Source organism: Bidens hawaiensis, unplaced genomic scaffold (assembly GCF_021521415.1).
Source record: "Bidens hawaiensis isolate Kalapana, Puna unplaced genomic scaffold, B.hawaiensis_p1.1 tig00001461_1, whole genome shotgun sequence".
In the NCBI taxonomy this organism is placed as follows: domain Eukaryota; kingdom Viridiplantae; phylum Streptophyta; class Magnoliopsida; order Asterales; family Asteraceae; genus Bidens; species Bidens hawaiensis.
This window is the reverse complement of record NW_027491082.1, coordinates 813,268-885,356: the sequence shown is the minus strand read 5'-3', so window position 1 is coordinate 885,356 and position 72,089 is coordinate 813,268. Positions and strand designations below refer to the sequence as shown.

Sequence of the window (72,089 nt, the reverse complement as noted above, 5' to 3'; positions counted from 1 at the left end):
AGCACCAGGGACAAGATCAACACGAAACTCGACTTCACGAGCGGGAGGGATACCAGGAAGATCATCAGGAAAAACTTCAGGGAAATCACGCACAACAGGGATATCGCGAAGCTTCTTTTCTTCAGCAGGTTTGACCACATGGGCTAGAAATGCAATACACTTCTTCCGCATGAGTCTTTGGGCTTCGGCGCAAGACATAAGTTTAAGACCGCGGGAGGGTTTTTCGCCGTAAATATGAAGATCACCATATTCTCGAGGTATGCGAATCATCTTCTTGGCGCAAATAACTTCAGCGCGGTTCTTCGAGAGCCAGTCCATACCAATGATAACATCAAAACTTCCAAGAGGCATGGGGATGAGGTCGATCAGAAAATCGTTTTCGTTAAGGTTAAGCGTACAATCCTTGATCACAGAGTTTATTAAAATAGTTTCACCATTAGCCAATTCAACTGAAAAATCTTCTTTTAAGTTATCGCGCGGTCGCGCAAGCTTCTGCTCAAAGGGGCGAGAGATAAAACTTCGATCGGCGCCAGTATCAAAAAGTATAGAAGCATAATATCCGTTAAGTAAAAATGTACCATTAACTACGTCATTATTCGCTTGCGCTTGGTGCGCGGTTATGTTAAAAGCTCGTCCACGCGTTACTTGGTTCGAAATCTGGTTCACCGGATTCGCTTGCGTAATCTGAACTTGTAGTCTCGGGCACGCGTTCCGGAAATGACTGGGATCACCGCAGTTAAAGCACGATCTGGGTCGTGGGTTTTGGTAAGTTGGTTGTGGGTTCTGCGGGTAGACTGGTGGTGTTGGCGCAATTGGATTGGCGGGAAGGACTCTACAGTTTTCTGCAAGGTGACCAGCGCGGCCACATCGGGTACAAAGTCGACATGGGACTTGAGGTGGGTGGTGGAGTCTACAGGTTGGGCAAAATGGGTGGTTTCCTGTGTAAGGTTTCTTAGTTGGCGGAGCAGGGAGTGCTGGATTGGTTAAGGCATAGTTGTGGACTACGGGTGTTGGGTAGGCTGACAGTGGTTGAGGGGCGTATACTAGAGGTTGGTAGGCGGGTTGCTGGACAATGGGCGGGTTGGTAAGCGCGTAAGCTTGTCTGCGCCTACGTTTCTGGTTATGGTTTGAGGGTTCTGGTTTGGTTTCTGTTGGTTCAGGGGCAGTTTTGGTGGGTTTGGTCTTCTCAGCTCCCCGCAGGAATAGGGTTCCTGCTCTGACATGGTTGTCGCTGAGTACAGCGGCCAACTCAATGGCGTCAGGGAGGGTTACTGGGTTTCTGGCCCATACAGAATCTTGAATTTCCATGGGGAGACCCCCAAGGAATTTCTCGATTGCTCGGCGTGAAGGGGTAACAAGGTGAGGGACCAGTAAACTTAGCTCGTGGAAGCGCGTCGCGTACTCGCGCGCTTCGCCACTGTATTGCTTAAGGTTCCAAAATTCCTCCTCCAGGCGCTTAACTTCGTTGGGAGGGCAGAATTCTCGCGTTAAGAGATCCTTAAATTCTTCCCAGAGTATGCTGGAAGCAGCTTCTGCGCCACGCGCATGGGCTACTCCATTCCACCATGTAAGCGCTCTAGATTCCAGGACACTGGAAGCATATAAGGTTCGTCTATCTGAGGGGCATTGGGTGTGGAGGAAAGTGTTTTCTATTTTCTCAAGCCACTGGAGCATCACGGTGGCTCCTTCAAGACCTGTGAACTTGGGAGGGTTACTGGCATTGAAGGACTTAATGTTGTAACCGGAGGTGTTGTTATTGTTTTGGCTCAAAGCTTGGGCTATTGCGGTGGCCATTTCCTGGGAACGTTGCTGCGATCGTCTGCGCGAGGCTTCTCTCCTCTGAAATCGGCGGGATAGCGGAGGCATTCTATAAAAGTTTTAATTTTAGTTAATGTCTTAGCGCAAAGTAAAATCTTATAAAGCTTAGTTTCGCGGGGTTAGATACCATCAACAGTTAAAGTAAAACAAATGACCCTAAATGCAAACTTAATAAGGGTAACAAATTCGACTCAAGAATCGACAATTCATGTGTCACCATGACTTTCCGAATTCCCAATTTAAAATATACGAGCAAACGAGTATTGGAGATTGACGATTCATGTATCACCATGACTTTTCAATCTTCAATATAAAATATACAAGAAAATGAGTATTGGAGGTTGACAATTCATGTATCACCATGACTTTTCAAGTCTCCAACCTCAGAACATAATCGTAGATGGAAATTGAAAATCAACTATTCATGTATCACCATGACTTTTCGGATTTTCAACCCCAACGAACGAATATGTAAGTAAAATCAATAAAAATCAAATTTCAACAAAAATCGAAATATCGCGGAATAAAATCATATACTGCGTCTGCGCAAGCATATTTATAAATAACGAGTAATTAACAACAAGCGCGTAAACATGAGATTTCTCTCATGCGCGAGAGGGGACTCTTAGGTATTCTAGGCCGTTACGTCTAACCACCTATCCTAAAGTCACGGAGCTCTGATACCAATCTGTAACACCCCGACCAAAGGCGGATTATACATCGGGGCGCCACATATTGTTTCATTACTCGTGACACTATTGGGTGTCAATATTTATTAAATACATTCATTCGCGCACGCGCAACGTGTACACAAGATATAAATAAACCAACATAAATCAGTATATTATAAATCAAAATATTCGAACAGCAATAACTTGTCTTGATACATTTTAATCTAGGTCCAAAATAAAGAAAACTTCCTACGTGTCCTCGAACTCCAAAACAGCTACTGCAAACCTGAACATGTGTTAAAATAAACGTCAAACACTTGCGTGTTGGTGAGAAATCAAGTTTAATAGTCAATACATAGATTAAGCTGCGCGCAACATGTGTATGTCTGGTTTTCAACAAGGGTGTAATCCGATCGGGACCAACTCTAAGATTCATAGACTGCCAGTGCTCACAATTGAGCTCACAAACAAGACAAACTGTGCATGTGTAAACAAAAGAGAAAATCATAAACGATAGTTCTCCCGTGTTCATCTAATGGTACCATGAGAACTGCGGAATAGACCGACAAGACGGTTAATGATCCACACATACAAATAAACAGCCAAGTCTACGTCCTCAACACATGGGATACTGCGCGACTAAAGTTCATAAACAGTTTTAAGACTCTTAAGTTTATACGAACACATGAACATCCCAAAACGTTAAAAGCAAAAAGGGATTAGGTACGAGATTACTCACTTGATAAACGATGCGGTGTAAGATAAAGCAAGAACCAACTTTAAACAAGCACAAGTTAACCTATAAATAAGATTATTGTTTTAATGATTGGTTTTAAGTCTTGATTATAAGTTAGCATAATTAGTACGCAAATTATTATATATACTATATATTACCGGAAAAGCAGGGCAGAACAGGGAGGAAGACGGAGGCAGAGAGGAAGACGGCAGAGGAAGAACAACGGCAAGGAGCAAGAGAGAACAGGAGAGTTTAAATTAAGTGTTAGTGTGTGATGTGTTAGGAAAAATAATATCATTATTTATAGAGAAACCCTAGGGAACACAATCCCTAGAAAAGGGGAAAAGATCTCCCAAAAGTAAAAGATTCCAAAAGTAAAAGATATCAAAAGATATGGCAGTTGCAGGGGACAAAGGAAAAGCTGACAGGAACAGTAAAAGGGCATGGGCGGTTCAGATAAAGGTACTGGTCAAGCATGGAAAAACAGATCTCCAAAGATATTGTCAGTCACTTTTTCTGTCAACCAATGGGGTTGGTACGCATGCTGCGCCGAAAGTAACTTTTCAGACAAAGCAGATTAGGTCAACAGCACAGAAGATAAGACAACACAAAAGCTAACGGCTAGATTAAACAGGAGACTCAAGGGTTAAGCGCGAGAAGGCTTCGAGCGCGAAGGCAAAAGTGCGCGAGCGCGAAGGCAGACAGAACCAACCTTAACACGTCGCGGGAAGAATTACATTTCTACGCGCGCCGCGGGAAGAACTTTAATTCTAGGCGCGTCGCGAGAACTATATTCCTTAGCGCGTCGCGGGAAGAACGGTATCCATAGCGCGCCGCGGGAAGAACTAAAATCCTTAGCGCGCTGCGGGGACAGTTCGTCTCGCGTATCGCAGTAACAGGTGGTCTTCACGCAGGCTTCTTTGTAAGGAGTCTGGCGCGTGGAGCTGCGCAGACAACCTTAGGCGGGAAGGAACAAAGGACAAAAAGAGGGTTCAAGGCTTAAGGGCGGGACGGCGACAAGAGGGAAAAGAAGGCGGAAAGAGAGAAGACGGCGGGAAGGAAAAGAGAGAGAAAGAGGCGGGAAGGAAAATATATTATTATTAAAAGTAAAATATAAGTATAAATAAATATTAAATCATAAAAGAAAGAGATCGGATAGGAGAAACGGGTACCTGGGTCGGGTCGGATTCGGGCAGATGTCACAATGGCCACCATCATGGTACCCTAATGGGCCTAGCCCAGTTAGGGTTACCTCCACAAAACCCCCTCAGCCCAATAACAAATGTATTAGCCCATATAATAAAATAAGCCCAAAACATAATAAATTAGGGTTCTTAGTACCATACCCCGACAAGCGCATCCTTGTATTGTAATGAGTTTCAACACACTGTTGTAATGAGTTTGAACCCTTTGCTTCAAGGACTAAAGAAAAGACTGAGAGAAACGGTTTATTTTATTTTATTTATTCAAATTTGAAAACAAAGCATATATGTACTTTTATTTATTAACTCACTTGTCTTTCAATGCGTATTTTTATTTACTATTAGTTGCAATTATGTCAATGTGAGAATTTCAACATTAGATTCAATCTCATTAATCTCGTTGACGTATCTGATTCTTTGTATGCTTTAAGAAAAGACTCTTATAATAATTGGCTTACACACACATCAAAGATTTCCTAAATCAATTGAAGTCAAGAGGGTTAACACCGAACACAACACACATTTAGTTAAGAGTGTCTATTATGTTTGAATGATCGATTTTGGATTGTTAGATTGAATCGTTGGACCTGAACATGATTCATATATTTATTTGTGTCAGAGATATCATACTTAACTTGAAAACACTTAAATTGTCCGTAACGATCCATTAACTTCCACGAAATGGGGCCGTGTTTTTATTTTGGTTTCATCATGAAACTTGCCATCGATTAAGGAATGAAGTAGTTAATATAAAAATAAATGGCTTTATAAACATAATATTATACCGTGTATAGACTTTGTATCAAGTCGATGTCAATAAATGTATGCAGACTTGATTTAATAAAAGGTTGAGAAGAATGCACAAATGCTCCATATGGTTTAACCATTTTGCAAGTTTAATACTCGATTTTTAAATAGTGTAAACTTAGTTCAAAATGTTGTGAGATGGTTGCACGTTTAATAGTTTTCATTGTAACCCAGTTATTCATAGAGGGTAATTGTGTCTTTTCAAATTTAAAACTCTAATAATCATAAAATAATCAAAACAACCCAAATGAGGAGATAGATTCCATTAATGCCCCCCCCCCCCCTCAATTTCTAAGAAAGACCTGTCCTAAATCCATTGCCGTGATTAGATTCAACGTCGAATGAGAATGTGACATGTGGCTTCAAAACTCATCATCACAATGAAGTTGATCTCAGAATTCATCGTTACAATGAAGTTGATCTAAAAACTTATCACGATGAGTTTTGATGCCACGCGTAACCTTCTCATTTGACGTTGAATCTCATCGTCTCTTACAAAAAAAAATATCGTGACGATGAATTTTGGATGAGCTATTTTGAGAATTTGACAAAAGAATGTTTTATTTCTAGAATTTTTCTCCTCTTGGATTATTTTAGAAATTTTCTATTATGTTAAACACTCCCTTTACCTCATTTTACTTGTATACACCGTTCTCTTAATTTATCATATAAAAATAATTCAAATCTTATTCATTATTATTATTATTATTATGAACAAATATAGTTAGAGGATAACATAGCCTAAAATGAGATATGTCTTAATAACTTACGATGAGTCCGGATTTGATATCAGTTTTCTTATTTTCGAATTGGGTTAGTTAGGCATGAGAAGATTTTGCCAACTACCTGTAACATTCGTTACTTTTCAAACCCGAAAAAACGACTCATTTCGAATTTTCGGTTTTGTTTATAAATATATATATATATATGTATGTATATATATATTATAATATTCGCGATGGTTTGCATTTATCGTTTGTTCGTTTTCAAGTTATTTTCTGCATTTAGCGAAACTTCGAAGTTAAAGGTGTTCATTTAAACAATACGCGAATTATACGGGTAAAATATAAAAATTGTTCAATCAATATAACTTTTTTCATTTATAACATATTTCAAAGTTAAAGGTTTAATTTGTAATACTTTAACTTCTAATTTAAATGAACTAGAAAGATCAGGGGCCTAAATGTAACTTAATTCAAATTAATATTTTAAATAATAGCAACCCCACCTGTCACCATCTTCACGGTTTACCGGCCAACCGCCATCCGGCCATCCCGAAATTTCGGCGAACTCCCAAAACGACATTAAACGTGCGTTATCTATCAATTAAACTCCGTGACGTACTTAGACACTAAGTGTAACGCCCGTTAATTCCGGTTTCAAGAATTAAGGATTGTAGAGTATGTATAATTCTCGGGATTTATACGACGTTCCTCAGAAGCCTTTACGTCATCTCGGTAAGTCTCATCGCTTAACATTTCTTCCAAGTTGCATTATTATTATTATTTTCCGGGGGCTAGAATGAAAAATTTTATGATATAACACTAAACAAAAAAAACCTAAACCCTAGTTCAGCAGCAGCAGCGATCGGCCGATTCCAGCCCCTCCCCCCCCCCCTTTCATTGCTTCGACTTTTTGATCGATTCTAAGCTCCTAGAAGTAGTTCAAGGTATGTACTACAATCCCCAACACTCTTTTTGCTCACCCCTAATCGTTTTGATGCTTAATTTTGCCGATACTTCTCATTGGACAGATTTTCGGCCAAGGCGTAATTGACCCACTTCCCATGGATAAAAATTAGAGTTTTCGGTGTAGAAAGATCCCCAGGTATGGCATTTACATCATATTAAAATTTCGTAGTCATTGGAGGTGTTTAGGTCGGTCAATCGATTTTAGTTCGAAAACTAGGGTTTATCGGGTGTAGATTTGCAAATTGTTGAGTTTGATGCGTTAATTGATCGGGTGACCGACCGAATCAGTTTGTACAGCCCTAAGGGGGTTTAAGGTCTGTGGAAAAATTATTTTTTTGATGCTCGAGGCTGTTTTGGTTAGTGCTTCGTCAATCGAGTCGACAGTGCGCGAACTTTCGTTTAAATGTTAAAGTGAGAGTTGTAAAAATGAACCGTCAACCCTATCAACTCGGGTGACATAATTATGATGAATGAAAGGATTAAAATGGGAATTTGGCTCATTTGGGGCTGTTTCGTTTAACAATTTGTTCTATGGTTCATTTCGCACGTATTCGACTCGATTTGCCAAGTTGTTGGGCCTTGGGCCAAAGTGTTGGGCTTGAACGGCCCAACACTTAATTCAAATTAATATTTTAAATAATAGCAACCCCACCTGTCACCATCTTCACGGTTTACCGGCCAACCGCCGTCCGGCCATCCCTAAATTTCGGCGAACTCCCAAAACGACATTAAACGTGCGTTATCTATCAATTAAACTCCGTGACGTACTTAGACACTAAGTGTAACGCCCGTTAATTCCGGTTTCAAGAGTTAAGGATTGTAGAGTATGTATAATTCTCGGGATTTATTCGACGTTCCTCAGAAGCCTTTACGTCATCTCGGTAAGTCTCATCGCTTAGCATTTCTTCCAAGTTGCATTATTATTATTATTTTCCGGGGGCAAGAATGAAAAATTTTATGATATAACACTAAACAAAAAAAACCTAAACCCTAGTTCAGCAGCAGCAGCGATCGGCCGATTCCAGCCCCTCCCCCCCTTTCATTGCTTCGACTTTTTGATCAATTCCAAGCTCCTAGAAGTAGTTCAAGGTATGTACTACAATCCCCAACACTCTTTTTACTCACCCCTAATCGTTTAGATGCTTAATTTTGCCGATACTTCTCATTGGACAGATTTTCGGCCAAGGCGTAATTGACCCACTTCCCATGGATAAAAATTAGAGTTTTCGGTGTAGAAAGATCCCCAGGTATGGCATTTACATCATATTAAAATTTCGTAGTCATTGGAGGTGTTTAGGTCGGTCAATCGATTTTAGTTCGAAAACTAGGGTTTATCGGGTGTAGATTTGCAAATTGTTGAGTTTGATGCGTTAATTGATCGGGTGACCGACCGAATCAGTTTGTACAGCCCTAAGGGGGTTTAAGGTCTGTGGAAAAATTATTTTTTTGAAGCTCGGGGCTGTTTTGGTTAGTGCTTCGTCAATCGAGTCGGCAGTGCGCGAACTTTCGTTTAAATGTTAAAGTGAGAGTTGTAAAAATGAACCGTCAACCCTATCAACTCGGGTGACATAATTATGATGAATGAAAGGATTAAAATGGGAATTTGTCCCATTTGGGGCTGTTTCGTTTAACAATTTGTTCTATGGTTCATTTCGCACGTATTCGACTCGATTTGCCAAGTTGTTGGGCCTTGGGCCAAGTTGTTGGGCCTTGGGCCAAAGTGTTGGGCTTGAACGGCCCATTAGGCAAGAGTGTTCTTACGGTCTAGTTTAGTAACGCGTTGTGTATAATTTACAGGCCCTTGCTTGTGATTGTGCACTTAGGGATTTCCTAGCTCGTTGCAGGTGTTCGATTGATTTCAGGTGAGTTCATGATGCCCTTTTTACTCTTTTTTACTTTTGGGCTAGCATGCACACCTAAGTGTTTTCTTACATGATGAAATGTTTTTAAACGAGTTTATATAGGCTTTCTAGTATATGGTAGGCCTTGGGATGTTATATATATATATATATATATATATATATATATATATATATATATGTATGTATGTATATACATTATTGCTTGGCCTATATTTGGCGATGTTGTAGTCGTTTCGACTACTGATGTTGTGTATGCCTACTTTGTGTTTGCATGCACTGATGTTACGTGTTTTGGTTGTACGTTTGCTCGACCCTGATGTTATACGTGGATGTTATATATATATACTGTTATATATATAGGGATGTAATTGGAAGGATGTTTACATATACATTTTGTATATGTATGTATAAGGATGTTTAGTTTTCGGTAATGATGATTTGATGGATGCACCCTTTTACTTGTTAAGACTTTTGGTATGACTATCATAACTATTACTACTGATATTATTTACTTAAAACTTGAACTCACTCAGCTTAAGCTGACTTTGTGTGGCTGTTAGTGTGAGTTTCAGGTTAGGAAGAGGATGCCTTATCGCTTGGACGTGCACGAAGCTACTTGGACGGTGAAGGGCATACGGGAATTGAAGTTTTATTATTAAAAGTTTTTATTTAAAGATAATTATGTTGATTTTGGGCAAAAATCCCGGGTTTTGGGAACTCATTTACTTATTTACGTTTTCCGCCGAATTATACTCTGTGATGCTTATTTTAATAAAAATAATTGTTTTTAAGTTTAATTATTTTACTAGTGTTGTGAATGAACACCAACTGTGGGGATCCCGGGGTTCGGGGCCTTACAATAAGGGTATGTTTGTTTGGAGGTAATGGAATGAAGGGGGAATGGAATGTGAGAAGGAATTGAATGGATAAGGGAATGAAATGGATCATTACCATTCCTTTGTCTTGTTTGGTTAATCTATGAAAATGAAATGAATTATTACTTTATGTTGTTTGGTATCCAAAAAAAATTGTAGGAATGAAATAGAAATAATAAAAACACTCCTACCTCAAAATAATTTTTTTACCAAAAAAAATAATAATAAAAAATCAATGGCGACTGTGGTGGTGTTAGCTCTGGCGACGAAAATGGTTGTGGCAGTGGCGACGGTAGTGGTGGGGTGGCGGTGATAGCATTGGTAGTGATGGCGACGAAGGTGGTGGTGGCCAGGCAACGAAAGTGGTGGTGGTGGCGATGGTGATGGTTAGGCGCGGTGGTGACAATGTTTACGGTGGTTACGGCGACGATAACGGTGGAGAGGTTGGTTAAACTGGTGGTAGGGTGGTGGTCGCGGAGGCGGCGGTGGTGGCGACGGTGGCGGTCAGGTGTTGGTGGTGACGATGGTTGTGGTGGTTGTAACATTTCGGATTTTCTAAACCCGTATTCGTTACGTCTGACCCGACCGTAAATATTTTAGATCTTTAATGATTAATCAAAATTTAATATTTATAAGTTAATTAGTTCTCTTTATGTTCCCTTTAGGTCCTTGCGCTTTAACTTACGTTCAATTCCTATTTATAACAAAACTAGTTCAATAAATGACCATTAAACAAACCACAAGGACCAAACTTGTGAAATTGAAACATACACCCAAAGATGGCCGGGTCGCTGCGCGACCACCATGGGTAGTGGCCGCCGCGCGGCGCTATGGCACAACTGGTCAGATCGTTTAATCCTTAGTTCGTTTTTTTAGTTCGTTTAAGGTATAAAATCGATTATATTAGGTATGTTTGAGTGAATTAAGGTCCAAGTAAACATCCTATAACTAAAATACAAGTTCTAATTCGTTTTCCCCTGCCCAAGATCAGATTTGTGAATAAATCGTTGATTTTTTCCTTAAAATCATATATTCCTACCCAAACGGGCCAAAAGCCCATAATTAGTTCGTTTTATGTTTTTCTATATAAACAACCATTAAACATCTGTTGTAAACCTTAATCTAACCCTAATACATCTCCTCCAGCCGTCACTATCCTCTTCCATCTTGTAAACCCTTCGGTTTTTGCGTATTCGTTAAAGATACAAGGCTTGATCGTTGACTTTGCTTGCTTTAGGACCTTTGACTTCCGTTTCTCATCAATCCATTCACTTTCCGGGTAAGTTGTAAACTGTAAAATCGTTCATACACATTCCCTAGTCAATAACCTTCAATCAATTTCGGTGATTAAAGGGTGTTGACTGGTCAATTGCTTTAAAACCCGATAAAGGGTAAAACAGCAACAAGTTTGACTTTGCATTTTCTCACACTTCTGGTCGGATTCAACGTTCGGTCTAGAAGACTTTTATTCTCGAAACGAAATTTTAAGGCTACTGCCCAAAAACCGACTTCCGACTCGCTGTTCGGATTCTGGTCAGTATCAGCTCGCTTAAACGTTTAATTCAACATAACTAGAGTTCTACTCATCCGTTTGGATTGATTCCAGCGGCATTAAGTTCGTTTTTATTTATAGTTTCATATAACAAAGTGTCAGGTTCTGATCAGTTATCTCGTTTGACACGTATTGGACGACTCGCTTATCCGTTGACTCGTTTATTCTTAATTATACTCGATTGCCTTTAATCTAAGGTGAGTTTTATCATTCCCCTATTTTAATCGATTTTCATAAACATTTTGGGGACATATTCGTATATAATACTATATATACATATTTATATATACATACATATCAAAAATAGCAAACGTATAATTGTGTGTGGTTAATCAAATCTACTTGTTATGTGCTTATGTGTTATTGTATTAATTCGTTTGACATATCCCCTTGGAGAGGGTTCTCATTCTATTGACCACCGCCTGATTCGCTTGGCAACGGTCTTATTCTTATTTGCTCATAGTTGATTTACCGGCGCCCGATTCGCTTGACAATGGTTTAATCGACAACTTACATGCTTATGGTTTGATTTCATTGCCGCATTTATTACGTTTTGCTTATTTATCATATTAACATTATTTTGGTGTCAAAACTTGGTGGTAAACTCACTCAACATGTTTGTTTACAAAACTTCATTTTCTACGCATATGCAGGTCGCCTGAGTTGAAGGATGGATACTTAGAAAGACCTTAGGATTATAATGAAGACATACTTGGAATTAGACTTGTTATATTTACTCATTTGAATCGTTTGGTTGTATTTGATTGTTGTGTATACTATTTGAACAAAGTAATTAGTTAGATATTGTCATTTATATTTATGATAGTATCTTCGAGCTGTGAGCAATCGGATCACGCCCCGGCATTTCCGCCTTAGGTTGGGTTGTGACAGTGGTTGTTGTTGTTAGGTGGTGGCGTTGTTAAGAAAGTAGGGTGAAGGAGGAATGGAATGAAAAAAAAGGGGGGTGGGAAGGAATGGTTTTGATGGAATGGGGTTTCATGTGTAATGGATGATTCCATTCTATTGAGCAACCAAACACCATATTTTTCATTCCAATGCAATGAATCAATCCATTCCCTCTATCATTATTGTATACCAAACGCTACCTAATAACAAACTATAATATTCGTTAATAACGTGTAAAAATAGCATATAACGAGCGCTTTAATTCCGGGTAACAGCCGGAATGTTTCAAAACTCAATAAACGAGCATTAACATCAACCGCTCCATTTGAGACTATATATAGGACGAAGATCATCATCAAAACTCGTACCAATCATCAAATCAAACTAAAATACTCTCTAAAATCTCTCTTTGATTCATTCAAGTTCATCTTCGGCCAACCTCCGTTCACCATATTTCCGACACCAAATCAAGTAAGTATTATATGGTTTTGATCGTATTTTCATTGTTAAGTAAACCCCTAACGTGATTTGGCCGAACATGGAACCAATCTGTAGAATTAAGAGGCTAGGGTTTTGGAGGTTGAAGATGAACTTGGGTAATTATATAAGTATAATTCTTTCCATTTCTAAACAAAAAAACCAACTTGGTCCATTGGTTAAGTCTCACTTGCATAACCAGGAGGCATAGCAGTTTTGATATTTTATTTTTTTAAACCATTTCTTATTATATAGTTATCAAATAAATCATTAAAAATCATTATAAATCAAATAAAATTATTTTAACATAAATAAAACTTATTTATAAATTAATTTTATCATTTTCAACTTAAAACCCAACTCTTTCATATCTGTTAAAGTTTCGTTAAACCCGTTAAACATAATTATTTATTCGTTTTGTTAAACTCTATATGCGCTAACGTAACCATATTAGGAACAATATAAGACCGATAAAATTTGTAAAGTTCTCTTATAAAAATTATTGATTAAATAGTATTAAATTTAAACCGTTAAAATTTGTTTATATTTCCTTTACTTTATTTCCTTAACTTTATAATTCGTTAACCCTTTCTTTTTCAAAATAAAAAAAAATATGTATCGTTAACACCAAATTTCTGAAAACATTGTATTTATATTGTAATTAAGAATATTAATAAATCGTTAACATGTTAATATTAATTCGTTTGTTAACTTTAATTTTGTTAAATATAATTCATTAGATTATAATTTGGTAGTCTTAATCCAATAACATAATTAATTTTGCGAGACAAAATATGTGCCTTGTAAATTCCATAACTCTTTTAATAGCATTAATTATAATATTTAAATAATATAAATCATTAAAATTTCGTTAAAAGTTTAGAATTAATATTATAATAAAATATATTAAAATGATACCTAACACCTAAACCAAATAATTTACTTCTTCAATCCCGTTAGTTAGAGTTGTCTTTGTTTCAATTATAGTTCGAAAAGTTCAATCGTTTCGGGCTCTTTAACACACATTTGGTTGCTTCGGTTTCGCTATCATGCTTTCGGTTTTCATTTCAATGTTTATCTTCAATTTCAAGGTGAGTTCTTCATAACCCCATTTTTTAACGCTTTATAATGTTTTGGGGTGTAGCACGTCACAACTTTTTCTTTCGTTAGTTATGCGCTTGTTTACAAACCGATTCACTTATATCGTACATGTTAATATTATTCGTGCATATTGTTTATGATTATACGTGAACTTGCTTGCAACGTGTTTATTGTTTTATTGGTGGAAGTTACGCAAACGCAAACGCATACACATAGTGGGAGGGTCCGACGGGACGTACCCGCGCCGTCTAACGTTACGACTTCGGTTGTTTACGTAAGGTGGTTCTCATTTCCCCGACTTCTACGGCTTCGGCTAAATGAACGGGAGGACGACACTATTTGATTTCATTTACATTATGTTTGAATATATATTGCATGACGATCGTTGAATCGCGCATTATATATATATATATTTATATACGCAAAAACTTATGAAAACTCACCAACATGTATTGTTGATAAAATATATTATTTTAAATGTGCTGCAGGTTGATACGATGAAGTGCTAAGGATGAAGATCATTAGTATACCTTAGATTATTTAAATAAAGAAATTCTTTGTGATTTGATGAAGTGTTTATTGTTCCTTTTACTCTTACGGACAATTTGTGTACTTGTTATGCTATGAAATTAAATAAATATAATTATTGTCGCTTTAATAGCGTTACGAGCTTATGAGTGATCTCTACGTTACACCCGGGCGTATTTCGCTTAAAACCGGGGTGTTACACTACCGGTATTGTACTAAGTCGATACAGATCGAGCATCTTAGGTATCAATATTCGCTTGTCCTATTTTATGTATTGGTAACTTCATGACACAGGTACTGAACCAATAAAATCGGCATGGCACGTATTGGATTTATGGTTTTTACTTCTTTTTGGTTTAGGTATTTTTGGGTACCAGTCTATCCCTGTAGCTAATATCTGAATTAGGTTTTCAAATTCATTTTTTTTATTGTTGAATTGTTTTGACCCGAATATTCAATTCAAACTTTATATAATGTTCATTTTTATGCATTTATTTTTTTCTCTGTAAAACACTTTTTCTTGTAAAATTTCATTTATAAAATTAGAGCGGAAAGTGTTTTTCTTTCTTTTAAATCTTCAGAGGAATTTGATGGATTCAATATTATAATTTTTAAGATGGAGGGGGTTATAACACCTAAGATAATCGAATTCTGCTGTCAATCACACCTATTTAAAAATGGTATGATAAATAAAGAATAAAGAAACTTATAAATTAAAACTAACGCTACCAATTTCAAGTAACTAATAATAAATATAATAACATATTATAGAATTGTGTGAGAAATACTATAATAATAGTAGTAAAAGTTTTTAAAATGTAGAAAATTGTATTTAGTCATAAAACGTGACTATAGATTACAGAATCATACCATTTTTCCATACGGACGTTGGACGTATATCATTGAATTTAATATAAAGCTTCCACCTAATAAGTTGAAAAATATGTAGTTATGTATATTGTATGAACTTATTTTCTTCAACAAAACAAAATATTAACATCTATTAGCAAAGTGCCAATAAAACGTGAACGAATCAAACGTTAACGCATCAAATTAGATAATAAATAAGTGTAAAGTTTTCTCACAAAGAGGTAAACTCAATAGCTAGTATAAGTATAATTTTCGTTACACTGTTTTTTTTTCTTTAACAACGTTTGGAACTACACCTAACACACGAGTGAGCCTTTTTGAAACGGAATGTCAATCGTTCATACTGATTGTGATGCTTCAGGTCTGACTCACTCAGTAACACCATCGAGGAGGAAACTCACTACAATGGGACTAAGACCATTAAAATCTCACGCTTTAACTATCACCCTATGCTATTGAACCAGAAGGTCAACTTGGTAAATAAATATCGATAATGTTACTACCGTGACTTGTAATATATACCGTGATATTGTAATTTTGAAAGATTGAGTTGGGAAAAAGGTAAATTGTATTGATTACCTATCTATTACGTACCAAGAGGAACATATATTTACATTAGGAAAAGAAAGTATTGATCTTAACCAACTACATATCACTTATCAGTATATCACAGTGTTAACTAACTCACTCTTAACCATACTAACTAAACTAACTTAATAGATAAGTTAATTACACCAACACACTTAACAAAATAATCAATTATTAAAGGGCAAACACTTAGGCCATGAGATATACATTCACGTTCCTTAACTCCATATAGGCATCACATCAACTACTTTACCACATTTCACTCCACCTCACCTTAAAGGAAATTGTTTAACCCTCTTTTACCTCTCTTTATTTAATGTAAATTGATTCTTATATTATTGTGTGTAGAGGATTTTAAGTCCATAAACATTTTAACCAACCTTGTATTTAATGCCCCTTAACCCATGAAGGGAGTGGTATGTCACTCATTAACCTTGCTAACTCAGCTTTAACGTCCTGGGCGTTAAGGTATACCCCTCGGCCTTACAAATATATTAATTCATGTTCATTACTGCTTCGTATTTCCTTAATAACCCAAACTTATAAACTATTAGCTATTATTATTTGCATAGAGATGTTTCAAATAATTAATAGGGCCGTTTATGACGATTTAAAGTTTTGGCCGAGCCAAATAAAAATGTCTGTAGACTCTAACGAGTAATGAAATACATGAGTTAATTTTTTTAAACAACGATTAACGTTATAACAACAAAATAGCCAAAATGTAGTATTAAATCAAATACCGTAAAGGTATGACTGAGACGGTCAGACAGACGGTGGTCGCCAAGGAATAGGATGGTCCGACTCTGATGGATATGATCGACCGTTAGTTATTTATTTATTTATTTTTATTATTTTTAGTTTTTAACTTTAGTTTGGGTCCAATAATTTATAATTGATTAAATAGATTATTGATTTGAAAAAATTTTGGCCCAATAACTATAAGATTACTCATTTTTTTATAAGATTTATATTTTGGTCCCCCCAAAAAAAGGCATCGGCTGAGGTGAGGCTCACCCGCCCCCCAGGCTACCCCTGCAAATTAAGTTATGAATAAACCAAATTATAGAAAAAAAAAGCATTGACTATTTAAGATGTTGCTGACTCACCAATGCCTTCTTATTAAGGGTGCAGCCGAGCCGAGCCGAGCCGAGCTTTAAGATGTTACTGCACTTTTTTTTTTTTTTATGAAAGGCTTTTCTATTGCACTTTAATATTCTAATAAGTTGTTACTTCACGTTATAGCATAATTGTAGAAGAAAAGAAAAACATCTTTTACTTTTTCCAATTTTAATAGGAAAAATAAATTCAACAAAGCAGAATAGTACCCTTTGAAAGTTTGTTAATTATTATCATGAAGATGTTCTATTTATTTGACGAGAACTCAACCTTATGTGGTTAGAACTTAGACATTGGTCTCTTTCACTATCTTGTGTCTACACCATATGTGCATGCACCATGTTATGTCCATATATGCATATCATTGATTTTGACACACATTATATCTTACTTTGGCTATTTCATATCATATGGACAATATAGTTTCGTCAATAACTTGAAGATGATTGTTTTCTCTTACGAAGAAAGGTTTGCCTGGGGTTTCTATCAGTCAAAACGGTCTATTGATGAGAAATTTCGGATAAGATTTCGACGAATTTTAGGTCGATAATTAATTCTAGCATGTTGGAAAGTTTTTGTTTTCTGTTTACTTTTTTAAATAACTCAATCTGGTGGGAAAACATCAAATGTTTTGGAGCATCTATTTAAAACAAAAAGGCCATGTAAAAATTTAAAAATATCTTCATTAGAAAAGAAAAAAATTTTAAATTTCGAAGTAATCACTACTTTTTTAATAGGTGAACCGCATGTATTAAACACATCTTTATTAAGGATTTATTTAAAATAGTAAAAAGGTTAAAAATATAAATATTTCATTGAAAAAATATAATTCATTGAACACCTTACAAGACTCATAAATAATGTAAGAATTTTAAGAACTCATACCAACTAACTATTTAAAAAAATTATATATTAACATTATTTAACTATAATTTTATCACTTTTTATATTTATATTTATGATTACAATTATGAAATTTAGTTTTTACACATATATAAATTTGCTATTACACATATATCTAATTTTGATTTACACATGTGTAAACTTGTTATTTATATATGCAATCAAAAACTGATATACAAAATATGATAAAACTACTATCAAATAATGTAAATTTATAAAACAACATAATCTGGTCGGGATGGGGTATCCGGGCTCTTCAAGTTTGGGGAGTGCAGTGGCCTAACATACAAGAAAAATCGTCGTCCAAAATAATAATAATAATAATAACAACAATAATGCTAATTTATAAAACAAATTTAAAAACAAATGATTGGTTGTTGGAGTTTTTAATATTTCTAAAGGAACTAAGTTAAGTGTACTTTTTTTTATTGGAAACTTATTTATTCATTTATTTATTTTTATATTTATTTAAGGTCTCTCGAATTTCAAGTGTTGCAATTTGTGAAATGTTCTTACAAATGCTAAAAAGAAATAAAATTAAAGGGCTAAAATAGAACATGTACGAATCCTAGTATGTACCTCAAATTAACCATTACAAAGCTTGCTTATTATTTGGTGAATTTTTTCTTTCACTACTGTCTTCTACTTTATTAATTTATTATTATGGGTATGTTTGATTTGGAGCTTTTATAAGTTTATAGTTTCAAGCTTTCAAGTAAAAGTTCATACTTAATAAAAAACTTTATTTGGTTGAAGGAGCTTGAATCTTTTAGGTTAGGAGAAAAAGCTTAAAGCTAAAAGTTTGTACGAGTAGCGTTTATAAAAAGCTACGCTTTTAGTATTTAAAATTTTACAAGTTTGGTATTTGAACTTCTATCAGTTTTTGTTAATTTATATAATAGGTGCACACGTTAGTATTTTTTTAAAAAAATTACATCATAAAAACAAGTATTTTATTCTTTTTAATTTGAGTATGGTATTGTTATACTTCTTTAACTTTAAAAAACTAACATATTATGTTATTACCGAGTAGGATCAGCAACAAGTCTAGTCAGGCAAGCTCGGGTCATGTGTAGGACCAAATTAGGATCGAAACGAATCGATGCAAAAAGTGTTAATTTAGTTCGGTTCGTGTCGGTACAGGTTTGAGTCAAAAGGGGTTAGGTCAGAACATGTTTCAGATTATACTAGTGTCGGGTCGGAACGGGATTCATATCAAAACATGTTGGTTTAAAAAATTGCCTATTTGAGATTATTGTATCTTTCAACTTTGCTTCTTGATTTTCCCACTGGTTACGCGCGTTATACCTTTGCACGAATTACACGTCTACGTTCGGGTTATGTGTGCGTGCACTGTCATCTGGTGAATCATGTACCGACACTGGTTATATGGTTGATGTCATGTTGCGCACCCACCCTACCGCACCATGCGGACACGCAACTAGTTTTATTAAAAGCTCTAGCTACTCCGTCAAACATCTTAATATTTCTAAAAAGCTACAACTAATAGCTAACAGTTTCCATCCACCAACTAGTTTTGCTAAATATACCCTAAGTTAACTTAGCAAACAAAATATATCACCAAATAGTAACTACAAGTCATATATGTTAGATTTAGGTCATTTTTTTTAGCAACAAATATTACCCCCTACTTTATTACACTAATAAATCTAAAGTATATTTCGTGTAGGTTTGAACTTGAGACCTTCCATCTAAGTGAGCTAACCTCATATTGACTTGATTCAGGTCAATTAATTGTGAAAATGAATTAGTGTTTAGAGATTAATTTTATATTAAACAACTAATGACACTTAAGTTACATTAAGAGTTTGTTTGATATGAAGTAATAAAATTAACAATAAAAAAAATAAATTATTATTATTTTATTACTATATTTGATTAACTTGTGAAAATAAAATAAATCACTGCTTTATAACGTCAAATAGTTTAGTTGTTGACTTTGGGACATTTAGTAATTTTAGTTAAATAAAATGTACCTTTTAGTTGTTTTCTTATTTATTATCATTCACATTTGTGTGTACCGTACAAAAGCAATAAATAAAAAAATCACATTAGTGCGGCCCTACATTGCTTCGTACTTAGAAGTTTGCTTTAACTTTTTAGTCCATTTTCAAACAATAATTAATGGGATATATTATTGATATATTCTTTGGTTATTCACGTACCCTACATACGATTATATAGGGGCTATACTATCATATAGAAACTCACTTGAAAGGGTGCGTGGAAAAGTCAAAGGGTGTATAAATAACCAAAGCCTAATTAATTTATCAAACGTTCAAATTACAAGCACTATGGCCTATACACATTTACTATTATCATATCGTTTTATATCTTTATTTAGTTTGTTATCATCTTTCTCCCAGTTTGATTATGACAACTTTGAATGTTTCCTCTTAACCTTATTAAACCGTTAGTAAACTATGATGCGATATTAGATGTGTTTTTTTAAATAAATTATAAACACTAGAAATTTGATTTACTGATATTTTTATTTATTTTCTCACTTATATTTAAACAAGTCAATATTGTCTTAATATATTAAGACAATAAATAAATTACTTCTAAAAATCAGAGTATATTACTGGTAAAATATAAGCTTTATTTCAGAATAAGTTATCACAAACTCAAGAAACACATTCCCAAATCTAAACATTTATTCATTATGGGACTCGAATCCTTAACCATTTGAAGAGGATTTGATTCCACTATCTACACATACTGATTCCACTAGCTTCTAAGTCAGTAAAATATTAACATTTGATTCGAATAGATACAACGCAATTATTTTCCGTCTCTCGATTATATATGAAAGTTTCTTAAGCACACTTAAAAAACATATCTTTAGACGGCTTTAAATAGGAGTGTCATTTGACTGAAACACGACAAAAAAAATTAAAAAATAAAAATAACATGTCAACCGCCTAACACATTTTATCCATTTTTTTTAATTCCTGACCAACCTAAATAACACATTTACAACTTCATTATTACATACCAGTTAAGGTTAATACATTCTACACGGATAACATACAAATTTCGTGTTTGAACAATTCAACCCGCCAACCTTGAGTTGTTTCTCAATTATTTATTTCTTTTCTTTTATATAAACTACAAATAACATAATAAAAGTGATTCCAAATTTCCAATCACATAAATGAATCCGCCAAGAGTAATTAATACTCAAACCACTTGGCCCACGAGACTAATAACACAGTACAAAAAAACAAGTTCCCAAAGACAGAATTCTGAAAAATACAAATCAATGAAAACTTACAGATGAAGCTTTATTCCTTAGGTAGACATAACATAACTTATGTAACAAAATAAAACTATTCCAAACAGGCATAGATAGTATTAGTATTTCAGAAGATAATGTCAGCATCTTTGTTATTGGCTGAAAGAATATTAAAATGTGCAACCTTCATAGAGATTCCTCTTTGCAAAGAAAGATTCCCAGCAAACTGTTTAGATTCTTTCTCTTGTTTTTCAATCTCTCTTTTTTTAAAAGCTTGAATCTTTTTCAACCTAAAGAAATCCTCCCTCTCCAATTCATCAAGCTCCCCTTTGATATAATTTATTGTGTTTTCCAACCGCGGCTTGACCACGCTCTCTAACGCATTCACCCTACGGTTCGTTGTCTTGATAGCTTCGACGAGGGTCAAGAATGATGTTTGTAGAGATGCAAGTTCCACAAGGACCTCTATTGCTTTCACATGTGCAACTTTACACCCTTGAACTTGTTGGCCCCCTCTCGCTAACCCGGTCAACTCGTTTTTTGACTCGGCTTGGGTGAAATACTCAAACTTCGGGAGTTTAACGCCCGCAACGTTTTCAGTCCGGGACCTTACTTTTAAACTCGCGGTTTTGACGTTTTCTATGACGGTGTATTTAATATTGTCGCCGGCTACATATTTCGCTTCGGTTAGCGCAAACGATGAGGATTTCATTATGTTTCCCATTGATTCCTTTGTTGCTACTATCCTTTTCAAAATGGCTCGAAATTGGACGGTTAACGCGTCACTTTTTTTCTTTAGAAGGGCGAGGCCTCGGGTAGCGCCAATGAGACGGGCCTTGATGACACTTAGGACCGTCACGGTTGGAACCACGTTTAATTGTTGGCCCTGACCAGACATCTTGTTGCATATATGTAACTCTGTGAATAATAATATATAAACAACCACAATGTAATTAATATTTAATACAACAATGTGGCTTCAAGTGTCTATAGATTCATAATAAAACATTTCTTTTGATTAACAAAATAAAAACATAAAATGTGGGAATCAATAAATCAATGAGATCTACAATGCCGATTGCGTTTATGAAATGAATATAAAAAATTTAGATCCTTATATAAATTAGGAAGATGATTACTTGGTGACGAATATGACGATGATCAGCGTCTGTTAGGCCTTGCTAATCGTGTTGAAGATGATGATCGCCAAGGAGTTCTATGTTTTGTATTGGGAAAATAATTTTTTCTTTTTTCTCATATGATATGAAATGTTTATATTTAACTATGGCTTTTCCAACAAAATATAAACACAAACAAAAAACAATGCGTAATAATTATGTTTCAGGATCAAATACAAGTTATTCTTAACATGAAAACGGTAAGAACTAATTTGTTATTATTATTAGATTTGTTTTTATTAGTGTTTGCTGTTATTTTTTGTTTGTATTTGCTTATTTCCGATTATGAGACGCTATAACTATTTGTTGATTTACATTTTGTTGTTATTATTAGGTTTTTTTTGTTATGCTGTTATAAGCGCGTGTTATTATTTTGTTGCTAATTTTGATTACTTCGTTATTACTATTAGTGTTTTTTCTTTGTTTATTATAAAAAATTGTTTATGTAAATTGATATTATACATGAACATTCCCTCAATCATTATTTTATTATTAATGGAACAACGCTTCACATTATATTTACAAGAGTTATAAAAGATACACTACGATAATGAGTTACATGTAAGCAGGACTTCTTCGTGTTGAACATTATATAAATATTATATAACAAAACGGTGTCATGAGTTCTAACCAATTACTAACCGGAATATCAATTTATGTGATCACGGTTGGTATGAGTAGAATGCATTTGACCTTAATTGTTTTCTATATTATTATAATAAGTATAAAAATTTTAAAGGGTGATTAGTCGATGCAATCATGTTGTTTTATGTTTATAAACATTGAAAATACAAAGGTTTGGGCTTGGTTGTGATTAGTAGATGATATAATATTGTTTTATAATTTTATTTTGTTCCTACATATTAAGAAAATATAAGTTGGTTTTAAATTTTAGATTGTTTCCTAATAGTAATAGTAATATGTTCCTTGGGATATTATGGTAGAAGTCGAATATAATTTAAGTAATTAATTTGTTTTTCATTAAACTACTTTTACTTGTAAGATTAAGTACATGAGATCATATAAATAAAGTTTTAGTTAAATATTAAAACATTAAAAAGTTTTTTTTATATTAAAGAGTATTGTTAACTCTGTTGTTTCTTTTTATATTAAAGAATATAGTTAACTCTGTTATGTGTTATTAATAAAAACAACAGCAGTAACAACAATAATAATGACGGCACAACAACAATAATAACAATTAAATATTTTGATTATTTCATAAATCTTTATAAAATTGAAAGTTTGGACTCATGGTCTTCAAATTTTAAAGGATACGCTTTTATAGAACTTTTGGAAGATTAATGATTTTTCAATGGTTAAGGTCTGATTTACATGAGTTTGATTACTTTTTACATTACTTGAAATTGATTATTTGTTACTCCATAATTTAATCGGATTGTTATATCTTTTTGTATTATGGTTAGATTATTACTTGTTAGAAAGTTAATTTGATTACTTTTTAAAAAATTGCACGTTAGTTTCATTTCGATAAGATATTGCAACCTTGATGGATTTTAGAGAGATCACTCTTTTGTGAATAAAATGGCATTCACTTTGAGCTCAGACAAGCCAGAGCTCCCGTCTTTCCTACACCACTAACTGCTATGATCAATTTTATAAAGCGTATGTAATAACAATTTTAAGTAGAAGTATACTTGTACTAACGTTGACCATATATAGTTTCAGATAGAAAGAAACTTATGTGGTCAGATAACATTTAAAAGAATAGGTTAATAGGTCGAAGTCTTTACATGGTTCTCTCGGTATGATAGCCATTTTGACCACGTCCTTTGCAGGAAAGACTGAAAATTAGAGACAGTGGAATACATTAAAGATGGAAGGTGCAAAGAAAGCCTGCAGGACCATACAGGTCAACACACACTAGTTAAAATAGCCACCTGATAACTGGCCACGGCATCCTCATGCTGGCAAAATAGGCACAAACATAAGAGCATAAATCAACTTAAAACATGTTTCATGTAGTAAAAATGGCTACATTTGTTTCTATCAAGTAATGAGACGAAAACATTTACAGGCAATTGGGACTATTGGGATGTTACAATTTCATCATATGGAAAAGAAGCATCTATACCATGCATGCCTTTTTGGCATGTTAAAATCTCAGCATAATCATAATGAAGCACACCGAACCAGAGAGTTGTTAGCCACTATACTTCTCCATTGGACTTGATGCAAAAAATGCAGGTCACCGGTGAAGACCATGTTGGTTACACATCTTCTCCAGAATCTGTCAACACCATGCTTGTTATACATCATCTCCAGAATCTGTGTCAATAGATAAATATAATCTAGGTCTGACTGAACGTTTTTGACGAGGAAATGAGAAAGGGCTATCAGATCTTTCCCTACTTATCTTATCCGGTCTACCATCACTCATTCCAAGAAGCAATGAAGCTGCACACGCATAAATTAGGATATTAGTTGGTTGAAATGGGTCGTTTTAACTACCGGCTAAAATGGGCCAGGCTGGGCCTGCTAACTAATGTCTTGTCTATTCTTTTAAAGCGATTTTATAAAAATTCAAAGAGATTCGAGCTAGAGCCCTCACAAGTTAAACGAGCTGAGCTTAGATGAGCTCGGGGTTGGTTCAGGCTCGTTTACACCCCAAGACACCCCATGTATCTAGTTTAATTAAAAAAGATTCGAACTTACCATTTTGAAAAGACAAAATACCTTTGATGAGGTGGAAACATGTTATGGGTCAAAGTTCAAACTGCCGTATTTTCAAAAAAAAACAAAAAAAAACTCAAGGGCATTTTGAAGCGTTCTTTTAGTAGAAATGGTATAAAATCGTACTTGGGTTGCCAATAGAGTAGTTTCAATATATTGGTGGTCTTAATGGAAAAAAAAGTAAAATATTTAGGTGGTCTCCACATTCATTATTCTTCAAAAAAAAAAAATATTTGACCCGTTGGACCCTTTGAGATGAAGCATAAACAAAATAGACATATTTATAAGTAAATCCATTTATAAGTAAAAAAAATTGAGAGGGCAAAAATGAAAAGGAATACCAGTATCTGCTAACGAATTAAATGCACCGTCCTTAGATAACGGTTGTTGTGTCAAATTTACCCCACTGGCGGTAGCATCAGGTTCACAATGAACCCCACCACCACCCCCACCACCATCGCCACCACCTAGCCTGAGTGATATCCAATCATCACTGTGAAACCCATTCAACACAGCTGGCGGCTGATCTGTCAACTCAGCCTGCCGTGCAGACTCAGAAGGTCTTGTAGGAAGAAACAGCTGCAATGACGGATCATCACCACCAAAAGCCAATGGATTATCAACCAACTCATTGTTTATATTCATCTGATGTGAAGAATTAGAAACAGGTGGTGCAGGACCCATGGAAGTTTCACCCACCAACGAGCAGCCACCGACAACCATTGATGTAGAACCGAATTGACTGTTATGCAAGTCGACTAACGCATCCGTCGGGTCCACATCGGAACCGAATAACTGAAAGCTAGGCTCACATTGATTCCCATGAGGTATAGACCAAAATGGAACCTCAAAATCATCATCTGCGTTAAAAAGACCGAGTTCATGATGTGGCTCAGGAATTCCAAGTATATTATTATTGTTGTTATTATTATTATTAATATCATTATTATTATTATTATATATCGGTCCGGAAGAAATTAGATTTTCAGTTTCTTCATCGGAGTCACTAAGAACAATAACTTCTGCATCCCCACCAGCCGACCCCATATTATTTCGGTCAACACCGAGCGAGAGTGAGTCAAACTCGGCCCCATTAGGGGTAGAAAAGTCAAACCGACCGCCACCCTCCTGATTGACACTAGTAGCTTCACCCTCTCTACCACTGCCAGTGGCACTGCTGTTCATAAAGTTATCGGGTAGCTTACTACAAGACGAGAGCGAATGCATATTTTCGGGTTTCCTAACTTCCCAAAGCCCGTTCTTATTTTTTTTCATCCCGAGTTTTAATCCTGTGTTATGGCCTTCGGAACCGCCTTCATGCTTGACCTGCTTTAGGGGTTCTAATTTGGGTTTTGACTCAGCTTCCAAGGGGGTACAAAGGGTGCCATCAGGTAAATGCCACTGCCCGAGATCCCCAAGACCCTTGCGGTCATCTTCTGATTTTGCCCGCCAAGAGCCGTCTGGCTTCACCTCAATTTCGGTGACATCCTCCCCACAATTACGCATCTTGAAAAAGTTAACAAATAAAACATAAAACATCGAGTCAGCATATTATTAGAGAAGAAAACAGAACTGAAATTAGGCCTGTAAATGAAAACCAGATTTTCTTGTTCATTTAGTCAAACAAAAGAACATGAACGCATGTCTATTTTGTTTATTTATGATCGTGAACATTCGTTTACGTTCATTTGTGTTCATTCATTTATGTTTGTGTATCTCCATTCGTTTACGTTCATTTATATAAGCTTGTTTAGGTTTGCTTAAGTTCATTTATTTACATAGTCATCTAAATAGTTTAGGCCCATTACAATTTAGTCTAGCTTTAGTATATTTTTAGGTCCGATGTATATGTCCACATTTACTTTTAATTTGTGTTCGCTTAGTTATGTTCGTTCGTGAATCGTTCATTTATACTATTAACGAATGAACAGAAATGAACACGAACACACTCATTTTCTTAACTAACAAACACAAACAAGAAAGCCCTGGCCATTTAGATGTTCTTGATAGATCGTTTGTTCAGTTAAAGTTAAATGAACAATGGCGAACATGCTCTTTTCTTGTTCGTTCAGTTCATTTACAGACCTAACCAAAATCAAAGATGCATTCCACTTGCTTGTTACCTTAGATGTGATACGAGTAAAATACGGGTCGATAATGACGTTCTCCAAAGCGTAGTTCTTGAGACAAATAGGGCATTGCCACTGCAAAACATATATATACATAAAAAATAAATAAACTATTGATCGATGGAGAGATGCACAAATGAATATACAGATTATTATCTTGCCTTACGAGACTGTTGATTCATTTCCACAAACACTTCAAGATCAAAACAGCCCATGTGAGCACAAGGTTTAAATCTTCCAGCAATTTTCATTCTGGAACCACTCATCTGCAGCATAAAAGTCAAATTAACAAAAACACATTTTGTTCATTTAGTTGAATGAACATACCACATGTCAACTACGATCATTTACGTTTGTGAATGTTCTGACTTAAATTTGTTTTATGATCGGTGATCATTTATGATCGTTAGTTTACATTTATTTAAGTTCTTTCCTTTACGTTAGTTAATATATTCATTTAACTGTTTTTCTTTTATCTGGCCTATTACAATTTAGTCGTATTAATATACATTGGTTTTAGCTCATTTGTGTTAGTTCGTGAACACGTTCATTTTCTTAATGAACGAACACGAACAAGAAAACCCAGTTCCTGTTAGTGTTAAGTGTTCGATTGCTTGTTGGGTTAATGTTAACATTTAACAAATGAACACGAGCATTCCTTGTTCGTATTCATTCGATTAGTTTACAGGCACCAAGAAATTACAGAGAATGTGTTACTTACAGGGCAACGTAGATTAACAGATATATTATCAGCAACAACCTCTAGATCACTGTCACTGTCAGCATTTTCTTTGTCAGCCCCACCTCCTACACACCGATGTACACGTGCGAGCGCATCTTCAAATCGCTCACCATCAGACTCTTTTGGTATAAGGTTGAGAATCTAATAAGGTAGAACAGACAACACAATAGCACAGATGCCAATAAAAGATTTAAATTTTAAGTTGAAGTTACACCAGCATAACATTTTAATTTTAAACCCATAATATATAAGTTAATAAACAAAAGCAGCTAAAATTTCACAAACCAACATCCTGGGTTGAAGGAGACTCCCACCTGTTGAACTGTGCGCCTTTTCACAATCCGAACACCGAAACAGAACACACGCGAATCACAGCCTGTTAAAGTAATTTTATTGATTCCATCTCGAGTGCATGGCGTAATCTGACCCAAAAAAAAAAGAAAAAACAATTAGCCGTTTATGTTTCAGAATATCATTTGAGCATAGTTCATAATTAACTGTTAACTACATAGGTTTAAACTTACAATAGGACCATCATCACGACCATTGGCTCCAAGCAATTGAGAACCAGGTCTATTTATTGCACGCATAGGCACACCTATTATATAAAATAAACAAGAGACATGTAAGATCATTTTTTTTATTGTGTTCTATTAGATAAAATATACCATTTATTTGTAGCTCTGCAAATTGTGGCCATTGCATTCTAAAAGAGACCTTGTCATTCAGAAGCATACACCAAGCCTGCATGTTGAAGATAATAATCAATCACATTTTGTAGGTACCACAAAAAAGATTATATAAGTTCTTATCTGCAGTAATTAAAAGAAAATTTATTACGAATTTATGACTAACCTGCACATCATACTCTGGTTTCACCAACAATTCCCTGTCTGCTCTACCAAGTTGAAAAGTTTTTTCAACACTTTGCATTGGATTTGTGCTGAAACATATTACAAATAACTTAAAAGGCAGAATTCTAAGATATGCGTACGACTGCTTAATATTCATGTCAAACCATTATAAATATGTAAAATGATGATTTGCAAAACTTCATCAGCATACTGTTTTAAAACACAGAAAAGAAGAAAAAAGTGTGACTCACCCATCTACTGGGGCATTTGCAATAATCGGCTTCACAGGTGATAAAGGATGTGTTACTGTAACCCAGAACCTGAATGTTTATTAACATGTGTTGATCATCATTTCTTATTAAGTAGGAAACTAAGGAGACAAACTTGTAACTGGATTTGAGCATAGCTCACTTTTTGAAATGATTCTTTAAATGACTTCATGTGAGCCAATTTCACTAATGGGTGTGTCAAAAATTGAAGAAAACAGATAGATCAGTCATCAAGCACTTAATTGTGCTACATGACATGCAAAAGGACAATGCAATTTGTGCAATAAGTGGGTCCCAGATACCCATCAATCAGAATAAAGAAAATAAGTAAAAAGTTGTATCACATATAGTTGGGTACCAATAATATTCTAACTGCAAAGACTATCATGTTTCTTTTGGGTAAATAAATGGGAAAATCATGATTAAATCAAAAGATTGATAACTTACGGATCTGCACGACCGAGCCTACAAAGTTCACAATAAAATTTTGGGGAATGCGGTGGTAAAATGCCCTCCATGGGTTTCTCGGGAATAATAACACAAGCAATATGCTGCCAAACATTGCATCTTGGATCTTCACACTGAGAAAGAGAATTTCAAGGAATTTAAAACCAATAAACAACCAACATCATCCTAAGAAAGATACTGTGCACAAAATATAAGGAACAGGATGCTGAAACCTTAATTGTTGAATCAGTTTTCAATGAACTTCCACAGGGGCAACGGAACTTTTCCACCTTATGAGGGACTTCAATTTCCATTTTATTTTTTGCATTATTATTATTACTATCTGACACACCCTGACCTTTTGATGCCAACTCAGTTGCCCCAGAATCCTGCAGTTTCCTTGTGGCAAAACAGACAATATTATATGACTGGAATAGCCAGTTTGTGATATTACATACGATTGCAGGGATAATTTGTGTAAAGATATGCACACCTGTAAATGTCATCAACTAATTTGGCAACTTCTTCCTTCCCAAGAGCATGCTTCTTGGACCACATTCCTGAAACTGCATAACATGTTACATGAAATACAAATACAATGTCTGTTATTCACCGAAAATAAGTAATAAATAAAAGCAACATGCACATGTAGCTCATCTGCTCATGCATACCAAAGAAATATTGGAATCTAGAAAGACACCATAACCGACTTCTTTGGCATCTAATGTAGCAACCCGAATTTTCGAAACCCTAAAAGTTATTGTTCATACGAGTTATTAAATTGTGAAATCGTTATCCAGAATGTCTAAGCTTAAAAACGTTAACAAATTATTGTTTAAATACTTAGTAAATTGAAAAATATGTTTTATGATTTTTTTTAAAAACTTTAGATTTAAGTGTCAATTATCTAAAACTCGGGGGGGTGGGGGGAGTTAACTGGTTAAGTGTAAAACTTTTAAAACCCAGTTCATTCTCGTTCACGACATTCCGACAAGTAATCTGGTGGCCTCCTTGGTTTTTCTGACAAGCTTTTATCATAAAATTAAGAACCAAAACCCAAAAATTGATTATAAACTTTGTCTCGTAACTGCAAGCAATGTATCACGGACCTAAATCACCCATTTACAGCTTGTAAATGGTTGCTAATCAAGTCTTAAGTCGCCGACCAAAATCACAGGCTTTCCTAAAATACCAACCGCGTGTTAGTACCCTTACAAATACAGACAATTTCAATCATTTTCGTATCTCACCGGCATCGGAGACCCTTCTCTTCACTCTTATCCTCCCGTCCAGCCGGGAAGAACAGATCGAGAGATCAAGGAGGAAACTTAAAGATCAAGTGTTTTCATAAATGAAGAAAGAAATGATTGTTTTGTACTGTATTTTCAAATTTATGGAAAACATTGCAATGTTTTAAATGACTGTAAAGAAAGCATTAAATTGTGAGTTACCGTATAAGTAACACGTCAGCCCTAGAGTGAGCGGGGTGTTACATCTAAAGACAAAGAAAACAGTACAGAATTTAAAAATGGTGTAGCGTACCGCGTTCATCGGAGAGAACGGCTATTATACGGTCAATGAGATCCTACAAAGAGAAATAGAGAATAAAAATGCTTTCCTTTTGTCAACAATATAACAAATTCACAAGATTATGATTAAGGCTAAGAAAATAGAAACAAAAGATATTTCTAGCTAAGATTGACGGAACTCTGTTAGTGGCATTAATGATACTATCAAGCAACACGAAGAACATTTGCATGTGGAATTAAACTAAAACACTTTATTTACATGACACAAGGAAGAGGAACAGCCTAGACGAATCAGATGGTGGTGATTATTTAACATAAGCAAATCAAGATATAACCACCTGATTGACAAGATACAAAGGTAAAACTTGGAGCATCTTAAAGATACTACACAAAATGCAGAGCAAATATGTACAAGATTAAGGTAATAGATTCTTGTTTTTTTGCCAAATGATAATAGTTTATTTTTTCTAAAGCTAAAACGCAAAAACGTCTTAGCAATAATAAACAATAAGCATAGAAAAACCCAATTGAACCTGCTTCTTTCCTTGCTTGGAAAGGCCTAGCTGGGTGAGGATGCCCTTCAGCTCTCTTATCCGAAAATGTGTCAATTTTTCCTACACAACACAGAACAGATACAATAAACATATTGCAACTAGAAGCAATCTAGAGTATGTGTACATGTATAATAATGCAATAAAGCTATTTCCTTTAGTGTAACAAAAGCCGAGTTTAAGCATGTGTAATTTCCCCAAACAAAAAACAAGCATTGCAATTATCTCATGAAAACCCTGACATGGCCAAATCCAATCAAAATTTCATAAATTCTCTTAACATCCAAAAACCATGTTAAACTTTAACCAACTCAATTCACCAAAATCACACAACTTATCATGAAAACACATCAACCAGCTCAACGATTCTTTTTACAAAACTCTTATCATATCTATATTAGCTTAATACTTTATACAAATACTAATTCAAAGTACGTGTTTATGTATAATAATGCACCAAAGCTCTTGCCTTTGGTTTAACAAAGGCTGGCATGAGTAAATTTCCCCAAACAAATAAGCAAACATTGCAATTATCTCATGAAAACCCTAAGATGGCCAAATCCAATCAAAATTTCATAAATTCTCTTTAACTTCCAAAAACCATGTTAAACAACTCAATTCACCAAAATTACACAACTTATCAGTAAACACATCAACCGCTCAACGATTCTTTTTACCGAACTCTTATCATGTCCAAATTAGCTTAAAAGTATAAAAATTACAGCATCTAGTACCATGCTAAACCAAATCAATTGAGACTTTCAAACTTAACAATTATCCTGAAAGCAATTGATATACACTAAGGTGAGGAAATTGAGCATACAACCTATTGCTATATTGCACAAAATCGAAACAATACCTTGCAGCTGGTTACCAAATCCATCTCTACCTCCATACATAAATCAAATTTAACGCCTCAGCAGTTAAATTATATACTACCAATCATCTGCTTCCAAAACTCACCGGATGATCCAATTAATCACAATCAAAATTTCAACCTAGAAGCAAATTATTAATGAATTAACAATCTACACAATTAAAAACTGCAATTGTATTCAAAAATAATAATAACACTAAATTAGGTACTTACAATAAGACTAAATTAGGGCAAAATTGAGAGTGAATTTGACGAAATCGGAGGTTTATGAAGTGATTTACGAAGTAACGCCGCCGACGTGTAATTATCGCTTACCGATTATTAATAATTAATAATTAATAATTAATAATTTCTCTCGAGGAAACAGAGCCGGTAGCGATAATCTTTCCTTGAATTACTACGAAGAGTTTAAACGGACGTGACGGATGGTTTGGAATTTGGTTAATTCGTACAAGCACGTCCGGGGTGGGATTCTCTGTCCTTACGTGCACTTTAGGATCCCTGTTTCCTCTTCCAGATGACCAGATCTTCGATTTGCACGTATGATTGATGACGTAATGGGGGGGGGGGGGGGTATTTGCTGTTCGGTGCCTGTTGTGTGAGGAGTTTTAGACGAGGTCCCTTTGAACCGGAGTTAGTGATGTTTAGCCCTTTTAAGTTTAAAGCGTGGATTGTTTTTAAGTTTGCTTTCTCTTAAACACGTTCAATCCTAAGTTTAGGGTCAAACGGTTTGACCCGTGAGTTATAACTGCGTTATTATTATAATATATCTAGTGTTGAGGTTGTTTCATAATCTTTTATTTATCTTTCTGATGTCTTCTTGTTTATCGAACGGATTTATCTTCTAAGGTTCTCAATTGATCAAAGTTCACAATTTCTATTAGCATACGATTTCTTTCGATTCCTAATATATAAATGATCGATTTCATCAAGTTTTATTATAATGATTGATTGTATTGAAATGATTTATTATTGTTTGTATTATATATTTCATTTCTTTTCACCTTTAATTTTTGTGTCTTTATTTTAAATAACGGATCTTATTAATTTTTATCATTTGAAAAATGTTGTGTAATACACTAGGTTAGGAAGCCAGTTTATGTATAGACACATAAATATGAAAAAAAGAAAAAGAAAAAACAGGAAGTAAAAATACGTAGCAACTGCTTGTCACTTTTTACATTTTTCTGTTTATAAGTTATCTATTTTATAAAGTAACTCATTGATCCTAATTTTGTAGCTTATTGTCTGTGGCTTCGGCTATAGGGAAAGCCTATGTCACAATCTTTAACTCGAATACATTTTTATTTCTTGACATGTCTTTATATTTATATTTCATAAATATATAACATCATAAATATATAGCATCAGTTGCGAATGCGTTGCTCTTCTTTACTACAGTGACTATTGAACTTTAACTTACAGCTTGGCTGTCAAACTCATACATTAAATGTTCTTATTATTATATGCATCTGCGACGCCTAAATATATAAAAATTGAAATTGTGATAAATTTTACAACAAAAGTTTGGAATTTATAAAAAGCTGTATGATATTTTCTTATAAAATATTGTTAATGCTGCGTGATATTTTTTGAATTTAATGTACAACTAAATATCACATGGTTACACAACTTATCAAGATAGACACAAATTTGTTCACAATTATGTTCGTTAAACTTTTTAAGGGTCCAAAAGAATATTAAAATTGAAATCCCTTTGTGAGATAAAAAGCAAAAAAAAACAAACAACAGCAGCAGCTTTTAGTCATATGCTATTTAATTTGTTTATTTAGAGACTCAAAACTCTTGTTTTATTTCACTCTCTCTTAAACTGTCCTGTTAATAACAAATAACAAATACAATTGTTAAGTTATTATTTCGACAAGTTACTAAGTAGATTATATAATCTAGCAAAAGAATATACAAGGTTAACCTATGAATAAATTGTGGCATCTTAGTTATAAAAGCACCAATGTAACAAAATTTTCAACACCCGAATTTTTCAAACAGTGGGAAAAAATACCAATGATTCAATGTGAAAACCCCTCTTGAATGAGCATTTTGGACCACATGTTCTAAGGTTTATTCCTCATGCCTTATCTTGCTCACCAAACACATGAATCGGACTTCAATCATTAATTTCTAATTTATTTTTCACACCCGTCAAAATTTGCATTCACATTTCATCTTGGTATCTTTTCTTTTAATATTTGATACTATTCCAGGCAAAAAGTTTTAACCTTCCCACGTAAAGAATCCAGTTTCTAGTGTTTTGGTTCACCAAATGGGTCTTTCATTCCCAATAAGTCTGGATTCTAGTCTTGTTATGGACAAGTTGTATAGGTTTAAAAGTAGATTTAGGGTGTGTGCGAGTTTGTTGTTAGAAAAGGTGTTTTGGTTCAACTCTATGTGTTGTCGAAGCATGGTAGCGCGTATGTATAGTGGGTTCTTCCATTTTGGACTCACATCACGTGTTGTGTCATGATGCACTCACATCAACACATATCAATCACACAGGTAATAAGGATTGAGAATGCAAAGGGTAACCCGTTTATGATTTTGTCATCATTTTATGCTTTTGTTAACGTTTTGAAGTAATAAAAAAACATAGTGATAGAGAACACTTCATTGCATTCTCTAAAAGGTACATAACAATCTAGAGATGGCATTTAACCTCATTCTTATGAAATATGAACAGGTCAATACGTGTTATGATGTATCTCAATATCTAGTCAAAAATAGTCAAGTCTTGTCAAAAATGTTGGCAAGAAAATGGTTGAAATCTGTTACCCGCCTGGTGTGGTGCTTAGGAGGGTAGGGGCGCCTCTAGCTACCCCATCCAAGCAGAGATTGTAGGGCGGGTACACTGCCACCACCATCACGGGTACCCACCAAAATCCACAAGCTCAAGTATTAGTTGTTGAGGAAGAAGCTGCTGATTATTCCACTTGTACTCTTGTATAAGGGTTATAAAGCCCTTAAATTTTATTAAAAAAAATTCCCAAACTTTTACCCCTTTAAATACCTATCTCAAATTCTATTTTTGAGAACTCAAATTTCATATCTTACAATTTGGACATCATGATACAAACACTAAGAGTGGATGAAGAGTATTTGATTGTAAATTTTATATGAATATCTGATCCTAACACAAAATCTATGGGTTTGTCTTTAGTTAAAAACCAATTCGGTTCAACCTGCTAATTGATTTACTTAGCATACCAAATTGCCAAGTTCAAGCCCAAGTTTGGCCCGATACCCCTCGGACCCATGCATGTTAAAGCCTCGGGCATCATGTTTGCCATTTACAAGAAGTTCATGTTGTCATTCAAGTTCACATGTTGGCCCGTTTTGAAATTTAAAAATTTCTTTTGTATAATAAATTTAACTATATAACAAATAAAAGTTTTTTTTTTGTCACGTGTCACTCTATGGTGCATTTTTATTCTTTCTTCTCGTTTCTCTCCTGTTAATTATACATTAAATATTCATATTTTTAATTCATTTTGATTTCTATAACTGCTTTTACAAAACGTATTTTATTGAAATCATCATTTATGTTAAATGTTTGTCACATGTTTCGACTTTTCATCAACGGACGTTAAAACCTCTAATAAGAGAGAAATTGACTAAACTAACATATCTATACTATATAATAAATAAAAGTTTTTTCTTGTCATGTGTCACTCTATGGTGCATGTTTATTCTTTCTTCCCGTCTCTCTCTTCTATTAATTATACATTAAATATTTATATTTTTTTAATTCATTTTGATTTCTATAACTGTTTTTACAAAACGTATTTTATTTTAAAAAAAGTTAGATTTGTTTATTAAACTTTTTATAAATTCGTCATTTTTCATGATTTAACTTCTCTGATACGAACTATATCGTTTTTATTATATATATATATATCATGGATTAGTAAGTTTTACAAAGCCATAAACCGTCAATAAGTTTATCATTGTTTTATAAAATAATAAACCGAGTATCCTTAGAGAACTTCAATTTTAATGAAAACTCTAAGAACTCTTTAGAGCCATTGATTAGGTTAATCTATGGCTCTTAACAAATTTGGGTATAGTTGTAATTTAATAGAAAGTTGAAGGCTAGTTTATATATACGATAAGGGCATAAGTGTAAAAGTGAGTAAAATCAACACAGTCCAAAGTCAAACAAATATTTTATTTCAAGATTTAAATCCTATTTTTACTCCTCACGATCTTTCTTTACATTTTCTCTCCTAATTTGAGTTTTCTCCTTCTTTAATTTTAACTTCAGTTGGGGTCTTTCTTTTTTTTATTTTTTTTTTGTTTGAAAAAAAGAGTTGTTCTTTAAGACGAGATCGCCTGTTGATTGTGATGACTAATCCGTTAGTCCGTATGTGTAATTTTGTTTGTACATTTGTTTCCAAATCATCAATTTCATTTATTTAGGAATAGTCTTCAATTTTAAAGGCCTAAAATTTCTCATAAAATCTTAATTGTATCAAATTAACTTACAGATCTCGTGAAGAAGGATCCAATGAAGCGATATACCCAGTTAATAAAAGTTTTTTACATATGTATAAATCTATCAATGTAAATGGTTTTCTTTAAAATGAGGTAATTATGTTTACTTGCATATATGTAAATTATATATGTATAAATATGTTAATCTAAATGATTTTCTTTAAAATGAGGTATTTGTGTTTTTTACGTATATGTAAATTACATATGTGTAAACTGTTAATCTATCAATGTAAATGACTTTTTTAAAAATGAGGCATTTGTGTTTTTTTTACATATATGTAAATTGCGGTTTGTGTTTTACATATAGATATGACTAGCTAGGAATCCGTAGATAATTTTTTTTTCCGGATATGAACAATCGGGTCACACTAATATGGAGCTGTTTAGTATATGTATAATTGTTCCTTGTTCCAATTTGAATTTACTTGAAGTTTTATATGTTTGAAAGCAGCTGAGGTGCGTATATGGTTTGACATATGTATAAAACAAGATAAATATAAATAGATATGTATTTTATTACACATGTGTTTTTTCCTTTCACGAATTAGTACGCCTAATCAAATCTGACTTTGGTGCATCCATTACTACGAAAAACATACACCAAATGATTAACTGATTTATATAAAACAAATTAAAAGAAAAAGTTAAATCAAAATCTTAAAATTATGTTTGAAGCGGATTTGATAACCCTTGTGAATCATATTCAATAAACAAAAAAAAAAGAAGTATTGAAACTTGTTAATCATATTCATAAACCAAAATAAGTATTGAAATAGCAAAAATTAAATGAAACAAGATCGTTCATAGCAATTAATCGAACCTGTTACTCCACTTTTATAGAATATATTGTGAGAATTTTTTTTTTTGAAAATTGACTTTCATTAAAAACAAACACAACCAACGACTATCACCAAGTCGGAGAAAGACGCTGAAATCCAAAAACCAAAAACAACAATCACGTTACATCAAATAAACACCATCTTTTCCAATCCACTACCCCTATCTTAGATCTATTTTTGTACCAAATAAAACCCAAAGATTTTATATCCGCAACCATTTCTACCACCTTAGTGTTCTTGCCCGAAAAAATCTTATCATTCCTAGCCCGCCAAATCCTCCAACAAGTAATGATGACAATTCCATGAATAATCAATCTCTTGTTCCCCGTCGCACCACAAACCTTATGCACTTCCACCAAATCATTGACATGAAAAACAAAAGATCTATGGATGTTGCACCATGAACCAATCGCATTCCAAACGGCCATAGAAATGAAACACCCGGTTAACAAGTGCTCGAGCGATTCCTCATTACTCTCACATAAAGCGCAACTATGATAATCACAATGCAAATGACGTCTAGCTAAAGTCTCCTTGGTTGGAAGACTATCCAGAACGGCCCTCCACATAAAAATATTACATTTTTTCGGGACCCAATCGCTCCATTGGAAACCGAAACTCCCAGCATCCACAACGGACCGCACCATCCATCTTTTAATCGACGAAACCTCGAACTCTTTGCAGCTACCAACCGCCCAAGACCATGAATCTTCACGGTCAACCATCATCGCCCCTTGAAGGAGATCTTCCAACTCTTGCTTCTCGATCACCTCATGTTGGGAGCAAGGAGCTCTAAGCCAATCCCACACAATGCGACGAGAAGATCCAGTGACCACCAACCGATCTGCTAACAAGACATTTTTATGTTTTTCTACCGCATATAAGGAAGGATACTTGTCCATAATCTGCGCCGAACCCAACCACAAATCCATCCAAAACCGAACTTGGCGACCATTCCCAACTGTGGCCCGGATCACTCTATTAAAACCCACACCATCAACCTTAAATTTGTTCCAAAACATAACACAATTCTTCCAAACCCCGGGAACCCCATTATTAACCGGAGCAAGCCCCCAACAGCGCGAGGACCCGTGAATAGACAACACTACTCTTCTCCACATCGCGTGATGATCATTGAGAAATCTCCCAAGCCATTTAGTAATCAGCGCTTGATTATTAACCTCTAAACGAGCGATACCTAAACCCCCTTCTTTTATAGGTTTGGTGACTACCTCCCAAGCCACCCATGACATCTTCCTCACTTCATCCGAACCACCCCATAAGAACCTTCTCATCAAAGCTTCTAAATCATTGGTAACCTTCTTGGGTGCCTTAAAAAGCGAAAAATAATAAGTGGGAAGACTATCCAGCACCGATTTAATAAGGGTTAACCAACCAGCAATAGATAACGAATTAACTTTCCATTTAGATAGCCTCTTCTTGAACTTGGACACAACCGGTTCCCAATTAACCACCCTATTCATGTTAGCGCCAACCATAATCCCTAGATAAGAAAACGGGATTCTACCCGGCTTACAACCCATGAAACCAGCTTGGATATCGATCTCACCATCTTCTACACCTACTCCAAATAACACTGATTTATGGAGATTAATCTTTAGCCCCGAACACAAGTAAAATATGCGAAGAATACGTTTCAAGTTATCAAAATTAAAAGAAGACCACTCTCCCATAATCATAGCATCATCCGCATAAAAAAGATGGGATAAAGTAGGACCTTCATTAGGAAGAGTAATACCATGAAACGCACCTATATCACAGGCTTGTTTCAACATACCTGAAAAAGCCTCCATCAGAATAATAAAAAGAAAAGGCGATAGCGGGTCACCTTGACGAATGCCTTTATGACACCCAAATTCGAATGTAGGAGATCCATTAACAAGAACAGATGATCTGGTCGCCAACAAGATACCACTAATCCAATCTCACCAGACCGCAGGAAAACCCATCTGAGAAAGAACCGACAACAAGAACTCCCAATTCACATTATCAAAGGCTTTATCGAAGTTAATCTTGAACATAAAAATTCTTCTCTCCCTCTTCTTAGCCCAAGCAATAACCTCATTAGCCACCAAAGGGCCATCAAGAATATATCTCCCGGATAAGAAAGCCGACTGATGCTCTGAGACAATCTTATTCATAACCGTTTTGAGACGATTCACTAACACCTTCGACACAGTCTTTAAAATACAACCAATGAGACTTATCGGTCTAAAATCCCCCAAATATGACGGATTGTTTACCTTAGGAATTAAGGTGATAAAAGACGAACCAACCCCCGAGCAAAAACTTTTAACACTATGAAAATGATCAAGAATATCCGCAAAATCCTTCTCGAACAACTCCCAAAAAAACCGAATGAACCTAAAATTAAAACCATCCGGCCCAGGAGCTTTGTCACCACCGCATTCAAAAACCGCCTTCTTGATCTCATGCACGGAAAAATCACTGATCAAAAAATCCGCCTCCACCGAAGACAAGACCGAAAACCCATATCCAAACAACCGAGGCCGATGTGTAATAGATTCTTTAAACTTACCAGCAAAGAAACGCAAAACTTCCTTTTTAATGAGAACCGGGTTTGTTTCCCACGCCCCATTCACTTCCAAACCCGGAAAATAATTTGAAGCTTTACGTTTATTAATAAAACCGTGAAAAAATCGAGAATTTTCGTCTCCATGAATCGCCCAATTACACCGGGCCTTTTGCTTCAAATCCCGATAATAATGATTATCCAACTCGCCTAGCCGTCTTTTAATTTCGCTTAAAGACCATGTCTCTTCTTCCAACAAATCCCGAACCTCCATGGTTTGGTCCAAAACACGCAACTCTTGCTCCAATAAAACCCTTTCCTCATTTACTTTGGCTTTACAATCGATCGCCCATCTAGAGATAGCATCACGCAAAGCTTTAAATTTATACAACAATCTCGCGTCCGGAGAACCATGAAACGAGCCCTCAACAAGCGTCTTCTTAACCAACGTCCCAAAATCCTCTCTACCAAGCTATGAATTGAAAAACCTAAACGGTTTGGGACCATAGTTCTTGGAAGAACCAATTTTCAAAACCAACGGACTATGATCCGGCTTATTCCTTTCGAGAGCAATATACTCCGCACACGGCCATTCCATAAAGAAATCCCAATTAACGAAGATTCTGTCAATACGGCTTAATTTATTTCCTGCAACAAAAGTAAAACGCCTCCCTTTCAAGGAGTACTCGTGAAGATTCGAATCATCAATGAAATCGTTAAACTCATTGGCCTCACCCACATTAAACAAAGAATTCTGCCTATCCTCGGCACACCGAACCGAGTTAAAATCTCCTGCCACAATCCACCTCCCATTACCCTCCCCGATCAAATCACGAATTTCCCCCTAAAGTGCTCGTTTAGTAACTAGATTTTGAGGAGAATAAACATTGAGAATATGAAACAAGCTACTCTTTCCTTTGACAGTGCCCGAAACTAGAAGCCAATTATTATTCTTGACCACCCTTTCCATACGAAAGACTTGGGAATCCCAGATCGATAATAACCCACCCGACCTTCCAGACGAAGGAACCCAATCAAATGAATACTCACCATAACCCCAAAACCGTCCCACATCCACAGAATCCAAGGAAACAAATTGCGACTCTTGTAAAACAATAAAACTAACCTCATGATGGACTCGAAGACCTCGAATCCAATCGGCTTTGCTAGAACTCCCTAACCCACGAATGTTCAGAGAAAAAACATTCATTGAACACCTTCTTGATAGCCTTCGGAAACAAGAACCTCTTTAACATTAGAAACAAAATCTTGCAAATTCTCAACACCTAACGCCTTACTCAACTCAACAGTCTTCTCCAACTCCACCTCAATCGCACCTTGGTGTTGCACCGTATCAATACCTCTACCAATCATCGAGGGCTCCGCAGTCTCTCCCTCGATGTCTCGAACCACCTCCGTATTAGTAGACATCCCTTTGTTAAGATCTGGTGTTAAGAACACTCCTTCAACACCTGTCTCGATACCCCTAGTAACATCTGAAGGCACGTGCATAATACCGATAAACCTATCAAGATCAAACATATCTTTATCCTCCCTTGGTCTCTTCTTAGGACGCTCCCTAGCACCACTACCCCCACTCCGATTAGAAAATAAAGACTTCCGTCTGAACTTCTTATGTCCCTTGCCTTTCAACACAGAAACATTTGTACTATCAACGTTACCATTCTCGACCGTCTCCTCATTAGAATGATCATAAGAGTTCGAAGACTCACCGACCATCACGTTAGAATTATCGTTCACACAACCATCCAACCCATTAACAACATGTTCCCTGACAGAAAACTCATTAGCTTGAGAACATTCGCCCTCTTCACGATGCACATTATGGAACTCATCCTGCACAATATTATCATCACACTTATCCTCCTCCGGTAAAACGGAACCATCATCCTCTTCATACTCTACTACACATTCCGGTATCCATTCCCCAACATCTTCATCCACCCACACTTTAAAAATTTCCCCCCTCCAATTAATGTCCACCCGATCCACAATCCGTTTGCACTCTTTACTCAACACACCGATGAGAGTATACGATAAGTTGTTCTCTTCACCTGATAAGGAAGCCGATTGAACCACCTTGTGAGAATGATTACCAGGTTAGCAAGATTGAAAAACAGTTATAGAACAGTAGAGTAAAAATAGGAATTGATAACAATCTATATAAGTTAGAAAAAAGACCATACTATCCTTATCATTTCAAAAAAATAGAAAATCAATAAAACAATCTAATTGGTTAAAATAAGTTCTTAAAGTTCTCAATAAAATTAAGAGTTCTCAATTGATAGTCACCCTATATATATATATAAATTTACAGATATATGAATCATTTTTGTACTTAAAATTTAATTGGGTTCATTTTTAAAAACACATGGATTTTTAACTGAACCCGGCTCGCATTCTTTTTCTCCGTCCATATTTGTTAATCAAAAAACCATATCGATTCTTTTTTACAGCACATTCTTCGACTAATCGAAAGATATCTTCCACTGACGATAGGTTCGTTTTATTCCGATTGTACCGTTATGTTCTAATAATACTATTCTTATGGCTGTGCAACAGTTCAGAACCGCGAGAACCGAACCAGAACCGGAACCGAACCGGAACCGTTAAATGCTAAATATAAGAACCGGAACCGAACCGTATTTTAACGGTTGCGGTTCGATTCGGAACCGAGTTAAACGGTTCTTGTGTAAACAGTTCTTGCCATAACCGGTTTTCAATTAAAATTCTAAATATGAAATATTAGAAGGTGCAAGAAACAAGCGACATCCCATAAAACAAAACATTATCATATCAACATATTATATTTTAATGAAGGGGATTGAAAATATATTAGAATAACTCAAAATATTTCAGAAATCAATTATTTTTTAAAACAGATTTAGGGTCATGGAAGATGATTATTGTTTATGATATTGTAAGAGATTTAATGTAGCCAGGAAAGTGAGAACGTGGATGGTCGATTGTACATGGAAATACGAAAGCCTACTAAATAAATAGGATTTTAAATATAATCTTCAAAGTTTAAACCTTACCCGGTTCTAGCGGTTCTATAACTAGAACCGTCGGTTCCAACCGGAACAGAACTGGGAACCGTTTTAAGCCAAGTTTAAGAACCGGAACCGGACCCGAAATACAATAATACGGTTCGATCTAGTGGTTCGGTTCCTGTTCCTCGGTTCTAGCGGTTCGGAACCGCGAATTGCTCACCCCTAACTATTCTACTTTAGTTGTTACCATAATTTTAGTGTATTATCTAATGTTGTATCGAAAAAAATATTTAGATATTTATGATTTATTTTTTAGTTTGTGAATTATAGTTGCAATTTAACTTTTTACTTATTTAATGCAATATTCAACTTTGTTTATCATTCTTTTAAATTGTTCAACTCGTGTAAGACACAGGTAACTAACCTAGTTCTACTATAAACAATTAGTAAGATACAACACTGAACATGGGGTTATAACAAACACAATAATTTTATATACTTTTTATTGTAAATTTGTAATCTTGAGTGTTATTAATATGCAAACATAAACAAAAAAAAATCCTGCTAAACGATCATGTCTCTGTGTCAACCCACGAAAATCGCATTTCACGCTCGGGTTCATGTTTCTAAAACAATTATCGTGTACCTGTCATCTTTGGGCCCATGTTAGTTTCAGCCGTCAACCCACAAACACGTATATTTAGCATCCCTAATTTTGATGTATGTGCCTTATTAGCAAGGACGCCCTGCTTGCGGTGCGCGCATATAATGTATATATGTGTGAACCCTCAGGTGGGCAAAAGTAAAATTGCACTAATTTTGACATTATTTTACTAATCTCATGAAAATAACGTTAAAAGTGGCGGAAGGTTAATCAGACATCATGTGGTGGCGTTGATAGCCGAAAAACAAGGGCACATGCACCAATCAGCCGGTGTCCCGATGATTGAGTGCTATGTGCCTTATGTCCAAGGCTTGATGCAAAACTACTATCGAGCCAGGGGTCTCACCGGAAGCAGTCTCTATATCCCTATGGGATAGAGGTAAGGCTGTCTACATCTTACCCTCCTCAAACCCTACCATAGCATTGCTATTGGTGGGATATACTGAGTACGATGATGATGATGATGCTGCCTTATTAGCAGGCCAAAATAATCAACACCGCAATTTCAGGCCAAAATATTTAGCATGTGCGTTATTAGCGGGCCAAAATAATCAACACCGCAATTTCATGATAGCTTTAAAATCAACCAATAATAATATAATCAATGAACGCAATGTCATGAAGATGATATTCGAGAACAAACAACAGTTCTATTTACATGATATCACAAAGATGAGCATCTGTATTGGATACCACCATATTGTGTTTTATATTAGCAAGCATGTTTGACATTCATGAATAAATGTGTATGATTCAAAACTGATTAAACCAAATTGATCTGTTTGATAATATATCATATTTTGTCGTCAAATGATCAAAATAAAAGCAGAAAAATTATTTGCAAGGTGAAAAAATCCTGAGAAATAAAAAACAAAATCTTGCAACGAACATCACATTAGAAGTCATAAGGGCCTACCACAGCCCGATGAACTTCCACCAGACTCCACCAACTCCGAGCCAAATAATAATATTGACCACAGAGATGAGGAACCCGTAGCCCCACCATTTGGCAAGTGGGACATAGTTGGCTCCATAGAAAACAGGGGCTGACCCGATTCCATAGTGGGTCAGACCACCCATGAGGTTGGAGAGGAAGGATAGAACCATGGCTCCAAATAGTGGTGGTGTGCCAAGGGCACTAGCAACCGATAAGAAGGCAGTGAACATGGCACCAATGTGAGCGGCTCCACTAGCGAAGAAGTAGTGAGAGTAGAAGTATAGAAGAACTAGAATGCCAAATGATGCTTGCCATTGAAGACCTAATCCACCAACAAACTGCATACAAAAAGCCCCATGTTCAACTTCAAAGTATGGTAAAGATGATTACAACTAGTTAACACGAAATGTGATATTGGGTTAAATCAAAATGGGCTCAGGTCAGTTTCAGGTTGAACGCGTTTAGCTAAATGTGATGGGTAGGGTTGGGTTGGGGCTGATCTGCTTAACCGGTTTAATTTAATATTTTTTTAAAGAGAAATTGACATCAGATTTAATAATTTAAACGCGATTGTTTAGCTAAACAGATCAGGTTGGGGTTGATCTAGAAGGTTTAGAGTTTACCCGTTTAACCAGTGTATTTTTAAAATAATTTAAAGTAAAAGAGAAATTGGCATCGAATTTAATAACTTATACGTAATTGTTTAGCTAAACGGGTTGAGTCGGGGGGTTATTTTATAAAATGTATATTGATGTCACAGCTTTGATATTTTTATGCCAGATTTAAAAAATTAAAGTGAAACTAACATCAACTTGTATAATTTAAACGTAATTGTTTCATATACATTTGTAACTTCGTAAATATGTAATTTTTGAGTCTTAATACGCAAAAACAAGAAATAAATACAAATTGGGTTAAACAAGTCATATTTGTGTCAATCGCTACCACTCATCTCGTGTTCGTGTCCATGTCAAAACTTTGGGTTTGACCCCCAACCCCACGAACACGACACATTCAGCACCCTACTTACAACATCCTAAACGGTTCCATAAAAAAACCATTCCGACCCACCCATATTGCCAGCTGAAGTACAAATAAACAATATGATGGAAAAACATACCTTAACAACGGTTTGACTAAACCAGGAAATAAGACCATATTTGTTAAGGTACCCTACCATTGCAATGAGTGCAGCAAACCATGTAAGCGTATCCCATGCAACTGCTTCACCCAAACATTCCTTCCACGTCACCACTCCGGTTATAAGTAGAACCGACAGTCCAAGAATTGCAGCCGTTACAGCATCAACATTCAACACGCCTCCAAATATCCACAGGCCAACCTGACACAGCATGTAAACACAAAAAGGTGAGAAATTTATCTTTTCAAAAATTGCATCTAGCACAATTATATACTGGTTTTGTTCAATATAATAATCATCATACCGTAAGAAGCAAAGTTCCCGCCATAATAATTTCATTCTTTGTCATTGGTCCCATCTTCTCCAGTTTCTCTTTAGCAAGTTTAGGTGCATCAGGGCTGCTCTTCACCGAGGGTGGATAAATAATATACAAAATAAGCGGAACAACAATCAACGAAACTATTCCGGGCACAATAGCAGCCACAGCCCAATCGGTCCACCCAATCGTCTGCTTAATAGTATTAAACGTCAAATTCGCACTCAACGGATTGGCAGCCATAGCAGTCAAGAACATCGACGAGCTAATAACCGACGTCTGAAAACAAGTCAACATCAACCAAGACCCCAACTTATGTTCAGTCCCATCCCCTGCATTACTCCCACAAGCAACACACAAAGACTTAACCAATGGCAAAAATATCCCCCCTGCTCTAGCCGAGACCGAAGGTATAGCCGGTGCCAACAACGCCTCACTAAACACCAAACTATAACCCAACCCTAACGACGAGCTACCGAACAATTTCACAAACTGATAAGCAATCCTGTTACCTAATCCTGTTTTAATAAACCCTCTAGCAAAAAAGAAAGCTAAAGCAATCAACCAGGGGATCGGATCACCAAAAGCCGAAAACGCAGCTGCGAAAGTTAGGGTTTTGGTGAGAACACACGCGCCGAGTCCCATTAACGCCACGGCACCGAGCGGAAGCGGTTGAGTAATGATTCCAACAATAGTTGCAAGGAATATTGATAGCAATTGCCAAGCGTTTTTCGATACACCAGAAGGTACAGGAACAAACCAGAGGATAACACCAGTGGCAATTGAAGCAATTAGAGGCTTAATCGCCGCACCTTGCCATGGTGCCGGTGCCGGCGCCGGATCAATTACAGCTGATGATACTTTTACGGTGAAATTAGGGTTTCGGTTAAGTGATTTGAGTTTAAGTAATGGTAATTGGTAACCTGGAGTTGAACATGATCGGAGATGGTGTTGATGTTGACCTTTGGATCTATGATTTAACGGCGGAGATTGATTGGAGAATAAACGGGATTCGGAAATGGGAGTTGACCGGAACCCTACGTTGACGTTGACGGAGGCGGTTAGAGCTACTGACGCCATCGTTGGATTAAAACGATGGCGTTTTGCGGCGGAATGATTATGTGGTGGTAAGAAGAAGAAGAAGAAGAAGAAGAAGAAGAATTGGAGAGTGGGAAAGTGGGGTTTTTAACTTTTTATAAGTGAGTGGGTGGTTGAATATGAGACGTTGGATTGGAATAGGATCTGATTTGACGGTTGAGATGATGGTGTTATAAGGGGCCTTGTTTTGTCCGTTAAAATATTTTGCTATTTCCGTCTCTGCCCTTTGGGCTCACCGAAGAAACTTATGGGGGTTGTGGCTAAAGTGCGCCGGGGGGGTAGAGTGCTAAGGGATCCTATGTGGCGATTGTGATATGACACGTGGAGTGATGGTGGTGGACTAGTGGGTAATGTTTTTGAGTGATTGACCCTGAACGAGAGACAGAGACTCGTTAACCAATCAAGGGTCCATGTGTAGATAATAGTCTTTGTTCATGTTCATAATTAACTTGGATTAGTTGGTGTGTTAAACACTTGTTATATTGAATTGTGACATGAATTCATATTTATGTTCATGTTGACATGTTATGTTATTTCTTTGTAACAAATTGAATATCTTTGTCAACATCGGATTAGCAAGTGGCAGCTCGACTTTACATATCGGTTTTCGAGTAGCGTTAGATTTAAGGTATATAGTAAGATCGTACTTGATATTCACTAAAATAGCCGAAGTGAGCATTAACCTACAGAGCACAGAGTTCTTCTTGTATATTTATTAGTTGACATGTAAAATGTATACTCTTTGCCTTTGATAGGCACGTCCACAGAATAATATGGGTACATTTCGTAACGGTTTGCCTTGTATTCTGCATTCCTTCCTTCCTTCCTTCCTTCTCTGTTGTTGAGCTCAAGCCCCTTTACCAACTTGGTCTAATAAATGTAGGACGGTCAACTGAATTTTGGAATGGGAGGAAAACTAAATTTTAGAATGAGTTTTGGTTGGGAAGCATTCCCTTAAAGAACAAATTTCCTAGAATCTACAAATTGGAATTGAATAAATGATGTTTTATTTCGAATCATAATGTTAATTCAAATTGGGTTTGGAATTGACGCAGGTTGCCGAGAGGATGAGCTGAATTAGGACAATTTTATTTAATGCCTCAAACTGATCGGCAGTTCTGTTTGTTTTGAAGCGAAACAATTGGGTCATCGAAAAAAAGGTTTTGCATGGGGTAATTCTTACTTGCTGGTGTGTATTTTGAAGACAAAAAACGAAGTTATTTTTGCAAATAAGCTGGCTTGCCTCTCCAAGACTATCGAGGACATCAAATCTTTATCATATCTTTGAATAAAAAATGGTTCAACTTTAAAAAATCTTGTTTAGAAAGATTGTTGTAATTTGGTTGGCCCATGTCACGTTTGATCCCCAAACTTAACTAATTTATAAACTTGATCTTAATAATTGTAAACTTATTATTAAGGTGATCTAGATGTATGGATCTTGTAATTATGGTAGTTCTTACCAGCTAATGCCGTTAACGTTTTGGTTATTATTATTATTATTATTACAAACTAGGTAACAACACCGGGAGTTCTCGGTAGACCCAATTAAGAAGCCTACATAAAAAAGACATAGTTTATAGCTCTTATGTCATGAAGTTGAATAAGTGGATTCCAGACAAATGTAATATCCATGTTTGGAGGGTATATATAAATAGAATCCCAACGTGGGAGGCTATAGATAGTAGAAAAATTCAAGGTCTTAGTCGGTTTTTCCCTCTCTGTGACTTGGGCATGGAAATGGTAGACCATCTTTTTGACAGGCTGTACGGTGGCTGTAACATCCAACTTTTGTTAAATAATACATAATAGAAAGTTTGTTATTAACTGTGTGTCGTTAAGTTAGTCGTGTGTTAAATATTTGGAGTAGGAATTGGGAATGGGTGGTGGGACCCATGAAACCCCCCTCTATATAAACCCAACCACTTCTTCCTTTCTTTTCTTTTCTCATCCAAACACACACACACACACTCAAGAAACACACACATACTCTCTCTCTAGCACTCGGATTTAAAATCCAAGCCAAAGAAGGGTGGAATCTCGTGTTTAACATCGTCAAGCAACAAGAATCACGTCCAGATCTACGAATTGTCCAGATCTGAACTCGAACCCGAAGCAAAAGGTGGGTTTCGGTTTAAATGGTTAAGTTTTATGGTTAGAATCGTCATGCAAACAGATATAATGATACATCGGGTTGTAAAATGTAAGAAAAATATAAACTTGGTAAGTTATAACCTCTTGGATGCACTTTAAGGTGAAAAGGTGGCATTGGACTATGAGAGATATAGGTTCAGGATCAGGTGCATGGGGTCAGAATGTGTCGGAAGATGACTTTAAAATAGTAAAAACGACGAAAGGCAGGAATTTCGCATCGCACAGCCATGCGAAGCGAAATCAATAATTTCGCATCGCATGATCATGCGAAGCGAAAAAGCATGCGAAGCGAAAAAGTTCCATGCGAAGCGAAAAAGCATGCGAAGCGAAAAAGTCATACGAAGCGAAATTCTTCCATGCATGCGAAGCGAAATTCTTCCATGCTTAATTTTATAAAATTCATTTTCTGATGCATTTTTGTTAAAGGACTGTTAATGAAAATAAAATTTTTCCGAGCTGACCTGGCAGCTCAACCCCAGCCAGGGGCGCTGCCCCTTGGACCATGCTAGGGGCTGCTGCCCCTAGACCCCGTTACCAGGGGCGCTGCCCCCAGACCCCCGTTAGTTGAGGGTTTCATAAATTTAGATGTAGGAAGTAGTGGTAATAGATAATTGACACGCGTAATGTATTGTACAGTTAACCGTGCACAACTAAAGAAGGGAATTACCATTAACGGCGAGAGAAATCGACTCCAGGTGAGTTCTAGCCCCATTTCTCTTTGAAATGTTTTCGGGGCTGTGTGCATACTCCTATGTGATAGTTAATACATTTACTTAATTGATAACTGTATGATACGTGTATGACTATGTATTGGATGTTATTACTATATAATGATAGTATGAATGAGCATGTCTATATATATATATTATTATATACATGAGACAGGTAAAATATGCACGTATGATAAATGTATGGTTATTCGAGGCACTAGGGACCAGATCCTTATAATATATGTGATGTTAGGGACCAGACCCTTATAATATCTGTGATGATAGGGACCAGACCCTTATAATATATATATGTGATGATAGGGACCAGACCCTTACAATATCTGTGATGTTTAATGTAGAATAGCTTATGGTATACCATAGGGTTTTATGAAAGAAAGTATGTAAGTACATATGCATATATATAAGGTATATATGAAAGGAGTAATAGAAAACTAAGGTATGAATACATATCTTCGGACGCGTACGAGTAAGGGTATGAATGTATTGTATGTTAATTAATTAACTAGAACTCACTCAGCGTAGCTGACTTTTAGTATGCACGCAGGCAAATAGGTTGTGGCAGTTGGCTTAAGGAGGGACAAGACATGGACTGAAGAGACTGGCATCCATGATGAAGTGTTATGACTGTTTTAATTAATTACTTATGAAAAGACAATTTGTATGTTAAGACAAGAATGAATGTTTTGTAATGTGATATTTGAAGTTTTTAATTATTCCGCGAAGTTTTTAATTTACTTTGATTTTAGAACTGTGTTTATGAGTAAATCCAACACCAAAGTAGCGTTACCGGGAACGGGGCCTTACAGTGGCGATAGTGTGGGACCACCAGATGGTGTAAGGTTCCGCCTATCTTCGGTTTCTTGGTGAGAGACATCTTGAGTTGTACAGCCGATGGGCATTACCAGAAAAGGAAGAGGTGGTGTTTCATTGGCTTGTGATTACAGCTTGTTAGAGCATTAAAAACAAGGAATGAAAAAATCTTTGAAATGAAGGATTTCAAAATAGAAGAGCTAATTGGGGATACCAAGTCGATACTCGTTAGGATTCCTTTATTTTAATCACATATTTAAGAGGTCTCTTATAGATTGACCAAATTGATGTAATTTTAACTTTGAAGTGTGTCGAGTTGAGAGTATGATTCTCCTCCATCTTGTGGAGGGTTCCTATATGACACTTTCTGTTGGTTGTCGACTATAAAAATTTGCAGTTGTAAAAAACAAAAATAAATAATAATAACAATAATAATAATGCAAAAATGAAATTTAAATTTTACTTTTTATTGTGAGGTACAGTGTACACATAGTTGATAATCCCTATGAGAACCCAAAACGGTCGTGCCCTAACGTTCACATTTTCGACCGTTGAAACCAAACCTATGTTATAAACAGACCCCAACTCTCATCACTTCAACTTCAACTTCAACTTCAACTTCAACTTCCAACCCTCTCTCTCTCTATCTCTTTCAAAAGTAATTAATTTCTACGGCTGCTGAAAAATGGCTTCCGGTGGTGCACTCAGATTCACAATCGCACTCTTTGTTCTTATGATCATCTCCTTCACCGTCGTCTTTGGTAGAGACGTCACCGAGTTTCCATTAGCACCGGCGCCTGCTCCGATGGAAGCCGGTTCTGCTGTTTCGGCGAGTCTTTCAACAGCCTTTGTTTCTGCTTCGCTGCTGGTTTCAGTCGTTGGTATCTTCTTCAGTTAGAGACAATGAACAGCTGAGAGATTCATTTGTTGTTTCCTAATATGCTTATCAGGGTTTTATTTATTCATTCCAATTATTATTATTAAATTAATTACAGACTTATTATGTATCAGCTTTATTGTTTATTTATTTATTTATTTATTATATGATCTATTATTTATTATCAGTGTCTTCATCTTGTTTTTGCTAGTTTGCTTATAAATCTATATAAAAGTATACAATAAATCAAATATACAAATACAAGTTCATTTTATTGATTTGCATTAATGCAAAATTTCAAACAGCCAACAAACTTCAATTAAAAAAAAAAATAAGATGTAAAAGTTTAGAGTGTAAAAATTTAGTGACCAAATAATCACTAAAATATAACTATTTCTTAAATTAATGGCATCAATACTTATGAAATAAAATTCTACAATGTATAAAACTCAAATTTACTAAAACTAATTTAATCGTATATTATGTATGATTTATTTAATTAAATCAAATTTATTTAATAATTGCAACTTAAATATATTTAATTACATACTGATTTTTTTAAAATTTTTATCACATTATTTCTATTATTTTATTACTACAATAATAATTATTATTATTTTTATTTTTATATTTTCAAAACTACTGCTGATGTTGCTGTAAACTTGAGATGAAAATGATAATGGAGGTCTCAAGTCTGGAAGATAATTAGGCCCGATGTTTCTAACTTCACTCTTCAGTCTTCATGGCTTCAGCATCAATTGGGCTGGACCAAAGAGCAGCTCAGGTCCAAGATCTGGATCCAGTTCACACATAAAATGAAAAAGAAAAAGGCTAATATAATTGAAGATCTTTATCCTTCTTTAACCATGAATGATTTAGTAGTTTTAACCAAGTATTAGTGCAATTAATTAAATGAACCTAGAAATATCATAAAATACTCGAAATTGTTTGTTAAAATTTTAAATCAAGGTTCACAAGTACAACGGATATTGATTATATAAAAATGACTTTCACTAACTTTGGGCATAAATTATTATATTTATACATCTGTTATACAAAAAAATATTTACGTGTTTGCATTCCAATGTAATGTGAAGTTAAGACAAATGAGATATTGATGAAGTTGTATGATTAGAAAAATACAAGCCGCAAATTTTTGAAAGAAAATGGATGTAGTTTGACCCAAATATCATATGTAGCAATTGCTAAAGTGGTACATGGAGGAGCACTCTTTATATGCTGTTTTCCTTATAAGGAGATACAAGTGTGGATTCTAAAGGGTGGTGTGAGTGGTAAATTTATAAACCCTGGTGATACATTTATGCCTTAAATCGTACTCGCACGCGTGTGGTGTGAGTCATGAGTGCAATGTGTCGATTTGGTGACACGTCTATATGAGTTGGGTTGAAAAGTTTATTCATGAATCGAGCTCAAACTTCATCCATATAGTGAATCAAACTAAACTCAAGCTTTTAAGTTAAACAAGTTAAATATGAGTTTAATCAAAATCGACTCAACTTGTTTTTATTTTTAAAGTTTTATACAGTTTTAGAATAAATATATAAGTGATATCACGAGGAAAAAGGTGACCATACATATTATAAGTGTCTTATCATTTTTCTTACCGTTAGTTAAATATGTTATAAAATTTATGTTATTAAAGAAAAAATGATAATGCATATTATAAGTGTCACAATAAAATTTTATTTAATGTTGGATCCGTTTTAATATTTTGTATGTTTTAAAAACTGACGATAACAATCATATTCATTAAAATCTTACTTATGGCAAAACCACTGTAAATGAATTGTACGGCTAGAATATATGCAAATATCATATAAGAGATTGCTTATGAAAACACCAGGCTACAATATATATATACCACCAACTAGATTTTATCTCCCGTATTACGGGGGTCGTTTTATATTATTCATTTTAATATTTATATATGTATATTTGGATTTTAATTTTATTTATTGTAAAAAAGTTAATAATTAATATACTTGAGGTTTGATGATGAAATGGTTTCACAAATAAATGCGATGTTATAATCCAGTTTAAAAGAGATGAGTTTGGTGATACCCATTACCCGTTTATTTTCTTTATTATAAAATTATTTCTTAATTATAAATAATATCTTTTTTTTAAATAAAATAGGATATTAATTTTTTGTATATTCCTATTTTATAGGATTTTCATATCAAATATTTGATAAGATTAATTTTTAATATAATGGGATGTTATAACCCGTTTAAGAGCTATCTGGGTTTGGTGAGACCTATACCCGTGAATTCGGGTCAAATACATGAGAAGTCTTCATTTACAAATAAAGTAATATGATGGCTTGAGAGAATGGTTGTTTTATATTTTTCTTTTTTTAATATTTATTTTTTGGATTTTAATTTTCTTTATTTTAAAAAAATTAATAATATACTTAGAGTTTGGTGATGAAAGGGTTTCATAAATAAATGATATGTTATAACCCGTTTAAAAGCTATTTGGATTTGGTGACCCATGACCCACTTATTTTTTTTACTATAAAATTGTTTATTAATTTTTAAATAATATCCATTTCTTTTTAAATTGGATATTAAATTTTAGTATATCCATACTTTATAGGATTTTCATATCAAATAATTGGTAAGATTAATTTTTAATTTAATGAGATGTTATAACCCGTTCAAGAGGTATCTGGTTTTGGTAAAACTCATACCCATGAATTTGGGTTAAATCAATGAGAGGCATTCATTTGAAAATCAAGCAATCTGGTGGCTTTCATAAAAGAGGGGAGCGGCCACATCGCGACACCTAGGATTTTAGGGATTTTGTTTATATATATTATAGATTATAAATTCACTAGTAAGAGTGTCCGTGCGTTGCGACGGAGACACAATTGTGATTTAGTTTGTAGGGGGTCGTTTTGTTACTAGCATTTTCGACATTAATATTTTCATTCCGTTTAGTTTACGATACCAAGAGTTTGTCATTTTAGACAACTATATTATGCAAGAATGAATAACATTACCATTTAGTAAGCCTAAATGGTAAGCCTAAATGGTAATTCTACCATTACCATTTAGGCTTACTCAACTTCTGGATTTCTTTACAATATCATGAAATTTTTTGGATGGATCACTGACAACAAATTTACTAATGAAACACCGACAGATCACCAATGATAGATTGATGCATTAATGACAACCTCTTTACCGGCATATGATATAGTAAGAAACTGTATATGCAATAAAAAATAACACGTTCCAAATCAATAATTTATTTCATCTCAATCAAAATGTTAAATGATAATTTAAAAATATGTTCATACAATTAAAAGTATCTACATGTGAGGTTGTAGGTTTAAATCCATGCAGTTGCAAGACGAGAAGTGGAATTTTGCTATTAAAAAAAAGCTATTGGATGGGGTGGTGACATGCCACTCGGTCATAAAAGCACCTAACTTGATCTTCATTTACATTGAGCCAAGTCCATAGCTAGATGTTCATGTTATGTTGAAGGTCTTCAACACACTTCTGCGTAGCCTCTAGCTATGAACTCTATCTCACGCGTCTCATTGTTTATTTGCATGGTTAACCGTGTTTGTTCTAAAATAATCATCAATACAAGATCCTTTACACTATGGGGAATTCAAGGTGAAGATTGGACCATTTAAATTATAATGCATCGTAAGTCATACTGTCAATTGACAACATGACATGAGAACAATAAAAGAAGAGAGAAAACAAAACTATAGGTTAGATATATCAACATGTTATTAATTCAATAAATAAAACATTTACATAGTTTTCGGGTATTCAATATTCAATTATATTACAGTTTTAACACCATTATTTATTATAATATAAGATACCGAATTAGTTTTGACATCATGATATTGTAAAGAAATCCAGAAGTTGAGTAAGCCTAAATGGTAATGGTAGAATTCACTTTCTTGAAATGTTGGGCTAATTTCCGTCTTTGAGGGGCTTTCGAGTCAGATATGAACTGCCAAATATATAGGAGACGGTTGAAATTCCATACCAGGTAGACTAGGAAAAAACGTTGTTAAAAAAAGGTATATTGTGAGTATTAGAACAAAGAGAGACATGATCACTCTTATGAACAATGGTTTAATAATACATAACATTGTCTTAATCTGCAATCACATATTTACACACACTTTCAACCCATTAAAACTTATATATTGAAGACAACCGTACTAACAATGACATAAAAAACTAACCCTAAAGTGATTGTGAAATAATGTTTGCGATAGATGGTGACTTACAATATCTCTTTCAAAAACCAGTTGATGCCTCAAAAGTCACATGGTTCAAACGTACTAATGTTAACATGATATGGATTCACATTCATTGCTCAATCTCCGAATTAGCAGCTTCATCTTCTTCAACTTCAAAACAACAATCAACAAAATCAAAAGCTCCATGCCCATTTCCAAATTATTGGAAAAGCCATATGCACCTTTTTTTTTTGTTTGAATGTCTTGCATTAGCATGCATTAGCAAATGTTGTATTTTTATATAAACATTTCTTTAAAGAACATGTTAGATGCTATAGTCTAATTAAAAAATGTATAGATAATTGAAGGTGTTAACCATAACAATGAAGAGCAATAGTAAAAAAATAAAGTTTTGTAACCCAAAAATAGTAAGTTGTGTTTCGACATAGTAGGCGATTGTTTGTGGATATATGGCTGAATGCTTGTTAAGTGAATGCAAACTTACATGTTACATCTTCATCAGTTAGTTAAACATTACAAAGACAGCCTTAGCCTCGTGCATTCTTGTAATAGCGCATTGTCCCTTTGGATGCGACACAAACTTTAATGGTCCAGTTTCCTTGATATGGGCTCAACGAAGCGAGGGGGTGTCCATGCCTTCCTGCAATATAAATTGAAAGAAACACGTTCAAAATTCTTATAATAACTCGAAATTGGGAAAAAAAAACCAGAACAGTCGCTATATTGTTCGCTAAACATAATATAGCGGGAAAGGGTCAATTCGCTATGTAGCAGGCTATAGCCGCTATTGACAACTATGATGAAGAGCATTGCTATAGAAGACCAAAGAGTTCACTTGATAATCGAGCAGACACCCAAAACAGATAGCAAAACCAGCAAAAGGACAATCCAGGTTGTGTGGTGAGTAATGACCATACTAAAATGAGCACTTGCCACTTATGAGACTAAAACAATGACCACGTGTGAAAATGCAAGACCTGCGATTCTTTTGGAGTGCACTTTAAGTTTGCTTTTGACCTTAAAACATGTGTAATATGGTAAATTAGCTTATTCAAGAAACAAAGACTAAAATCTATGATTTTTTAACTGGCCAAACATGTAAAATGAAAAAGGGTCGCTAAGTCGCCCAAAGTGGATTGTTAATGCAATCAAGTTCTTGTAATCATATTTCATATGCTACTTATTTATAAAAACTTAAAAAGTGAAAAAAAATGAATAAAAAAGTGTATCTTGGGAAATCATACTTAGCCCGTTTTTACCCGTACCCATTTTTTTTAACCATTTAGCTCATTATAACCAGAAAAAAAAGTTGCCGGTGTAGTCCATTTTGAACCAAACAAAAAGTGAATTGTTTGGGCCGCTTTGACCAGTACAATAACTGTTTGAACCGTTTTGACACCTACGAAAAGTTAACTATTTGGCTAATTTCCAACTCACCCGACCCACACATTTTTGTAACTCAAAATAATTTGATAGTTTCTTTTTTCCTAATTTTATCAACACGAACATTAGCTTTAAAATAAACGGGTCTGACGGTCCATTTGGCCCTGTACAAAAGAATTAATCATTTTGTCGTATTGCACAACTCCAAAGTCCAAACAATGTGACAGACTTTTAATGTCAAATTTGTCTTAAGAGTGTGGAAAACAAAAGAAGCAGCTGCTGGTCCAAACAATGTGACAGACTTTTAATGTCAAATTTGTCTTAAGAGTGTGGAAGACAAAAGAAGCAGCTGCTGGTGATGAAAGCACAAAAGTTGTCATTGTGTACATGAAAGTTGACTTTTAAGGTCTAACATTGTACGAAATAAATATCAAATTAAAGAGCTTTGTTGTTTTAGATTCATCGCCAACATCTTTTAAATTAAGGTGATTATTTGTTAAAAACCTTCATCTGGATAACTTGAATTTTCAAAATCTTGATCTAAGTCCATTAAATTTGATGATAAAAATAGTCAATGTTACCTTAAAAGTCATCATGTTGAATAAAGAAATATTTCCTCCTTATGCTGACATCACATCCGAATCATTTTTGGACAATGCAAAGCAGAAAACCGATTCTTCTTAGTTGACTTTTGCAACATCATTTGTCATCAAAATCCCATATTAAGGTTACCATAGTCAAGGAAAAACACTTGTTGCTGCCTGTAGAAACAAATTTGACCTTAAAAGTCAAACTTCGACCTAACTATCAAACTTTGACTCATGTCAAACTAAAATCTCGCTTACCTTGCCACTTGCATTGCGCTCACTACGTTGGCATTTCCACAACAGATGTATAGTTTTGATGCTAAAGCCAAATAAGATTTCCTGAATATGTATGTATTAATCCTGATATATGCATGATCAACACAAGACGTTAATTAAACATTGATTTAACAACATAATCATGTCGTAAGAAGGCAACGTACTTAGGTAACTCTCATGTTTTTCGGAAGCTGACCGACACTGTGAAGATTCACTTAATCAATGATTTTCTAAATCTTGGATTTGTCTTTTTTTCTTCAGTGATTCTCGGTTTCACATCAACCATACTTCTATCATTTCACGAGACAGTAGGTGGCCCTCTCCACCATTGTGTCACACCCCAACCTAAGGCGGAAATGCCGGGGCGTAATCCGATTACTCACAGTTCGAAGATACTATCATATATAAAATTTAACAATATCAACTTAATTATTTTATTCAAATAATACACACATTATCCAAATATAACAAACAATTTACAAATATGAATATAAGCTCAAATAATGTTTATATTGATTATATCCTAAGGTCTTGTCTACGTGTCCAAACTTCAATCTTTAATACCAGTAACCTGCATATGTTATGTGCGTCGGATATGTCTAAAAGAATGACCCTCACAACTAAGCTTTAAATATAAAACGAAAATCCTAAAACCACACACAACCGGCAAGTGTACCGATCGCAAGTACTATAGACCTAGGAAGTCCGAGTATCGAACACGTGGACACGTAAGAACGCCAATGATCACTAACCCTAGACAAGACCTACCTAAGAATAATATTTAATTAATTTTTGATTTTTAATGACTTAACTGGACTAACTGGACTGACTGACAAAGGTTACTAAAAATAGAAAACTTAACGGGGAACTAACTGTGTTAACTTCGGATGGAGAAAAATGTCTACCTAGGTCTGAATCAAATTGTAGGCCTAACAAGTAAATGGATTGGATGATATCAAGACACCGGCTCTTAAAGATGACACGACTAAGGATCGCTCGGGCTCACTGGATTACCTCTCGGTCTCACTCAACAAGCCTAAACTACTCAAAATCGGCTAAAACAACCAAACCGGGAAACAATCGTTAACGTGTTCTAATGTTGACTCACCTCTCGGTCTCACCAACACTCTACCCTAATGGCAATGAATACTACACAACCAAGGATAGAGGAACAATTCAACTTAAACCAAAATAGATCAACTAGTCGCTCAAAACACCTAAACCTGACAAGAAACAAACTCGCTCTCGCGCAATTCTTATTCTAGCATGCAAAGGCAATGAGACAACCCTAACTTCTTATCACCTCTTGGTCTCTAAGAAGGTGTTACCGCTGTACTTTAACCACAAATTCATGCAACAAAACCCTTCGGTTGTTCCTACCGCAAACAAACCCTAAACACAAAGTCTAGAATCAAACAAGCACCGATCAATCAATACAAAACTAATCAACCAACGCAAGAGGTTTAAGTAATGAATTACCAAAATTTCCAGCCCTTAAACACAACCTATTTCATGTCTAAATCAAACTTTACAATAACAATTAAAGTCTATTAATCAAACAATCCATAAAACTCATCAAACATTAACAATAATCATCATTCCTAGGTAGAACTGACAAGATTAGCCTAGCATATTATTTGGACAGCAGCTCATACTCATTAAAAACATCATAAAACTCATCTCAAACATCAATTCAATCATTCAACAATCAATACTAATCAATAACACTTCAATCATTCAAGTAATTGCAAAATTAGTTAACAAACAACAAGAATAAGAAAGATTGATGAACAATAGTTTAAAGAAAGGATATGAGATGGTTTTCGGGCTGCTCCTTGGCTGTAAAAACCGATGGTAAATGATCCCGAGACTTGTCCTTGCCTTCTTCTTCCTTCCCTAGCCGCCAAAACACCAAGAACCCTAGCCGACCAACCTTTTTTTCTTTCTTTTCTCCTGCTGTAGCTGCGATTGGGATAGGGAATGCCCATTTCTGCCGATCGCAACTGTCTCCAAAACCCTTCATCCTATCGACTTTTTATATTATATGTAAGCGCTTCTTTGGATTTCTCTTCATTAGTGGGCCCTCGTTTTTACTAGGCCAAGTAACAATCAAATTGATAAAACAGATTATGACGTGCACATGCTTTCATATTCATTGTGCTTGTATTTTCTTGTTTTCCACTTTAACTTGGTGCTTTTACTCCAACGTAGCCTACATCATTTATTATTATAACAATTATTAATATATATAACATATGAAGTATCACATTTACTTATTAGTTATTATTATTTATTTCTTATATGATAAGAGAACCATAGTGAAATTATAATTCGTTGGTAAAATTAACTGTTCTGAAAAGAAACACATAAAACTTGTTTAATGGCTTTTTTTTCTCATTGTTTCTTTAAACCTTTAAAATCCAAATATGAACCGATTAAGCATATTGTTTAATAAAAACAACCCTAAAGCCATCCAAAAGTATAGGAAATATCTATATATTTATATATAATTTAACCCGTATGGGGAAAGGGAAATTTCATAGATTTTAGTTATGGTGGCTGGTATTGAAATAATAATTTAGGGTTTTATGATATGCGTTGTTTAAATATTAAGGGTTAAAGCTTGTTTATTAGGAAATAACTATTTTAGGAAACCAAATAATCAATTAATGACAGAATCGGGTATAATAACATATAGATTTCGACTTGGACAACACGAAAACGTCTTGGGATCTGTAATAACATTTATTGGAGTTTAATTTTTGTTAATTTAATCAAAAATATGAAAGAATTGGCAAAATTAGTCCTTGTAGTTTCCGAAAATGCGATTTTTAGTCGTTTTAAGCGATTTTAAAGGTTTCTAAGGGTTATTTAGCATAAATGAAAGTTATAAAATTATAAAATAAGTTAAATCAAGTTTAATATCAATAAATACAAGTTTTAAATAGTTCGAAAGATCCGAATTACATTCTCGAATCGGTTTAAACAAATACGAAAAATCCGAGATGTTACACATTGCAGCCTCGCTAGTGGCAACCGTAGTCATTATTGTGTTTTAAGGTAAGCTAAGTAGTATAATTTATAATACAATTATTATAAAATAATGTATTATGTAAAAAAAATGTAACTGTACTTACAGACTCGATTTACCTTTGGAGGTTCAGAAGCTCTTGAAGCAATGTCGTAAGAAAGATTCTCAAACGTTGTAAGTAATCGAAGATCTTCCGTATTTGGTAATATTTTGATTCTAGTTTCATTAGCAGAAACAGTCAATAAAGTACCATCTTTGTTAAACGGATACGTGGAGTCGCTTTCATTTTTCATTAATTGACAAAATAGATTCAATAAAGATCAAAAATTGTTTTTAAATGAAATGAATATTACTTACTAGAAGACCTCCATCAATAAAGTTCTGAGTATTAATATTTGATTTTCTCTTATCCGATCAATCAATCAACTAAACTGTAAATCTTGATATTTTTGAGTAATTTCAGAAATAACTATGGTATAGGAAAAGTGTTAAGTGATTAAAAGTAAACTAACCGTGGTTAATTAATTTGTAGCGTAACTGGAATTGAGTTGCAGCGACAGCGGTGTAGTATGTGGCATCCCACATCGGTTGGGGAGAACTAAGCCTTCTTTATAAGGAGGTACCTTCCCCATCATAACGCGTTTTGGGCGCTCAATGGTAGTGGACGAGAGGAGAATTCCACAGTTAAGCGTGCTCAGGTGGAAGCAGTATCAGGATGGATGACCTCCCGGGAAGTCTTCACCAGGGCAACCAAAAGCAAATCCGTGAGGCAATGGTGGTACGTCCCGGCCAAAGCGGACAATATTATGGTGCGGCAGTAGCTGGGCTGTACAGATGGTATCAGAGCCAGGGCCGGACCGGTGGTGCCAGGTCCCGGGAGGACGCTGGACCCCTAAGGGGGGTGGATTGTGGCATACCACATCGGTTGGGGAGGAGAATATTATAGTGTGGCGGTAGTTGGGCTGTTACAGATGGTATCAGAGCCAGGACCGGACTGGTGGTGCCAGGTCTCGCGAGGACGCTGGACCCCTAAGGGGGGTGGATTGTGGCATCCCACATCGGTTGGGGAGAAGAACTAAGCCTTCTTTATAAGGAGGTGGATACCTTCCTCATCATAACGCGTTTTGGGCGCTTAATGGTAGTGGACGAGAGGAGAATTCCACAGTTAAGCGTGCTTAGGTGGAAGTAGTATCAAGATGGGTGACCTCCTGGGAAGTCTTCACATGGGCAACCAAAAGCAAATTCGTGAGGCGATGGTGGTACGTCTCGGCCAAAGCCGACAATATTATGGTGCGGCGGTAGCTGGGCTGTTACAGATAACATGTAAGGCCCCCGACCCGGGTGCCCTACTTTTTCGTTGGTTGGATTTACTCATTCACATAATTCGTAAAATTAGAGTAAGTTAAAACATTTCGCGGAAATAAAAGTCAATCATTCATACATAGCATAAACATCTTGTCTTAAAATAACTTAACATAAGTCTTTAAACATAAATTATAAATAACACGTGTCTCTTCTTTTCTTCGATGCCAGTCTTCCTTTAATCGCCACGTGTCTCCCTCAAGCCACCCGTCTCATCCTACTCACCTGCGTGCATACAAAAAGTCAGCTATGCTGAATGAGTTCTAGTTAATTAACATACAATGCATTCCCTTACTAATACGTGCCCGAAGATACGCATTAATACTTACCTGTTTCTCTATTAATCAAACATACAATCATACATTTATACTACTTACTAACTACATACCTCAGATACTATAAAGATCCGGTCCTCACTTACCTTGGATATTATAAGGGTCCAGACCCTACTTACCTTGGATACTATAAAGATTCGGTCCTCGCTTACCTTGGATATTATAAGGGTCCAGACCCTATATACCTCGGAATTAATAAGGATCCGGTGTCCTACGTACCTTGGATAACTTCATAATCCAGTCCCTACTTACCTTGGATATTATAAGGGTCCAGTGCCCTACATACCTTGGTTATTATTAGGGCCCGGTGCCCTCTAACATACCATACAATTCTACCTTCGTTACTTTTTCTTTCTACTTCCTAATATATCCACTACTTGCATACTAGTTAATCAATCAATAACATTCACATTCATACGCAAACATATATCTAATATACACTTACCATTTAAGTTAAGTGTATAAATCTAAACACATCGTAGTATGCACACAGCCTCGAAAGCATAACACATAAAAGGGGGTAAGAACTCACCTGTAGTCGATTCCTTTCCGAATTTATAGTAATTCCCTTCTTCAACTAAGCTCGACTAACTGTTAATAAGGTACACGTATTAATCCTCTTTAATTTCTTATCATTCATTTCAAAAGTTAACGGGATTAACTTTTAAATTAACCGAGCCGACATATAACCTTCTTAAACCGACCTTATTTATTTAATATACTTTAACCGTATTTTACTATTGAACTGACTTCATTAGTTGGCACTATTGACTATGTTTATTATTATCGTCTATTATCATATTATTTCATTATTATTTTAATTCGTATTCTACCTTGTCTCAAGTTCTCATCTTTACATTTTATATTATATATATATTACAAATTATCTTTTGTTCGCATGTTCCCTTCAATTCCTTTATTGATACAACGAGCTTTTTACGTTCGAGTGTTTCTGAACGGGTCCTATAATCCATTGGTTTATGATAAGGCGGGTTACGGGTTCGGGTTTTAGACGAGTCGTGTCTCGGGTTTGGGTTCGTTTAATTCTTCACATCCATAATACTCTTCATTAATATTATATTTATTATTATTAGGATGATTATCAAAGTATTATATTATTATTAACTTATTATATTAAATAAGCACTCCCAACCCCCCCCCCCACTTCCTCTTTAACCGTAACCCCCCCCCCCCCCCCCCAAAAAAAAAAACTACTTTCTTCTCTTAATCACGGACACCGCCGCCGCCGCCCACTTCCGGCGACCATCCAGATAATAATCCGAGAGCAAGGGAGTTCTTGTGTTCCACTGAATCTCACTCGTGTAAAGAACTTGCACGGGGAGACTTCGCATCGGGATGCGAATTCAATCAGTTCGCAGGGGAGTTCGCTTGGGGTATTTTGCATCGGGTTTCGCTTGAAGCATTTCGCATCGGGTTTCGCTTGAAATGGGTTTGGATCTGGGTTCTAGTTTTTCTTAGTCGCGGCCGTCCATGATTGGTTATCATCATACGGACAGGGGAAAGGTTTGGGTTCAGGTTTCTAGCTGTCCGTCAGGCTCTCGTTAAACCATCAGGTTTCATCCCTACGGCTGAAGACACACAGACACACACACACACATATATATACACGTATGTTCTTACTTGCACATGTATATGTATATATATTTAGATCCGTACCCCGTATACTTTATTTAACCAAGATTCACGGCTTGGTTCGGGTTCGATTGCGGTTATTTTAGGTTGTTTATTGGTTCAGTTCGTTCTCGTTTTTAACCTTTACTTGTTTATTTATTATCGATTTTATAGAAAAAAAAAACGAAAAGAAAATAGATATAATGTTTACCTTTTTGGTGATCTAGGATAGAAATGAAAAGATGGATTTATGTATGTATGGGTGTGTGACAATGATGGGGATATGATGATGATGAAATGATAAGGATTTAGGGTTTAAGAGTTTAAATAGGCAAAGCCCAAAGGCTTTTAGACCCATAATCACTCTCAAGTCTAATAACCTTTCTTAATAATATCCATACTCTATATATTATTTAATTTATTTAAATGACGTCTCTCGACACGACAACTAAGATAACCGAAATACTTTATCTATTTATTTAGAAAAGAGCACGTTACATAGTCCTTTTGTTCCAGTGGTTACCTAGCGGAAATGGTACGTTTTGACATTAAGGTCAAACCTATTCTTTTCAGATGTTGAATTCATATATAAATGACAACAGACTTACCGGAATCAGTTTAACAAAGATAGTGCTTTACCAAAAACAAAACCCTAGATTTACCTTGGCAAGATTGACATAGAAGTAAAAGGGTTTTTTGGTGTTGCAGCCTGTGACGTTTATGTTCCAAACTAAATCTGTAAACTCTTCCATGTTGTGGTTGATTGAAATGGATTGGATTGGATTAGATTGAAAATGAATAACAAACCCTACAAAACAAATTATCAACAAGAAGTCATCTAATTTTAGAACTATTTTCAACATAACTCCATGAGTTGCTATCTGGCAGTTGCTAATATAACTCATAAGAAACCGTAATTTGTAATAATTGGGGGCATAAACTATATCAAGTAAGAAATCATCAAACATTAGGAGCAATAAACAGCGTGAAATCAAACGAGAAAAATAGTAAACAATTGTGAACCTGATGTAGCAAGACTGTCCGAAATAATCATTGGATGAAATAGAATTAATCTGAAGGAATGAAAAAAGTCATATATTAGGGCACATGGATTGGAGAGGGATGCCGGCAGTCGTTAGCATACTCAATTGAATTGAAAGAGATTGGAGAGCAAACGTCTCTAGCGGTTAAGTATGATGACCGGAATAGTTTCGTTATTAAAGCCCTAACTAAATGTTCGCCGGAGATACTATGAAAGGTTGCCTGAGGTGAGGTGAGTAAATTTTTACGGCGTCTCTATGATTAATTTTAGCAGCATCTTAAAATAATAAAATTACCATTATGTCCATCTATAATGTTTTATATGTAATATAGATATAAATAATATAATATCGGATGAGAGATATTGAGGGATACACAATAACATACATATCATTCACATCAATTTTAATAGGTCGGCCCATATTATATACACCTAGGGTATGTTTGGTATGACGTAATGGAATGGATGAGAGAATGGAATAGCCATGGGAATGGAATGGACAAAGGATTAAGGAATGAAATGAACCATAACTATTTCATTGTTTTGTTTGTTTACCATATAGGAATGGAATGATCATCCCTTTACTATTATTACTACTACTACTACTAGTAATAATAATAACAAATAATATTAATTATATGAATATTCGTATTAACTCATTTTTAAGACTTGTGCGTTTAACGAGACCACTAAAGCGAATGAAAATAATCATAAAAGTGTTGAATCACATATGCGTGTTATGAAGCGTTGACTCGTCAAATAATTTTAATACATGGATAATACGATAATAACTCTAATATAATAATTGTTATATTATAATATCAATAATAATAATAATAATATAAAATTAATAACAATAATATAATAATCTGGTAATGTAATAATAATTATGATATAATAATAGTTCTAATATAATAATAATCATAATAGTTTATTATTATTATTATTGGTGTTGTTTTTGATTCCATTTCTTGAAGGAATGGAAAAAAAAACACCTAATCCTTAAAAAATGAAAATCTATATTTAAAAGAAATTTCATTTATTATAGAATAATTCATTCCATTATTACATTACAACCAAACATGAAAACACAACCAAACATGAAAACACGAGGCTATAATATATATTCCAATTATAAATTCATAATATAATATTGGATGGGAGATATTGAGGGATACACAATAACATACATATCGTTCACACCAATTTTAATAGGTCGGCCCATATTATATACACCTAGCTTTTTTTTAATAAATTCATAATAGTAATTTTTTATTTATAGTTCTCTTCTAATAAAAACACATATTATCCACTATGGTGACCATTATCACAACCGGTTGCAAGGTGGCACAAAAAGAAAAAAACATCTTAATTTAAAAATTAGAAATTCTTTTTTGTCCATAACCGGTTGCAACTTAGGTTGTTCCAACTTCCAGCAACCAAAGGTTGCAACCAAACTTTTATATAATTTGGTTTTTTCATGAAAAATACAACTTGTAACCTTTTTAAAAAAATGCAATGACACAGTTTTATTAATAAAAAAATATTGAACATTTTGATATAAATTTTATAAAAAATGAAACATTTTTATTTAATAAAATATTAGTTTATGTTGGGTTGTGATAGTGAGTAAAATATTGGGTTATGTTAGGTTGTATAGGTGAAAGAGAGGGAATTTAGTCTTTTAATAAATGGTTGGGTTGGGTTGGGTTGGGTTGGGTTGTTACAATGGATAGTCTCACAAAAGTGAAATCACTAGTACCTCATAGTTAGGGGTATAAAGTATAAACAAGTCAGATTTAACTCAATCTTGTCTTGTTTTGAGCATTATATCTAACGCTCGAATTCGCTAGTGAAAATATTTTCAAGATCTATTCTTCTATAACATTTTTTTAATGGTGAATTTTTTTATTTTCAACTATACATATATTCGTTTATTACTTATATATTATATTCAACTATACATATATGTTTGCTAGATTAAATAAAGCGTATTATATAAATAATTTGTCGTTTGTATTTAGGAACTAGTAAAGATTAAAATGAAAACTCATTTAGTTGTGAAAACCTGTGAAAACCCTACATAACATCGTTTTTTTTTGTATAACATTTAATACAAAACATCGAAACATAAAAAAAAAATGTTTTGCTATTTTTTAATATTTTTTTATTAATTTTTATATATGTTTTCAGGAGAGTAAAAAAGTTATATTTATATTTACATTTTTTATTCACTTTAATTGTGGACCACAAGATTTAAACATTAATTAAAAACATGTGTTTGAGAATGGTTTTTAGAGATTTCACAAGTAAAGTGGATTTTCATTTTATACTTAGCCTATATATATATATACACACATATGTGCTTGATTTAGTTTATAGGTAATAAAAATAATAAAATATCGTGGAAAAGGTTCACAAAAAGACAGTACAGTAAAGTAAGTTGGTCGTATGCAAGAGTTTCAGAGATGAGAAGTGATGGATGGAACATAACATCTGAACATTCGAATGCTTTGACATGACCTCTCGCTGCAATATCCCTTTTGTTCCTCTGTCCCAATCCACCCAAATATTTTTGGACACAAATAATTGTTTTTATATAACTATAAACTTTTAATAATCTTTATTAATATGTAACAGTTTATATAAACAGTAAAGCGATCGTGAAAAAAACTTTAAAAGAATAAGAAAATTGACTACTACTGTTAAGCCATCATTTATTAAGCTATCAATTTATTTTCTTTTCTTTTATTTTCCATTTCTTTTTATAAAAATGTAAAAAGGAGAAAATTTTAAAAAATGTGTATCACACAAAGTCACACACATATATATACAGGGCACAATTGTTGTTACTCTTGGTTATGAAGAATGAATCGGTGTCTGTCCCTATATATATTCTTACAAAAGAAGAGTTTTATTAGTCTCTTCAGTCTTCATTAAAGAAACCGATTTTATACTAGCAACCAGGTCTACAGCCAATTTATTTGTATAGGATTCTAGTTATCCAAAAAGATAATAATAATAATATTAAAATCCAAGCAATAAAAACTGGTTTTAATTTGTAAATTAGAAGGATTTACTTACCTGCAATAGAAATTGAAGCCTCAAATAGTTTAGAACACATTACATTGTTAAAGGTTGAATATGTTATATGTTGAAATCCTATTTTTTTTGTTAACTTTTGATAAGTGTTTTCTTTTTCTCTCTATGATCTGCTTCGTATTTCCTTCTTCTTACCTACAAATTAGAGAACTTTCTTAGCGATTATAATCAGTCGGTGAATGTCCATAGAAAATATGGGATGGGAATGAAATTTTTTGGATGGATCACTGACAACAAATTTACTAATGAAACACCGACAGATCACCAATGATAGATTGATGCATTAATGACAACCTCTTTACCGGCATATGATATAGTAAGAAACTGTATATGCAATAAAAAATAACACGTTCCAAATCAATAATTTATTTCATCTCAATCAAAATGTTAAATGATAATTTAAAAATATGTTCATACAATTAAAAGTATCTACATGTGAGGTTGTAGGTTTAAATCCATGCAGTTGCAAGACGAGAATTGGAATTTTGCTATTAAAAAAAAGCTATTGGATGGGGTGGTGACATGCCACTCGGTCATAAAAGCACCTAACTTGATCTTCATTTACATTGAGCCAAGTCCATAGCTAGATGTTCATGTTATGTTGAAGGTCTTCAACACACTTCTGCGTAGCCTCTAGCTATGAACTCTGTCTCACGCGTCTCATTGTTTATTTGCATGGTTAACCGTGTTTGTTCTAAAATAATCATCAATACAAGTGTGACATCTGCCCTGATCCGACCCGACCCAGGTACCCGTTTCTCTGACCCGATCTCTTTCTTTTATGATTTAGTATTTATTTATACTTATACTTTATTTTTAATAATAATAATATACTTTTCCTTCCCGCCTCTTTCTCTCTCTTTTTCTTTCCGCCGTCCCGTCCCTCTCCTTTTCTCTCTTTCCGCCTTCTTTTCCCTCTTGTCGCCGTCCCGCCCTTAAGCCTTGTTTCCCTCTTTTTCTTCTAACTCTTTTGTTCCTTCCCGCCTAAGGTTGTCTGCGCAGACTCCTTACAAGGAATCCTGCGTGAAGACCATCTGTTTCAGCGATACGCGAGACGAACTCTTCTCGCAGCGCGCTAAGAATTGTAATTCTTCTCGCAGCGCGCTAAGAACGGTAGTTCTTCCCGCGACGCGCTAAGGATTTGTAGTTCTTCTCGCAGCACGCTAAGGATCGTAGTTCATCCCTCGACGCGCGAAGAATTATAGTTCTTCCCGCGGCGCGCTAGGAATTCTAGTTCCTCCCGCGGCGCGCTAAGAAATGTGATTCTTCCCGCGACGCGCTTAGAAATGTAGTTCTTTCCGCGACGCGTTAAGGTTGTTTCTGTCTGCCTTCGCGCTCGCGCTCTCTTGACCTTCTGTGTCTGCCTTCGCGCCTTAGCCTTCTCGCGCTGAACCCTTTGAGTTTTCTTCTGTTTAATCTAGCCGTTGCTTTTGTGTTGTCTTATCTTTTGAGCTGTTGACCTAATCTGCTTTATGTCTGAAAAGTTACTTTCGGCGCAGCATGCGCGCCAACCCCATTGGTTGGCAAATAAAGTGACTGACATAATCTTTTGAGATCTGCTTTTGCCATGCTTGACCAGTACCTTTATCTGAACCGCCCATGCTTTTTACTGTTCCCTGTCAGCTTTATCTTGCCCCCTGCAGCTGCCATATCTTTTCGATATCTTTTGTTATCTTTTGTTTTGTCTTGTTCTGTTTGTCTTGAGATCCTTTCCCCTTTTCTAGGGATTATGTCTCCTAGGATTTCTCTATAAATAATAACATTATTTTCATAACACTACACACATAAAACACTTAATCTCTCCTGTTCTCCTTGCTCTCTCTGCCGCCTCCCTCTCTGCCTCCGTCTTCCTCCCTGTTCTGCCCTGCTTTTCCGGTAATATATATATATTATATATAATAATTTACTTATTAATTATGCTAACTTATAATCAAGACTTAAAACAAATCATTAAAACAATAATCTTAATTATAGGTTAACCTGTGCTTGTTTAAAGTTGGTTCTTGCTTTATCTTACACCGCATCGTTTATCAAGTGAGTAATCTCGTACCTAATCCCTTTTTACTTTTAATGTTTTGGGATGTTCATGTGTTCATACAAACTTAGAGTCTTAAACTTGTTTATGAACTTTAGTCGCGCAGTATCCCATGTGTTGAGGACGTTTACTTGGCTGTTTATTTGTATGTGTGTATCATTAACCGCTTTGTTCGGCCTATTCCGCAGTTTTCATGGATCCATTAGATGAACACGGGAGACCTATCGTTTACGGTTTTCTTTGTTTACACTTGCACATATGTTTTCTCGTTTTTGTGCTCAATTGGGAGCACGGATTGAACTATGAACTATGAGCTATGATCTATCTAGGCTTGATCACAATCTGATTGCACCCTTGTTAAACACCAGACATACACGTGTTGCGCGCAGATTTATTGTTATCTATGTATTGTATTAAACTTGATTTCTCACCAACACGCAAGTGTTTGACGTTTATTTTAACACATGTTCAGGTTTGCAGTAGCTGTTTTGGAGCTTGTGGACACATAGGAAGTTTTCTTTATTTTGGACCTAGATTAAAATGTATCAAGACAAGTTATTGCTGTTCGAATATTATGATTTATAATATATTGATTTATGATGATTTATGTTATCTCTTGTTTACCCTGCGCGTGCGCGAATGAATGTATTTATTAAATATTGACACCCAATAGTGTCACGAGTAATGAAACAATATGTGGCGCCCCGATGTATAATCCGCCTTTGGTCGGGGTGTTACAGATTGGTATCAGAGCTCGTTGACTTTAGGATAGGTGGTTAGACGTAACGGCCTAGAATACCTAAGAGTCCCTTCTCGCGCATGAGAGAAATCTCATGTTTGCGCGCTTATTGTTAATTACTCGTTATTTATGAATATGCTCGCGCTTGCGCAGTATATGATTTTATGATTTATCTCGCGATATTTCGACTTTTGCTGAATTTCGATTTTTATTGATTTTTCTTGCATATTCGTTTGTTGGGTTTGAAAATCCGAAAAGTCATGGTGATACATGAATAGTTGATTTTCAATTTCCATTTACGATTATGTTCTGAGGTTGGAGACTTGAAAAGTCATGGTGATACATGAATTGTCAACCTCCCATACTCATTTTCTTGTATGTTTTATATTGAAGATTGAAAAGTCATGGTGATACATGAATCGTCGATC

The 72,089-nt window shown here is 35.0% G+C and overlaps 2 protein-coding genes and 1 pseudogene across 2 annotated transcripts; all 3 read right to left on the bottom strand.

The window, feature by feature from the left end:
- Positions 1-21,092: 21,092 nt before the first annotated feature.
- Positions 21,093-21,863, bottom strand: LOC143577614 (V-type proton ATPase subunit D pseudogene; annotated as a pseudogene).
- Positions 21,864-24,049: 2,186 nt separating this feature from the next.
- On the bottom strand, positions 24,050-32,337 carry LOC143577624 (E3 SUMO-protein ligase SIZ1-like). Its single transcript, XM_077061407.1, has 16 exons — positions 32,218-32,337; positions 31,341-31,421; positions 30,821-30,863; positions 29,772-29,844; positions 29,512-29,677; positions 29,279-29,412; positions 28,814-28,882; positions 28,564-28,651; positions 28,377-28,452; positions 28,233-28,306; positions 28,023-28,130; positions 27,688-27,849; positions 27,128-27,232; positions 26,961-27,041; positions 25,179-26,343; positions 24,050-24,561 (listed from the first exon to the last, which is right to left on the bottom strand). Exons 1-16 carry the CDS (start codon positions 32,251-32,253, stop codon positions 24,413-24,415), a joined length of 2,610 nt encoding a protein of 869 aa, XP_076917522.1. The 5' UTR covers positions 32,254-32,337; the 3' UTR covers positions 24,050-24,412.
- A 12,146-nt stretch (positions 32,338-44,483) lies between these two features.
- On the bottom strand, positions 44,484-47,289 carry LOC143576573 (dicarboxylate transporter 1, chloroplastic-like). The gene is made up of 3 exons (XM_077060635.1): positions 46,198-47,289; positions 45,873-46,094; positions 44,484-45,090 (listed from the first exon to the last, which is right to left on the bottom strand). Exons 1-3 carry the CDS (start codon positions 47,287-47,289, stop codon positions 44,728-44,730), a joined length of 1,677 nt encoding a protein of 558 aa, XP_076916750.1. The 3' UTR covers positions 44,484-44,727.
- Between the last annotated feature and the right edge of the window lie 24,800 nt (positions 47,290-72,089).

Bases quoted from the DNA above. Each gene is read 5' to 3' on its own strand.
- LOC143576573 (XM_077060635.1), bottom strand. From the start codon at position 47,289: ATGGCGTCAGTAGCTCTAACCGCCTCCGTCAACGTCAACGTAGGGTTC. The intron at 46,095-46,197 runs GTATGATGATTA...ATGCTGTGTCAG, and splicing joins CGGGAACTTTGCTTCTTACG to GTTGGCCTGTGGATATTTGG. The intron at 45,091-45,872 runs GTATGTTTTTCC...TTTTGTATGCAG, and splicing joins TTAGTCAAACCGTTGTTAAG to TTTGTTGGTGGATTAGGTCT.
- LOC143577624 (XM_077061407.1), bottom strand. From the start codon at position 32,253: ATGGAGGTAGAGATGGATTTGGTAACCAGCTGCAAG. The intron at 29,845-30,820 runs GTACGCTACACC...CATGTTATGCAG, and splicing joins CGTTCTCTCCGATGAACGCG to TTTCAGGAATGTGGTCCAAG. The intron at 27,233-27,687 runs GTAAGTAACACA...TTTATGCTGCAG, and splicing joins CTGTTAATCTACGTTGCCCT to ATGAGTGGTTCCAGAATGAA.